Genomic DNA, 72,089 nt, shown 5'->3' with positions numbered 1-72,089 from the left:
ATATGATCCAGCAATACCACTCTTGGGGATATACCCAAAAGACTGTGACACATGTTACTCCAGAGGCATTTGCACACCCATGTTTATTGCAGCACTATTCACAATAGCCAAGTTATGGAAACAGCCAAGATGCCCCACTACTGAAGAATAGATTTAAAAAATGTGGTATTTATACACAATGGAGTTTTATGCAGCCATGAAGAAGAATGAAATGTTATCATTCGTTGGTAAATGGATGGAATTGGAGAACATCATTCTGAGTGAGGTTAGCCTGGCCCAAAAGACCAAAAATTGTATGTTCTCCCTCATATGTGGACATTAGCTCAAGGGCAAACACAACAAGGTGATTGGACTTTGAGCACATGATAAAAGTGAGAGCACACAAGGGAGGGGTGAGGATAGGTAAGACACCTAAAAAAATTAGCTAGCATTTGTTGTCCTTAATGCTGAGAAACTAAAGCAGATACCTGAAAAGCAACTGAGGCCAATAGGAAAAGGGGACCAGGAACTAGAGAAAAGGTTAGATGAAAAAGAATTAACCTAGAAAGTAACACACACGCATAGGAAATTAATGTGAGTCAACTCCCTGTATAGCTATCCTTATCTCAACGAGCAAAAACACTTGCTCCTTCCTATTATTGCTTATACTCTCTCTTCAACAAAATTAGAGATAAGAGTAAAATACTTTCTGCTGGGTACTGAGGGGGTGGGGGGGAGAGGGAGGGGGCGGAGTGGGTGGTAAGGGAGGGGGTGGGGGCAGGGGGGAGAAATGATCCAAGCTTTGTATGCACATATGAATAATAAAACAATAAAAATAAATAAATAAATAAATAAAATAGATCATTCTCCAGATCATAAAAGTACTTACTTAAAAGAATAGAAATCATACAATATCTGGTCTCAGACCACAGTGGAATTAAGTCAGAAATACAGAAAGGTATCTGGAAAATTCCAAAATATTTGAAAATTAGGTGGCAAGCTCCTAAGTGGCATATGGGTCAAGGAAGAAGTCTCAAGAGAAAATTAAAATTACTTTGAACCAAATGAAAATGAAGTAATGATTATCAAAATGTATGAGATGCAGCAAAAAGCAGTACTTAGAGGGAAATTTATAGCTTTGTATGCATACATTAGAACAGATGAAAGTGTAAAATTAATAACATAAGTTTCTACCATAGGGAACCAGAGAAAAGAAGAGGAATACAAACCTAAAAAGACAGAAGAAAATAGTATTAATTAAAACAGAAATCAGTGGAATCAAATACAGGATATTAGTAGAGAAAATCAATAAAATCAAAAGCTTATTCTTTGAAAAGACTGATAAAATTGATTAACCAGACTAGCCCAGATAGAGATATGATATAATTGCTAATATCAGAAATAAAAGAGAAAGTATCCTACTAATTACATGAATGTTAAAAGGATGAGAATGAATATTAAAAGTGACTCCATACCTACAAATTTAGCAATTTTGATGAAATGGAATAATTCATTGAAAGAGATCATGTGAGTAGACTTACATCAAAGAGACTGAACCAACAATTAATAAACTTCCAAAACACAAAGCAGAACACCTATGTGGTTTTACTGTTGAATTCTACCAGAGAGTTAAGGAATAAATTATACCAATTCTCTACAGTCTCTTCCAAAAGCTAGGAGCAAAATAAATGCTTTCTATTTTTCTCTATGAGATCAGAATTACCTTCAGACCAAAATCAGATAAAGATATTACAAAATATGTTAGATGTTTTTTCATCATTTTGTGACAAAATACCTGACAGAAACAAATTAAGGAAAAAGAATTTATTTTGCTCATGGTTTCAGAGGTTCCAGTCTACAATTGGTCAACTCCATTGCCTTGGGCCTGTGGCAAGGCTAAGCGTCATGGCTGAGGGAAGAGAACATTGTTCACCTGATGGCAGACAGGAAGCAAAGAGAGAGAATGCCTATGCTCTCTGGCTTTCTTTTTTTTTTCTTTTTTCTTTTCTTTTATTCATATGTGCATACAATGTTTGGGTCATTTCTCCCCCATCCTCCCACCCCCTCTCTCCGGCCCCCACCCCCCTCCCTACCAGGCAGAAACTATTTTGCCCTTATCTCTTATTTTGTTGAAGAGAGAGTATAAGCAATAATAGGAAGGAACAAGGGTTTTTGCTAGTTGAGATAAGGATAGCTATACAGGGAGTTGACTTGCATTGCTTTCCTGTGCATGTGTGTTACCTTCTAAATTAATTCTTCTCAAACTAACCTTTCCTCTAGTTCCTGGTTCCCTTCTTCTATTGGCCTCTGTTGCTTTAGTTTCTCTGCATTGAAGACAACAAATCCTATCTGGCTTTTTAGGTGTTTTACCTATCCTCATACCTCCCTTGTGTGCTCTCACTTTATTGTGTGATCAGAGTGCAGTCCCCTTGTTGTGTTTACCCTTGATCTAATGTCCACATATGAGGGAGAACATACGATCTCTGGCTTTCTTCTTTTCCCCCTTTTATTCCATCTGGGCGTCCAGAGTACGTATGGTGCTGCCCACATTCAGCATGGGTCTCCCCCCTTAGTTAATCCTCTGGAAACACACTCAGAGGTGTGCTTTACTAGTCTCTTAGGCACTTCTCAGTCCAATCAAGTTGACAATTAAGATTATTCCTCACAATTTATTTACCATGGGATTTCTTCCTGCTAAGCAAGACTGATCCAACCATTTGAAAAATAACACATCACATCAAAGGCTAAAGAAGAAGAATCTAATGGTCCATATCAATGGATACAGAAGAATTTTTGACAAAAATATAACATCCATTCATCTTAACTCTTGGCAAACTTAGAATTGGGGGACCTTCCTAAACCCAATAAAGAAAAATCTATGGAAAAAAACCCTACATCTTACATCACATGCAGTGGTGAGAAAATGCATTCTTTACTCCTAAGATAGGAACAAGACAAGGATATTCTCTCTCTACTCCTATTCTGCATTGTATATGAAGTCCTGCTAATGCAATAGGACAATAAAAAGGAAAAGAAAGTGTACAGACTGAAAAGCAATTTTAAAAATTGTCTTTGTTTGCAGATAACATGATTGCCTTGTAGAAAAATCACAAAGAATAAACCAAAAAATTTCTAGAAAAAACAAGTGAATATAACATGTTTGTGGAACATAGTTAATAAACAAAATCAATTACTTTAATATGTATAAGAAACAAAAAATGGGCTTTGAAGTTGAAAATATAATACCATTTTACATTAGGAACAAAACCCAAAATACTTAAGTATGAATATATAACAAAATATGCACTAAATCAATATGAGGAAAACTACAAAACTCTGAAGAAAGAAATCAAACAACAAAACAAATAGAGAGATAATACATGTTCGTGGATAGGAAAACTCAACATTGCTAAGATGTCAGTTCTTCCCAACTTAAAATTTAGTGGCCATGTAATCAAAATAAAAATCACGAAGGTTATTATTATAGATAGCTACAGACTCTAAAGCTTATACCAAAAGATAAACAACCCAGAATTACCATACTGGAGAACAAAGTTGGACAACCAACACTGCCTTGACTTCAAAAGTTGCTATACAGCTACAGTAATCAAGACAGAGGAATATTGGCAAAAAAAAGTTAAAAACAGTCAAATAGATCAATAGGACAGAATAACACACCCATAAATAGAGCCACACAAATACAATCTATGTATCTTTGACAAAGGAACAATGGTATTAATACAATGGAGGAAAAACGTTTTCAACAAATTTTGCTGAAACAATTGAACTTCTATATGAAAAAAATAAGGAATTTCAGCACACTTACATCTTTCATAAAAACTTGCCAAAATAGATATTATAATAAAATGCAAAACATTTAAACTTCTAGAAGATAACATAGGATAATTTCCAGTGACCTTGGGTTTGGTGCTGAAATTTTGAATGCATCAATAGTACAGTCCATGAAAGAAATAATTAATAATCTGGCCTTTTAAAAATTAAAACCTTTTGTTCTGATAAAGAAAATTTGTTAGAGATTAAGAAGATAAACCACAAACTGGAGAAAAATTCTTTGTAAAACCCGTATCTGATAAAAGACTGGTGTCTAAAATATATTAAGATCTTGTAACAACAGGAATACAGACAACCTAATTTAAAAAGGGCAAGAAATCTAGACAGATATCTCACCCAAGAAGAATCCAGAAGTCAAATCAGTATATCAGTATATCAATATATGAAAATAAGATTAACATCATATGTTATCAGGAAAATGCAAATTACAATAACACTGTGACACCATTAAACACCTATTAGAATTACTGAATTCCAAAAAAAATGATAAGGACATGAAACATTCTGGTGAGGTTGCAAAATGGTTGCAACACTTTGGAAGATGGTATGGCAATTTCTTACAAAGCTAAACAGTCTTACTGCATGATTTAGCAATTGTACTCACGGTAGTTACCAATTGAATTGAAAACTTATGTCCATACTAAAACCTGCACATGAATGTTTATAGCAGCTCTACTCGTATTACCAAACATTGAGAGCAACCAAAATGTGTTTCTGTAAATGAATGGATAAACAAACTATGGTACATCCATCCATACAATGGAATATTTTTCAGTGACTAAAAAAACAGCATAAACTAACAAGCCAAGAAAACATGAAGGACCTTAAATGTGTATTACTAAGTGGAGGAAGCCAGTCTGAATGCCTGTATTCTCCATGATTCTAACTGATGACATTCCAGAGAAGGCAAAGCTATAGAAACAGTAGAAAAGATAAATGGTTAGTAAAAACATTTGTTGAGAGCCCACAATTTGCCAGACACTATTCTTAATCTTTGCATGAACTACTCATATAATTCTCATAATGACATAGAGACAATAGATATGTAGCCCAGGCTGAATGGTAGTTGAGTTAGACAGCTAAAGCTAGAGTATGAATACACTATTTTATCATCAACCATAGAATACTTTGCTATTGTCACAAAGCCTATTAGTAGAGCCTTAGTTTCTGTTTCTAAAGGCCTACACATCATTGTAGGAGTAATGTATACCCTACTCCAGCATCCTGGAGAAGGAGACCTACACAGATACCTGGGCAGCACCCACACCACTGTGTGGAATTTTCTGTGAAGTGTTGATCTCCATGCTTGACTCTTCTCCTTCTAGAAGAAAACCCTGTATCTGATTCATTTCTGTGTCCCCCACAATAAGCACCGTGAGTAATCAGTGAATGAATGAATGGTTGGATCAGTGGATGAATAGGTGAGTGAGTGTGAGGGGGTGAACAAATACTTCATTGTTAATATCAACCATTTCCTTATTATATGTATCACATTATTATATGATATCTGTGGTTTATAGTTCTGCAAATATTTCTATATTCAGATCTAGCTTACTTCCATCTTCAGTAGTCCAGTTTTATGGAAATCTTTTTTTACCCCTCAAGTTGCACCAGTATGAAGAAAACTGTGATTTAAAATAGTTTTGCTTCCTTTAGCTGCATTTTCTTTTTTCAAAGCAAAAAGCCCTTTGTACTTATCATTTCATGCTTCTGAGAAGACAAACACTAACAGCTTCAGGGATGAATATTAGAATATCTGTCCACTGTCAGATTTATTCTTATCGGAAAAAATCTATTTCATGTTTATTATTTTTATTGTTTTCATACACAATAAAAGTCTTGTCTCAAACTGCCATTTCCAGCAATTCTCCACATTGCTTTACACAGCTGAGTCAAGACATCGAGATAGAGTAGTAAGAGCCATCAGTGCTTCCAGGGGCTTGGCTCAGGCTAAGGAAACAGTGGCCACCGGGGCATGTTCTTCCCATGGTAAAGGGCTGGAGGACAGGAGGCCAAACCAAACCTTGCATCAACATTCCGACCCTCTGTTGGATGCAGCCTGGATACACTATTTTACTATCAACACATTTCATTAGCCAAAGCAAACCTCAAGGAATTAGTGCCAGGCACTGCAGAGCTCATGCTAGGAATGGGAAGAGTAAGAATCTATTGGAAAATAATAATAATAATAATACAAACTGTCACTGGGTCTCATTCAGCAGTTTACTCCCAGGCTCCCACTGCTTCCTCACAGTTCCTCAAGGCTCTGCCTACTTTCTCTGCCTTGGTGGCTTTTACCACTGAATGAGTAAAGACCCTAAGCAAAAGAGTTGCCCTTTATTGAGTACCTAATACACAGCAACCACTTGACATATATATATCCTCATCAAGTCTATAAGGTGAGAGTTGTTATGACCACATTCCATAAAAGAGAGATAGTAACTCATCTAGTATCACCAGTAAGTCCCTGCCAGAGATAGATGTCAGGCCCAGTTCTGCCAGCTCTTCTCATTTCCCATCAGCCTGGTCCAGTTCCTTTGGGTCCTGAGGTCATTAGTCACCTTATCTGACATGTGTCTACCTATGCCAAGTGAGACCACAATGAAATACTCCTACACACCAAACTGAATCACTAAATATAAAAGGCTCAAAGAACCAAATGTTTGGAAGACACAAACTATTGAGTACTCTTTACACTGCTGGTAGCAATAGGAAGTAGCACTTTGGAAAATAATCTAATACTATCTATTAAAGTCAAAGGCATACTCTGTAAGCCTGCTTCTCTTGTGTATAGTGTGCCTATGTATATAAATAATGTGTAGTAAGTAATACATATATTGTAAGTAGTATTGTGTATCTGTATATATGTTATAGGTGGCATGTGTATATATTGTGTACAATGTGTGCATATATATTATGTATTGCATGTATAGATATTCATCACATATAGTATGTATGTGTGCACATATATTTGGTCAGGCTTTTTTCAACTACCGGGATACATTCTGAGAAATGTCTTAGGTAGTTTCACTGTTTTGTGGCCATCAGTGTACTTACACAAACATAGACGGTAGAACCTACTACACACACAGTAAGTACACAAACACATGATAGCTTACTGCTCCTGGGACATGATAAACAAAGCAAGATTAAATGAAGCATAAGATAAAATTATGCTATCAAAACGTGCTGTGAACATGAGATGTATGAGGCTACTACCAGCTTAACTTAGCATACTGTCTTACAGTAAACATTTTTGTAAGGAGAATTACACTCTAAAATGATAAAAATGTAACACAATACATACATAAACTACTAACATAGTAATTTACTGTCATTATCAAGAATTACATACTGTGCATAACTGTGCTCTACCTTTCTACAGCTGGCAGCACAGTAGGCTTGTTTCCATGAGCACCACCACAAACCCTTAAGTAAAGTGCTGTACTGTGACATTAGAATACCTACAATGTCACTAAGTCATAAAAAGCTTTCCATTTCATTATAATCTTAGGAGACAACCAACATAGATGTCATTGATCATTGACCAAAATATTGATATTAAACCTATTACTATATGTTCAACATAAATACATGTATCTGAACACCAGTCTAAGTGTTCATGTACAAACTTTTTCATAGCCACACTACTTATAACTGCCCCAAGCCAGAAATAATCCAAATGTCCATTGGTGGTAAAATGATTTAAATTAATTCAAATCTAGTCATATACAGGCTTACTATACAACAATGAAAACTATAGCTATCGATAACATGACATATTAATCTCAATGACAGACATTGAGTTTAAAAAAAAAACAGGCTCCAGTGATTACATATATATCATCTCAAAAAGCAAGCAAAACCATTTTCTTGCTTTGTTGAAAGAAAATGAAAAGAAAAAAGGAATATAGTAAAGTTGGCCTGGTGATCACCTCTGCATGGGGCAAAGGAAGGTGATATTTGGAGGAAGCAAGAGGAAGCTTCTGCTTGGTGACCTGGACTGGACTCCGTGTGTTGACATTGTGATGACTCATTGAGCTGGCGTTTTTATTTTGTGCATGTTCTGTATGCCTGTGATGCTTCACACTTCAAAAAATACAGTCAAAATGAGAAAGACACAATGAGAGGTAGAGACATGGAGACGATGACTGTACACAACTTTTAAAGAAGTTGTGCTATTACAGAGAACTGACAGATTGGTGGCTGGAGAGTAACATGGAGGGGTTTGAGAGCAGGGTGGTAGATACTTGTGTACTGATTGAAACAGTCCAGAACAACCCAGTCCTTAAGAAAGTAAGTAGAAGTGTTGGTGGAGTAGCTTGAATAATAGAACACCTGCTTAGCAAGCATGAGGCCTTGAGTTCAAACCCTAGTACTGCCAAAAAAAAAAAAGAAAGAAAGAAGTAAGTAGAGATGATAACCACCACACATGTGAAAGGGAGGCTAAACAGAAGCAGCTCTATCCTTCCAGGCCTACAGAATCAAAGATTTGGTAATGGAAAGAGAAAATGGGTCCTTTCCACACACCTGATTCTATTTTGAGAGCAATAATATATGTGATTACCAGCTGGGAATAAAAAGGAGGAAGAGCTTCAAGAGTCTGAAGAAAAAATGAGACATTGTAAAAGAAGAGAAAAATCAAATTGACCACTACATATAAGAGGACAGCTGGTAGAGCCTAGAGTTTATCTAACTTTTGTGCTTACAAATTTAATATGAGGTCAGTCAGCACACATTGAGCTGCTAGGGTAAATGCAGTAGTAGATAAGTTGGGTCTAATCAGAGTTCAGCTTTATCAAGACAATGCACCATAAGGACAGAAGGACAAGGACACTAAAGGACAAGGCAGAGGTGGCTATAATGTTGGACTCCAGAGTCTCATCTGGGTAAAGAAAGAACCATGGACCTGAGAAGTAGGATAGGTAATGACAATGTAATAACATCAATGGATTGATGATTCGGGACAGCTTGAGGATGGTTAGAATTAGTTCTAAAGACAGAGTGATGGGAAGATGGGGTGCTGATGATCAGAGAACTGGGTATTTACCACACTAAGTACGGCCTATAGTGTGCCCACCAGCGTGGAGGCCTAAGGAGATGGAAGAAAGAATTGTTTATGTGATTATTGAAATCACCAAGGAGTCTGACAAAAGTAGTACTAGAGAGAAAAACATTTGGTCATGTGCTGTCTTCATGAAACAAAGCAGACTGAAAGGCAGAGAAACAGGTATCATAACCTACTGGAAAGTATTTTCTTTTGTAAGAAAAGGGATAAGATGACCTCCAGGAGAAAGGGGAAGCAAGAAAGGGCGCTTGCTCCTTTGTTAGTCCCAGTGGTGCTTAGGATGAGAAGAACAAACAGAAAAAACAACAAACAAACCAAAACACTCCCTGCCTGAGTGGCCCAAAGATACTGCAATGTCTTTAGGGAAAGTCAGGCTCTGAACATACAAGAATATATAAAGGTAACATATAATAAAAAGTTACATAATACAGGGAATTTTGCAGTAGAACTGCAGTCCAGAATACACAGTGGAAGGGCTTGCAGAGTCAGAGTAATGGACAAGAGACTTTCATTAAGGGTGTCTTCACCTGGGGAGGCGAGTGGTGACTGAAGTCAACTGGGATGCATATGGTACTGGGAAAGAAAATAAAGCAATTAAGGCTAAGACTTTCTCAGGTAGATCAGGAGATTGTGGGTGGATTGCATGCAAAAGGTCAAATCACAGAATGTGCCAATGGCCTTAGCTGAACAATTGAAGTCAGGGTCCACTGGCCTTCAACATCTCTGGAAGTATCCTAGTGACCTCATCAATCAGAAAAAGTTTGTAATTTAGGATTTCTGCTCAGGCAATGCACTGCTTCCAAACACAACAAGTACTGCAGAAATCCTCTTTTTAAAAAATCTTCTCCTTTGTTTGCCTTCAAGGAGTTACTCAGGGCTGTCCTGATTCATTGCACCCAAATTACAATTCTGTTTCCCAGATAAATGCTACTTCCTTTCATCCTTGTGTCAATCTTTTGTTTGGTTTTCTTTTAAATCAACCATATTAATCTGGGTTGATTTAATCTAGCCAGAGGAAGAAGATGAGTTATCATTTCAACTGGAATTGGTTCTGGAGTGGAGTGGGAAGTCAAGGTCAGTCCTTCAAGAAGATCACAAAGCTTGGGACCTGCATTCATGTGCACACACACACACACACACACACACACACTTTAATCAAGCAGTGGATAAATCTAAGGCTGACTGACCAAGCTGAGTTCTATCTCTTTGGTACCGTCCATGTACTTATTTGTGTGTGTGTGGTACTGGGGATTGAACTCAGATCCTCAAGCTTGCTATGCAGGTGCTCTACTGCTTGAGTCATGCCTCCAGTCCTTTGTGCTTTGGTTTGGTTTTGATAGGGTCTTGCACTTTTTGCCTGGGAAGGACTTGGACCAAGATCCTCCTATCTCTGCCTCCTGAAGAGCTGGGCTTACAAGTGTATGTCACCATACTTGGCCCTCCCATATAATTTTTTTGAAACAATGGCTGCTTGCTTCCAAATTAATTGCTGCTGAATTTCATCTTGCTAAATCAAGACCATTTTCTCAGCCAGTTGAGACATTTTTGATATTGTATGCTTTCCTTGCAGTTTATAATTTTTCTTCGAAAATAAAACAAACTAGAACAGAGGACCTCTGTCTTAAAAGCAACCCTATCTCACCACATATACTTCCACTCACAGCCCTGCTCTTCAAAGGCCTCTTTCACCATCTCTAATGTAGGTGTCCAGCTAGTTACTTCATTTTTCTAGATAATATGCTTATTCTCCTAATTTTTGACATACCAACTGTAGATAAATGTCTACTGACTCTTCTGGGCACTTGGTTTCATTTACCCCTGCAGATCCATTTTCCACCTACTCTGTGTCTGTCAGCACTCCATCCACTGAATGTCCAGGCAGGTGAAGCCAAAGATGGCTGACCAAAGGAGGAGAGGGCACTCACCCCATGCCCCACCCTGCTCCTACCCATTATCTGGGGTGTGAGTATTGTGTGACTCCAAGCAACCACAGTAGGGAAGCCTCTCATACCAGGTGCACCAGGCCAGCTCCAATAACATGGTCCTCCCCTGCCCCTTGAGCCCCTGGGTGTACAATGTGAGGCCCTTTACCAGGCCACGCCTCTGGCCTGGGCCTACTCCAAACTCTGCGGGCACTCACCCTTTTCAAAGCTCAGCATCCTTAGTCCAGGGTCCTCCTGATTCAGTCTATGAAAGAATGGTACAGTTCAGCACTCTGACACCACTCTCCACTTCTTTTCCTGCTCTGTCTCCAAAAGTTCGATGCTTTTATTACTGTTTGGTTCTTCTTTTGGTCAAAATTTTGGGAGAGAATTTGTGTCACAGACATTGCTTGCATCTCAGTCCCTAGCATGGGAAGTGACAATATCATAGGCTCACCCTTCCTTCCACACTTCACCTCCTCTTTCCACCTCTATCACCTGGGCTTTCACAATGTTAATGTCACCAAAAATCAACTTCTATTCAGTGACCCCTATTGAACTCTGCATGTGCTTGTTGTTTTCCCCGTGTCTATCCAAAACCTGAATGTGCCAAGTGCTGGTGGCTCACGCCTGTAATCGCAGCTACTCAGGAGGCAGAGATCATGGGGATCATGGTTAAAAGCCAGCCCTGGACAAGTAGCTCAGGAAACCCTATCTCAAAAAAACCAATCACAAAAAGGACTGGCAGAGTGGCTCAAGCAGAGAGAGCAGCAAGTGAGCATGAGACTCTGAGTTCACACCCCAGTCCTACAACAACAGCAAAAAACCTGATACAACCAACAGTGACTCCTTTTGACCACTGCGGACCTGTGTCCACTGCAGAGACAAGTGCAGGAGAGGTTTATATCTTTTATTTTGGAGTCCAAGGGAAAGTGCTCCCAGCCTTCAGGTGCCATGGTTGATCTTTTCTCATACTTCATCAGGGAACCCAAATGCAGCCATTTTTAGTTAGTTTCAGAGGTGGACCATGACTTACTTGTATACCTTTTTGTTTGGGTTTGGGTTTTCAGCTATTTTATTTTTTCCTTTCAGGAAAGTAGTGTAAGTGATCTTACCATATTTTCAGGCTTGTCCAACCTCACAATCACTGGGCTCATCTAGATAGTCTTTTTATTTTTTTCTACAGCTTTATCTGTCCTAATGTTTACCACTCTCTGGGACTAAACTAAACCCCTTGGAGCCACAGTCTGCTGCCTTCCAGGCACAGCCTGGTACCCTGCACCCTGGGGCTCTCCTTGGTTTGACAATCTCCCTTCCTCGATGGCTTTTATTCCCCAGCTGCTTTCTGCTATGTGAGAAGGAAATTTTCCAGTCCTTACATCTCCAAAGACATCTTTATTCTTCTTTCAGAGTCAACTGATCTTTTAGCCAGATAAAAGATTTACAGTTCAAAGTCATCTCCACTCCATCCCCAGACTTTGAAAGTACTGTCTTGTTGTGTTCTAGCATTCTGTATTATTGATATGAGTTCTCTCTCTCTCTCTCTCTCATTCTTTTCTTCCTCTTTTCTTTCTTTCTTCTTTCTTTCTTTCTTTCTTTCCTGCTCTCTCCCCCCCCCCCCAATCTATTTGTAAAAGCTTTTAAAATTCTTTTCTTTACCATTGTTGTTCTGGAATTACACAATGCATTGATAAGTGTATGTTTTTTAATTCACCCATTTTAATCTGAAGACCTGTGCCCTTTGACCCTTCATTAGCTCTGAGAAATTTCCTCCTATTTCTGCCCTTCATTCTTCTTTGTCTTCAAATACACAGGTGGCCCTCTGTAACCTTGGTTTCTGCATCTGTGAATTCAACCAGCCTCAGATTAAAAATATTGGAAATAGACCAGGCGCAGTAGCTCCTGGTTACTTGGGAAACAAAGTTCAAAGCCAGTCTAGGCAAAAAAGTTCTTGAGACCTCATGTCAGCTAATGACTGGGCACAGTGATGCATACCTGTCATTCCAGCTATGCAAAGACGCACGAATAGGAGGACTGCAGTTCAAGCCAGCACAGGCATAAGATGAGACCCTATCTCAAAATGACCAAAGCAAAAAGAGCTGGCGGGGTGGTTCAAATGATAGAGAACCTGCCTTAGCAAGGGTGAGGGCCTGAGTTCAATCCCCAGTACCACCAAAATGTTTTGGTTTTTAATATTATAAATAAAATTGCACCAGTACTACCATGTACAGGCCTTTTTTTCATTCCATTATTTCCTAAACAATATGTATAACAACCATTTCTACAACATTTACACTCTATGAAATACTAGAATTAATCTAAGGATCATTTGCAGTATACAAAGGGGTGTGCACAGGTTATAGGAAGTACTGTGCTATTTTATATAAGGGGCTTGAGCACCTGCAGAGTTGATATTCATGTAGGGAGAGGAGGGGAGTCCTGGAACCTGTGTCCCACAGATACCACAGGACAACTATTTATATGTAAATTTCTCCCTTCTATCTTCCTATGTTCTTTTTGAGACATTTTTTTCATTGGTCCTCCCATATCAGGTCTCATCTTTGCTCTCATTTTTTTCTCTTGTTTTGCTCAGTCTGGGAACATTTCTATAGCTTCAACTTTCAACTCTTTATTTTCAATTCAGCCCTCACATTATTAATTCCCCAAAACTCTTTCTTGTTACTTTCTTTGCCTTTTTCAAGACACATTGCTCTTATTTTATGGTTTTTACCATTTTCTCACATGTCTGACAGTATTAGAGTTCTACTTCGCTCCTTTGTTTCTTTTATGTTTTAGTTAGGATTCATTAACAGTACAAGGAGTTTTCATCTAAAAATTCCATGTGTACATACAGTGTACTTTGAGCAAGTTCACCCTCTCTGTTATAACCCCTTAACTCCCTCTCTCCTTCCCTCCTTTAAAATATATTTGGTGTGCTTCTTCATGCTGTCTCCCCACATACATAAGTAACATACTTTGATCCTCTTTACCCCAGTAACCACTTCATTTCCCCTTCCACTCCCCCTCTCATTGGACACCCCCCATGACAGTGCTCCTTTTGCACTCAAGTCTCATTACTATTGTTATTTTAATCTTTTTATACCTAGAGTCTACATATGAGCAAATACATGCAATATTTGACTTTTTGAGCTTCGCTTATTTCACTCAATATGATATCTCCAGTTCCATTCATTTCTCTACAAATGCAAAATTTCATTGTTCTTTATGGCTAGTACTCCATCTTGTATATACACCACATTTTCATTATCCGTTCATTGGTTGTTGGGCAGCTAGGCTGATTCTACTGCTTGGCTACTGCTTGGCTACTGTGAATAGCGTTCTCTTCTTATCTCTGTTTCTTCTACTGAGATTTGTTTTTCCTTTTGGTCAATTTGGCATATAACTCAGCATTGGAAGTTCAGACAATCCAGAAAGTTCATAATATTCCATAAAAAGTATCCAGTAGGTGGCTTCAGAAGCCCCTTAAATCTCACTTTGCAAGCTTGGTTCTTTCACTATTGCTTCATACAACTGTCTCTTCCTTACACAGAGCCTCTGCTAGAGATTTAAGCTCCCCCTGACTTTTCTCTGGACTTTCACCCTAATGTGAAGCTTCCCTGGTTTCCTCAGGATGGACACCAACAGATGAGATTCTGCCTGTGTGTTACTCCACCCATCCCAAGCCACTTGATGTTCTGGATGTGTTTCTATGCTGTTCCACTTCTCTTGGCGATGCTGTTTGGAAGTTTCCAGAAACTGGCCACTCCGGATGCCTAAAGACCTACCCTTGGATGAAGTTCTGCTATAAGTTTGGGGCAGAGACTGCAACTGTCCCTCACCTCACCTGAAGCCTCTGAGCACTCCCCTCTGTCTCCCACATGTTCAGAAGAAAGATGGTAACAGCTCAGTTCCAGCAGGCTAGGGAAGGGCTCCTTCCTTGCCTCATGGTGCTCAGTGGAGCCTTTAAACCTCCCCAAATAAAACATTCCAAGAAAGAATGTTCTGCTAGGAGAGGGGACAGTTCCCTGACCCAACTGAACAGCTTGCAGCAGTTGGTCTCTATGTTGGCCAAGTAGAGGCTGCCTCTTGGTCCCTAGCCTCCCCATTTCCTCTCCCTCCTTGAACTCTTCCTTATCAGGAGTTTGTGATTGCAGGAACAAACTGGACCCCTGTGTTTTTCTCTCCACCCCTAAAATATGCATATCTACCTTTGAGTTTTCTTAAAAGCCACCAACTTTCCAGTCAGATAAGTAAAACTATGCTTCTCTGCTAACGGGAAAGAACCCAAAAATGCCAAAAGAAAAAATATTTGCTGTATACATGAAAAGGTGTTATCTTTTGTTCACATGGAGTTCAAATAAATCAATAAGAAAAACATTTGCCATCCCTCCACAGGAGGAGGCATCATGAACAAGGCTTTCACCTAAAAGAACAGACAATTTGTAAATAAGCATTCTACAGTCTATCCAGCCTCACTGGTAATCAAGAAAACCAAGCCTAAATAACTACATATGTTTCTTATCTACAGAATTAACAATGGTTTAAATCTAAGGCTTAATTCTGGCAAGAGGCTTTGAGGTGTTCACTGATCATTTTGATTAGGATACTTAAATTGCTATAAACACAACTTGAGCATATTAAAAACCTTAAACACGCTCCTAACCTTTGACCCAGTAATTTCATTTGTAGAAATACAAAAAAACATGAAATTCAGATATTTATGTTCACAGGTTTGTCACAGCCCTATTTTTAAAAATGAAATAACCTAGTAATTAAACTGAAGTAAGGCGCTCTTAGATTTTTTGATGGAAAAATTATTGTGACATAAGGTTAGGCAGTGAAAGCGTGACACTCCAAATCACATATTCAGTAAAATCTCCATAGTACAAAGCCAGTATCTACAGCTGCATAAAAAGACAAAAAGCAAATAACATTAATGTGCTAGAGATTATGAGCCATTGTGAGGGTTTGGATTTCTTTTTTTTTTTTTTCCTCCATTTAAATTCTTTTCACGCAAAGAACATCCATTACTTGCATGAAGGGAAAAATTATTCATTAAAAAATTTAAGGGGACCAGTGACATCCCTCACCTCTGTCTATAAGCGCATGCTCAGGGAGAGAATTTGCAGCAGGTGGGCCTCCAGGCCTCCTCCCCAGAAGGGCCAGCACTGAGTGTGCTCCTTTGGGAGAGGAATATGGCAGGGGGGTTCCCTTCCCATGGGTATCTCCTGGCCCATGTCCTGCTAGGAAGGAAGAGACAAGACTCCTCCAGGGCTCAGTCATGCCCTCAGCCCTCCAAGGGCTCAGCAGCTTTTACCAGCCATGTGGCCCACACCTGCAGAAATCTCACAAGAGCTGAGTCTCAATCCTGATTGGACAAGAGTTCTTGCCATTGCTCTGAACCTCAGCCTTCTCACCTTTAAACTGGGCTACCCACACTCTCATCATACATTTTGGGGATTTAATGTCAGATTCTTATCATGTCATCTAATTTTTTCATATAAATTAAACCTTAAAATGACTTTTGTTTCGTTAAAATTATATATTTCCATGGTTAAATTTTCTAAACTAAATCCAATGTTTCCCTGCTAGGTAAACAACCACTCACTATTAAACACTATTTTCCTTCTTCTCTGAATAGACTGGTGCCCTTATTACTATCAAAGTGTGTCCCAGAAAGGGAAAAGGACCAATATCTTTCAGTAATTCCTATACCCTAAGATATTATAATTATCAATTACATAACGTTATCATTGACAACCAGACTCCAGTTTTGTGAATGAGAAAATTGAGACTCTGAAAAGTGGAACAAGATGCAAAGAGTTCCCAACTGGTAAGAATACCCCAATTCAGGCCAAAGTCATGGATGCCTGACAGCACAGGGCACAGTCACAATCCTCTGGTTATAGCTGGAGGTGAGATGCTGGCTGTGGTATTATAAATACTACTTTGACTTGATCTTTATCGTTTGTAGGTCTTTGTAGTTTGTAGACATTTATGCTTCAATGAATTCTTGACTTCCTTTCTGTAAGGAATTCTTATGACTTTTTGGTGTTTTTAACCTGTCCTACCCTGAGAGTTTAAACCCGTGTACCTGAGAAGAGCATGGATAAGGTCAGTAGGTTCTGAGGGAGCCTCTGAGAAGTACTCCTGTGAGTGTGGAATGATCACCTGGTGATTTGTTGGTTACTTGGAGGAATTTCTCCTTCTTTTCAGATCTCCAGCTGCATGTCAGGTAAGTACAAGGGTACTCATTATAAAACAAAACGTTAAACTCTTACGGGATGTTTTGCCAATGCCTACCAGATGCCTTTTCTGCTCCCACTGCTCTTTGATAAAATTGCTTCTATAAAGTTTTGGAACATGGGTGTTCTTGTCTCTGTTTTATAGATAAGAAAACCAAGACTACAACTGAAAAGTTTCCATTCCTGGACAAGGGCATTCTATAAACAATCCATTTGGAGTCGTCATGTCTACACAGAGCATAGAAGTTTGACTGAAGATCTACAGGCAGTGCTGGTTTTCCCGATCTAAAGAAAGGAGGTTGTGAATGCTTTCCCACTGTGCCAAGAAGAGGGTCAAAATAGCAATGCCTGGAGTTTGTGCAGCCCAGGGAAGAGGAGGGCAAAGCCTCTCCCTTGCATGCCCCCAAGGGAATGATCTCACATTGTGGCAATGTGCATGATGCTCCCAATGGCAAGGTGTGCACATGGTGCAGACAGATGGAATGGTGCCCCCCCCATTAGTGCATGAGTGCCCAGAATGAACAGGGTGGGGGAATCAGTCACAGCAGTGCTTTGGAGTATAGTCAAGGAAACAGCAAGCAAAGCTGCCTAGCAAGGATCAAATATCAGACATGAAAAGCTCAAAGTGCTCTCCTAGGGCTGGGATTTAGAACAAGAGTGGAATAGTCTCAAATTCCCATGCTTCATAGGGATGGAGGGGGTTGTAGAATGTTGTGATATAAAATTTTTGTGGGTAGTGTGGGTAGACTCTATTGAACTAACCAAAGTATCAAAATCCATGTTGAGATTTTAACTGTAGAAGTATAGAGAATTCTCCACAAATTCCATTGTCAGGAAGCTTCAGATGAAGGCAATGACAACAGATCATATGGTCCTTGTCCAACAATTCTTAGTTTTTTTCTAATATTTTTTTCTTTTTGCAGTACTGGGGTTTAAACTCAGGGTCTACACCTTGAGTCACTCCACCAGCCCTATTTTGGTGATTTTTTTTTCAAGATAGGGTCTCACAAACTATTTGCCCAGGCTGCTGCCTCTAAATAATAAATGCTATATATTACAAGCTGCAGAGCATTCATGCTTTGGAAGAATACTCAACATGTTGGCATCTCACCTTTGCGGGATCTCATGGGTGCTATTTTAATGGCTGAGCAGGAAGAGAGTCCAAGATGGAGGCTAGAGGGGGGGAGCAGAAAGCATGCCTCCTAAAGTAAAATCTTGGAGAGACACTGGAGATACACCTTACAGGAAAAACCACCGAGAAGAGGCAAAACTTTGACTCTTCCACACTCCCAGCCTGCGCATAGTATCTCCACTTCATGTTAAACGGAGAAACTAGGAGTGCCCCCGGGCCACCAGATGCCAGTGCCCAGATGGCTTGGAAAGATGCAGACCACAAGGTGAGCTAAGTGGCATGCAGTACCCCCACAGACAACCCTGGGCCAGATAAGCATAGCCCCCTGGACAGACTGACCCCCACCCAGGGAAAAAAGAAAAAAAAAAACTGAATAATGAGCAATAACAACAAAAAAGACACATACCAAAGAGGGCGGGGTGCCCTGAGCACTGAAGAGAGGGGGAGGGGAAATCCCTCACAACAAGCCAGCTGGAGAAGGCAGGAGCGGCAGCACACACCCAGCAACCAGGAGCAGGAAAGCTTGTAAAAGTGGTGGGGGGAGGAAAACTCCACAGGAGAGTGGGGAAGGCCCACTTCCCACGTGAGCTGTAAATAAACACACAGGCCTGAGAAAGCGGCTGCAGTGTCACCTTCCCCAATGTGCTTGGAAAGGGGAACGCTTGTAGCAGCGGCTCATGCACAGGAGAACTCTGAGTAAACAAAGCCTGAGGGGCCAGGTGAGTGCTAAGCTCACTCCTGAGATCTGCATAAATAACGCTGCCAGCAAGAGCAGGCTGACAGCAGCAGGCAAGTGAGCCGCAGCCTCAGATAGCCATTCACAGTACTGTCTCTAGACTCTTTTTGTTTCTTTCTTCCTTTGATGAGACAACAACCAAACTACACCTGCCTGCTGAAAAACTTACTGAAACTGTATTGTATTTGAACTTGGGACACTTTGTGGTGTTTTTTTTGTTTTGTGTTGTTTTGTTTTGTTTGGCTTGGCTTGGTTTCTTTCCCCTTTGATGAGACAACAACAGAACTACTTCTGACACACCATCTCCAGGATTGGAGGCTGAGGGACGAACACCAAAATTATTAAGACTGAAACTTTATTGCATTTGAACTTGGAGATTTTTTTTTCATTTTTTTAAATTTTTTTTTCAATCCTTTCTCTGTCTCTCTAATGCCTGTTCAGCTTATTGTTGATTAGTACACTATCTCTCCCTGTTTATATCTTTGAAACTTTTTTGTTTCTTTGTTTTGTTTTTAGCTACTTGTTTGTTTTTCCCTTTTTCTTTAACTTCTTTGCTTTCCATCCCCTCACAACCTTCCATTCTAAATATCACTAGTGCAATTATTACAAGCCAGAAAATACATAATCGCACACAGTACAGGGGCAATAACAACACCAAGAACAATGACAGGAAGACAAAAAAAACAGGGAAACCAGTTTCAACAAGCAAAAAATTAGTACAGGAACCAGAGGGAAATGAAGAAAACAGATACTCAGATCCAGACTCCAAAAAAATGAAGATAAACTATGCCAAAGAACCCAATGAAGCCCACAGGAATAATTTAAAAGAAGACATACTACAGGTACTCAATGAGAATTTTATAGAGATGATACTGGATAGGGTCAACCAAAATGTACAGGAGACATTCAAGAAATTCCAAGACAACAAAAATAGAGAATTTGAAACAGCAAAAGAAGAAATAAGGGAAACCATAGAAACACTGTATAAACACCAAAGTGAAACAGAGAACATGATTAATAAACAGATAAATGAACTCAGGACAAAAATAGACAACATTAAAGAGGAAATGAACAATGGATCATTGATGAAATAAAAGAGAAAATTAAAAAGGTCTTGGAAGTCAATGAAAATGAAAACACAACCTACCGGAACCTATGGGACACAGCAAAGGCAGTCCTGAGAGGAAAGTTTATAGCCATGAGTGCATATATTAAAAAGACTGAAAGATCCCAAATCAATGACCTAATGATACATCTCAAACTCCTAGAAAAAAAAGAACAAGCAAATCCCAAAACAAATAGAAGGAGAGAAATAATAAAAATAAGAGCTGAAATCAACGAAATAGAAACCAAAAAAACCATACAAAGAATTACTGAAACAAAAAGTTGGTTCTTTGAAAAAATAAACAAGATCAATAGACACCTGGCAAACATGACTAAAATGAGGAGAGAAAAAACCCAAATTAGTAGAATCAGGAATGCAAAAGGAGAGATAACAATAAACACCATGGAAGTCCAGGAAATCATCAGAGACTACTTTGAGAACCTATATTCAAATAAATTTGAAAATCTTAAAGAAATGGACAGATTTCTAGATACATATGATCATCCAAAACTGAACCAAGAGGAAATTAATCACCTGAATAGATCTATAACACAAAATGAAATTGAAGCAGCAATCAAAAGTCTCCCCAAAAAGAAAAGTCCAGGATCTGATGGATTCTCTGCTGAATTCTTTCAGACCTTTAAAGAAGAACTGATACCAACCCTCCTTAAACTATTCCATGAAATAGAAAGGGAAGGAAAACTGCCAAACACATTTTATGAAGCCAGTATTACACTTATCCCAAAACCAGGCAAAGACACCTCCAAAAAGGAGAACTATAGGCCAATCTCCTTAATGAACATTGATGCAAACATCCTCAAGAAAATAATGGCAAACTGAATTCAACAACACGTCAAAAAGATTATTCACCACGACCAAGCAGGCTTCATCCCAGGGATGCAGGGGTGGTTCAACATATGAAAATCAATAAACATAATAAACCACATTAATAGAAGCAAAGACAAAAACCACTGGATCATCTCAATAGATGCAGAAAAAGCCTTGGATAAGATCCAACATCATTTCATGATAAAAGCTCTAAGAAAACTAGGAATAGAAGGAAAGTACCTCAACATTATAAAAGCTAAACATGACAAACCTACAGCCAGCATTATACTTAACAGAGAAAATCTGAAACCATTCCTTCTAAAATCAGATACTAGACAAGGATGCCCACTATCTCCACTCCTATTCAACATAGTACTGGAATTCCTAGCCAGAGCAATTAGGCAAGAAGAAGGAATAAAAGGAATACAAATAGGTAAAGAAACTGTCAAAATATCCTATTTGCAGATGACATGATCCTATACCTTAAAGACTCAAAAAACTCTACTCAAACTCTCCTAGACACCATCAATAGCTACAGCAAGGTAGCAGGATATAAAATCAACATAGAAAAATCATTAGCATTTCTATACACTAATAATGAACAAACTAAGATGGAATATATGAAAACAATTCCATTTACAATAGCCTCAAAATATCAAATACCTAGGTGTAAACCTAACAAAGGATATGAACAACCTCTTCAAGGAAAATGATAAACTTCTGAAGAAGAGATTGAGGAAGACTATAGAAAGTGGAGAGATCTCCCATGCTCGTGGATTGGCAGAATCAACATAGTAAAAATGTCTATACTCCCAAAAGTAATTTACATGTTTAATGCAATTCCCATCAAAATTCCAATGACATTCATTAAAGAGATTGAGAAATCTAGCATGAAATTTATATGGAAACACAAGAGGCCATGAATAACCAAGGCAATACTCAGTCAAAAGAACAATGAAGGAGGTATCACAATACCTGACTTCAAAATATATTACAAAGCAATAACAATAAAAACAGCATGGTACTGGCACAAAAACAGACATGAAGAGCAGTGGAACAGAATAGAGGACCAAGATATGAAGCCACACAACTATAACCAACTTGTCTTTGACAAAGGAGCTAAAAATATATGATGGAGAAATAGCAGCCTCTTCAACAAAAACTGCTGGGAAAACTGGTTAGCAGTCAGCAAAAAACTGAAACTAGATCCATGTATATCACCCTATACCAATATTAACTCAAAATGGATCAAGGATCTTAATATCAGACACCAAACTCTAAAGTTGGTACAGGAAAGAGTAGGAAATACTCTGGAATTAATAGGTATAGGCAAGAACTTTCTCAATGGAACCCCAGCAGCACAGCAACTAAGAGATAGCATAGATAAATGGAACCTCATAAAACTAAAAAGCTTCTGTTCATCAAAAGAAATGGTCTCTAAACTGAAGAGAACACCCACAGAGTGGGAGAAAATATTTGCCAGCTACACATCAGACAAAGGACTGATAACCAGAATATATAGGAAACTTAAAAAACTAAATTCTCCCAAAACTAATGAACCAATAAAGAAATGGGCAACTGAACTAAACAGAACTTTCTCAAAAGAAGAAATTCAAATGGCCAAAAAACACATGAAAAAATGCTCACCATCTCTAGCAATAAAGGAAATGCAAATTAAAACCACACTAAGATTCCACCTCACCCCTGTTAGAATAGCCATCATGAGCAACACCACTGACAACAGGTGTTGGCGAGGATGCAGGGAAAAAGGAACCCTCTTACACTGTTGGTGGGAATGTAAACTAGTACAACCACTCTGGAAAAAAATTTGGAGGCTTCTTAAAAAGCTAAACATTGATCTACCATTTGATCCAGCAATACCACTCTTGAGGATGTACCCAAAAGACTGTGACTCAGGTTACTCCAGAGGCACCTGCACACCCACATTTATTGCAGCACTATTCACAATAGCCAAGTTATGGAAACAGCCAAGATGCCCCACTACTGAAGAATGGATTAAGAAAATGTGGTATTTATACACAATCTAATTTTATGCAGCCATGAAGAAGAACGAAATGTTATCATTCGCTGGTAAATGGATGGAATTGGAGAACATCATTCTGAGTGAAGTTAGCCTGGCCCAAAAGACCAAAAATCATTTATGTTTTCCCTCATATGCGGACATTAGATCAAGGGCAAACACAACAAGGGGCTTGGACTTTGATGACATGATAAAGCGAGAGCACACAAGGGAGGTATGAGGATAGGTAAGATACCTAAAAAATCTAGATAGCATTTGTTTCCCTCAACGCACAAAAACTAAAGCACATACTTTAAAGCAATTGAGGCCAATAAGAGAAGGGGACCAGGATCTAGAGAAAAGGTTAGATCAACAAGAATTAACCTAGAAGGTAACACACATGCACAGGAAATCAATGTGAGTCAATGCCCTGTATAGCTATCCTTATCTCAACTAGCAAAAACACTTGGTCCTTCCTATTATTGCTTATACTCTCTCTTCAACAAAATTAGAGATAAGGGCAAAATAGTTTCTGCCGGGTAGCAAGGGGGTTGGGGGAGAGGAAGTCCCGGGGGGGGGCGTAAAGGAGTGGGTGGGGGAAGGGGGGAGAAAGGACCCAAACATTGTATGCACATATGAATAAAAAAAATAATGGCTGAGCGTATATTTATGAAAAAATTATTAAAGACAGGCACTGGTGGCTCACGCCTGTAATCCTAGCCACTCAGGAGGCAGAGATCAGGAGGGTGGTAGTTCAAAGCCAGCCCAGGCAAACAGTTCATGAGACCCTATCTTGAAAAAAGACATCACTAAAAAGAGCTGGTGGAGTGGCTCAAGGTGCAGGCTCTGAGTTCAAACCCCAGTATCACAAAATAAATAAGTAAATAAATAAAGAAGAAGAAGAAGAATTTGAGTTAGTTCTTCTAAAATTTTGGTAGAGAGGCTGGGGGCATACCTTAGTAGTAGTGTGTGTGATTAGCAGAAGACTTTGAGTTTGATCCCCAGCATGTCTCTCCTCCCCCAAAATTAGCAGAATTCAGCAGTGACATCACATGATCATGAGCTTTGCTTTTTTGGGAGAATTTTTGTTACTGATTCAACGTTCTTATTTGTTATTTTCCAGTTCAGACTTTCTGTGTCTTCATGGCTCAATTTTGGTAGGTTATATATGTCCAGAAATTTATCCATTTCTTCTAGGTTTTCCAGTTTGTTGATATAGCTGTTCATAATAGTCCCCAGTGATCCTTTTTCTTTCTGTGGTGTTGATTGTAATGTCTCTTTTTTCATTTATTTATTTGAGTTTCATTTTTTTCTTGGATAGTCTAATGAAAGGTTTGTAAATGTTGTTTCTTCTTTAACTTTTCAAAATACCAACTCCTCATTTCACTTATATTTTCTATTTTTTAGTCTGTAATCTATTTATTTCTGTTCTGATCTTTATTTCTTTCTTCCCACTAATTTTGAATTGGGTTTTTTGTTGCTTTTCTAGTTCCCTGAGAAGCACCATTAGGTTTTCTGGTTGAAATCTTTCTATTTTTTTTTTCATGCAGGCAATTATTGCTATAAACTTAAAGCATCTTAGCAGTGCTTTTGCTGCATTCCATGACTATTGTTATCTTGTATTTCTATTTTCACTTTGTTTCAAGAAAGTTTTAAATTTACCTTTGATTTCTTTGAAGACTCATTGAGCATTCAACAGCATGTAACTTAGTTTGCGTATATTTGCACAAGTTCTAAAGTTTCTTTTGTTATTAGTTTCTAGTTTTATTCTATTGTCTCAGAAGATACACAGTATGTGTCATTTATTTAAATTTTCTGAGACTTAGACTGTGGGCTATCATATGTTCCATCCTGGAGCACATTCTATGTGCTGATGAGAAGAAAGTGAATTCTGCAACTGTGGAATGACATACTTTGTGCACGTTAGGTCCATTTGATCCACTTGTCTAAATACATTGTCTCATGTTGAATTTTTGTCTGGACAATTTTTCTACTGATGAAAATAGTATATTGAACTCCTCAACTATTATTGCATAGGAGCCAATCTCTTCCTTCAAATGTAATATTGTTTGTTTTATAAAATTTGGTGCTGTAGCATTAGGTTGACGTACATTTGCAATTGTTTTCCTGAATTTATCCCTTGATCATTATACAGTCACCTTCTTTGACTCTCCACAGTTTATTTACATAAAGTCTATTTTATCTGATATAAGTATAGCTAATCCATCTCATCTTTGGTTTCCATTTTCTAATGGTTGTTTTGACTATCCTTTGTCCTTATCTTCTTCTCTTACTGTTTATTCTTGTGGTTTTATTCTTTTCTTTCTCTTTTGTGGATCTGCTCTTCTAATGGGTTTTATACTTTCTTATGTTTTTATGGCAGAGGTTGTCTTTATTTTGCTTCTAGATGTATGACTCACTTAAGCATCTTTGTAAGACTAGTCCTGTAGTGTAGAATTCCTACAGGTTTTGCTTATCTCAGAAAGTCCTTATTTCACCTTCATTTCTGAAGGATATTGTATTCTTGGTCAGCAATTTCCCTTCAAAATATTGAACATGGCATCCCATTCCCTTCTAGTCTGTAAAGAAAGTACTTCCTCTAAAATTAGACCAAGATAAGGATGTCTACTTTCATGACCTTCATTCAACATAGTTCTGGAAGTCTTAGCCAGAACAACAAACAGGAGAAAGAAATAAAAGACATACAAATAGGAAGAAAGAAAGTCAAATTATTCTTGTTAGCTCACATGAGTCTATATATAAAAAAAAAAAACCTGAAGATTCCACCAATGGCACACGTCTGTAATTCCAGCTACCAGGGAGGCAAAGATTGGGGAGATTTCAGTTCAAGGCAAGGCTGACCCATAAGTTAGGGAAACCCCATTTCAAACAGTAAGCCAGACATGATAGTGTATGCATGTCATCCCAGCTATGCAAGAAGCCATAAGTAGGAGAATCAGAGTCCAAGGCCAAAGCCAGGCAAAAAGCATGAGATACTATCTAAAAAATAACTAAAATTTTTAAAAGGGCTGGAGACATAGCTCAAGTTATAGAGTGCTTGCCTAGCAAGCCTGAGGTCCTTAGTTCAACTGCAGTATAGCCAGAGGGACAGAGAGAGAGAGAGAGAAATTTCACTAAAAGACTACTGGAACTGATAAAATCAGTAAAGTTACAGAATAAAAACTCAAGATACAAAAATCAGTCGCATTTTTGTACAGCAATAATGAACTTGCTGAGAATGAAATCACGAAAGCAAGTCCACTCACATTAGACACACACACACACACACACACACACACACAAATACCTAGGGATAAAATTAATCAAGGAAGTGATTAATGCCCAGAATATACAAGGAACTAAAAAAAAAACTTCTCAACAGCAACAACGATTAAATTAATATGGGCAAATGATTTGAACAGACATTTTTCAAAAGAGGAAATACATATATCCAAGTGTGTGGAAACATGCTCACCACTACTAGCTGCCAAGGAAATGAAAACCAAAACCACAGTGAGACCCCATCTCACCTCAGAAAGAATGACCATTACCAAAAAGTCAAAACACAACAAATGCAGGCAAGGATGCAGAGCAAAGGGAACTATTCTTAGGAATGTAAGTTTGTGTGGCCATTATAGAGAACATTACAGAGGTTCCTCAAAAACCTAGAAATGGAACTACAACATGATCCAGCTGTCCTGGCCCCCAATGTTTATTGTAGTACTATTCTTTTTTTTTTTATTCATATGTGCATACAAGGCTTGGGTCCTTTTTCCCCCCTGCCCCTACCCCCTCCCTTACCACCCACTCCACCCCCTCCCTCTCCCCCCCACCCCTTCAATACCCAACAGAAACTATTTTGCCCTTATTTCTAATTTTGTTGTAGAGAGAGTATAAGCAATAACAGGAAGGAACAAGGGTTTTTGCTGGTTGAGATAAAGATAGCTATACAGGGCATTGACTCACATTGATTTCCTGTGCGTGGGTGTTACCTTCTAGGTTAATTCTTTTTGATCTAACCTTTTCTCTAGTTCCTGGGTCCCCTTTTCCTATTGGCATCAGTTGCTTTTGAGGTATCTGCTTTAGTTTCTCTGCGTTAAGGGCAACAAATGCTAGCTAATTTTTTAGGTGTCTTACCTATCCTCATCCCTCCCTTGTGTGCTCTCACTTTTATCATGTGCTCAAAGTCCAATCCCATTGTTGTGATTGCCCTTGATCTAATGTCCACATATGAGGGAGAACATACGATTTTTGGTCTTTTGGGCCAGGCTAACTTCACTCAGAATGATGTTCTCCAATTCCATCCATTTACCAGCGAATGGTAACATTTTGTTCTTCTTCATGGCTGCATAAAATTCCATTGTGTATAAATACCACATTTTCTTAATCCATTCTTCAGTAGTGGGGCATCTTGGCTGTTTCCATAACTTGGCTATTGTGAATAGTGCCGCAATAAATGTGGGTGTGCAGGTGTCTCTGGAGTAACCTGTGTCATAGTCTTTTGGGTACATCCTCAAGAGTGGTATTGCTGGATCAAATGGTAGATCAATGTTTAGCTTTTTAAGTAGCCTCCAAATTTTTTTCCAGAGTGGTTGTACTAGTCTACATTCCCACCAACAGTGTAATAGGGTTCCTTTTTCCCCCGCACCCTCGCCAACACCTGTTGTTGGTGGTGTTGCTAATGATGGCTATTCTAACAGGGGTGAGGTGGAATCTTAGTGTGGTTTTAATTTGCATTTCCTTTATTGCTAGAGATGGTGAGCATTTTTTCATGTGTTTTTTGGCCATTTGAATTTCTTCTTTTGAGAAAGTTCTGTTTAGTTTACTTGCCCATTTCTTTATTGGTTCATTAGTTTTGGGAGAATTTAGTTTTTTAAGTTCCCTATATATTCTGGTTATCAGTCCTTTGTCTGATGTATAGTTGGCAAATATTTTCTCCCACTCTGTGGGTGTTCTCTTCAGTTTAGAGACCATTTCTTTTGATGAACAGAAGCTTTTTAGTTTTATGAGGTCTCATTTATCTATGCTATCTCTTAGTTGCTGTGCTGCTGGGGTTCCATTGAGAAAGTTCTTACCTATACCTACTAACTCCAGAGTATTTCTTACTCTTTCCTGTATCAACTTTAGAGTTTCTGGTCTGATATTAAAATCCTTGATCCATTTTGAGTGTAGTACTATTCTTAATAGCCTCAACCTAAGTGTCCACGGATGAACAAAGAAAACACAGTGTATGTACACAATGGAATATTACTCATCCGTGAAAGAATGAAATCTTGTCACCTACAGCAAGGAAGGAAGGAAGGATGGAAGGAAGGAAGGAAGGAAGGAAGGAAGGAAGGAAGGAAGGAAGGAAGGAAGGAAGGAAAATGGAAATGGATGGAAGTTGAACACATAGGTGAGTTAAATCAGACACAGAAAGACAAATACCACATATTCCCTCTCATATGTGGAATCTTCAGAAATCGATCTCAAAACGGAAGAGTAGAATAGTGACTACTAGAAGCTAGGAAGGGTGGGAGGCCAGAATAGAGGGAAGATGGACAACTGGTACCAATACCCAGATATGCAGTTTCTAGTGTTCTGCAACACAGTACGGTGGTTATATTCCACAAAAAGCTATTGTGTATTTTATAAAGAACTGAAGAGATGAACTGTAAACCTCCAAACACAAGGAAGCAATAAGGAGGTGGAAAGTCTAATCGCTTGGGTTTGATCAGCGGGCATTGTATGAATCAGAGTGCATTCTATAACCCTGCACTCAGGGGGCTAAGGCAGGCAAAATAGAGAGGTCTTGGCTCAAAAAAAAAAAAAATACACATAGAAAATTTATCCCATAGTTATCTAGAATTACTGTATGCTGGTTAAAAGAAAAGAAATTAAATTAATAAATATAAATGCCCTGTGCTTGCTCAGAGAGGCCACATAGCAGTGAAGGAGCAGAGCAGCCTGCCAACTTTCCGAAGCAGGTCTGCCCCTATTTGGTCGCCTTCTCTGAGAGTGGCAGCCAGGCCACTTTTCAGTGCCTACAGCGGGGATTCTCGCGACCTCTCTATCTGGTAGTCACAAATGGAAGCGGAAACCCAGAAACAATGTGAGTCTCGCGCAGGAAAGCTGGAGTGCAGAAGAGTTCAGAAGTGGGCGGTGTGTGTGTTTAAAAAAAAAAAAAAAAGGGTGGAAACTCCACCAGCCAAGTTGTAGAAAAAAATAAGAGCGGTGCAGGGCAGTGTGCCTATCTCGGGGCGGGAGCCCCTCCCCTGTGGCTCAGCCTGGCTGGGGACTGTGACCTAGGTGCCGCTTCCTCTGCCTTCGGGGTCAGGAGTCCCGCGCGCCCCCGCCACCGCCGTGTCCCGCGCTGGTCCCCTCCGCCGGCGGCGCCAGGACCCGTCGGCCATGAGCAGCCTCAACAACACGTCGCCGTCCCCGCACCCCGGTGAGTGCCCGCGTGGGGACCGTCCTGGGCCCACGCGGCCGCGGATACCCAGGGTCCCGCGTCCCAGGTCGCCGGCTGGGCTGAGCCGGGAAGGGGACACCCAGCTCCCGGGCCCCAGCCCCGCTCCGACCCCGCGCCCCACTTCCGCAGAGCCCCCGCGCGTCCGCTAGCTTTCTGTTTCTTTGTGGGGGCGATTGGTGAAGTGTCCTAGGCCACACCATGTCCTAGGAAAATGAAGAGGGAGTGGCTCTCAGGACGCGCAAGGACTCTGTTAACTCCAAGAAGGGGCCGCAGCCGTCCAGCCGCCTGGCTCGCTCCTCCTGGCCCAGGCAGGCAGGGACAGGCACAGATGTCGCAGGGGAAAACAGGAGATCCTATGAGAAGAGATTCTTTGTGGATGCTGGGAAACATCGCTGGGTCTCTCCTGCCTTCCTCTGCCCTTGGATTATTGCAAGCAAAGTTAAAATGTTTACACTTTAAAGGAATGACTTTATAACTTTTATACCTCACACTCAGTCCGATTATTGCACCCTGTCAGGAGGAGATACTCTGAGCCTCCGAAGTGATCCTTAACGTGATAATGATGTGGGTATTGAATAGATAGACTCTTTTCTAAGTCTTTGAAATGCAGGTGGTGATGAGGCCTCCCAGGCCCAGCCTGCTCTGAATGACAGCAGCTTAGCTCTGCAGGTGTTGTGCTCCATGCCATGTGCGCACAGCCAGCTCCTGTATGAGGCCTCTGGGCTGCTGGAGTGAGCGCTGGGGTGCCTTTAGGTGCACTTAAATGACTGGACACAGAGGCTGACACATGCCAAGGGATCCTAAATATCAGGCATTTTTATATTTGGAGCTGTGAGTTCCTGTCTATTAGTGTGTTTATGTGCATGTCTGACTTGAGCTCATTTCTGTGAGTATGCACTTTGTGTGTGTGTGTGTGTGTGTGTGTGAGAGAGAGAGAGAGAGAGAGAAAGAAGAACACGAACACGTGCTGCCAGGGGAATAGAAGACAGAAGCCACTGTGCTCATTTCACTGAGGAAGTGCAAGCTGCAGCCACTCCAGCTCTAAGAGGATCACCCACCCACCCCACTTCCTCCCCAACAGTCTTAAGGATTCCAGTTTCAGACCTTATAAACATCTCCTGTTGGACTGGTGGAGACGCAGCCCTTGTCGGCATACCATACCAGATCATCCTGCCGATTTGATTTATGACAGGATCCCAACTGTGGGAGGACCCTGGGGCCCCATTTCTTTCTGCTAATTCAGACAGGATGTGTCTATAGCCGGTCTCAGTTTATATAGCTGTAGCCGCTCCTCGGAACCAAGGTTAGAATGGAGAGGACCTGCTTCCCTCCACCGGGATTGCCCAGCCTGGTGGGACATGAATGCCATAGTTACTGCCAATGAGTCATGCACAATGTCCGTGCCTTGCCCTTGGGTTGAAGAGGTCAACACTCAGTGAGAAAACAGCCAGGTTTGGTAGCTTTATATAGAATTCGCCACCTCTGGCAGAAGCAGAGAGGATTGAGTTAAGTGCCAAATGAAATTCCATCTCAGCCATTGCTCAATCCCTCCATATATTGGTGGTGTTAGGAGTCTCACAGGGCTGGCTCAGTCAGCAGCTGGACCTTTCCCAGGGTGCCCTTGGTTGGGCAAGTATTTCTGGGACTTGCAAAGCAGTCTGGGAAGCAGACGGGAGTGGGGTAAGAGGTATTCTTGTTGGCAGTGGAGGGGTAAATCGTCTTACAGTGAGTAGGAAGAGGCCTTTCCACAGCAGTGAGAAGCTGGGCAAGCCAGGTGTGTTTGCATCTTTGGATGACTGATATATGTATCTGAAATCCCTTTTTGAGGCCTCAACCCAAACATATTCCAGCAACTGAGTGAACAATGTGAGGCCCAGCAAGCACAGGTTAAAAACCAAACCAAACAAAAGCGTTTGAACCATGAAGAGCTAATAACAGGAAAGAAGGACAACTTCTTCCCATCCTAAGGACAATGGCTTTATTGCTGAGAATTCTTCTGGAAGCATCATATGCATGTATAGTCATTTCTTACTTTACAAAACGGAACCTATTTTATATATTCTACTTCATCTTGCTTTTTTCTATAAGAATATATCTTAAAGATGATACCTTGGCATCATAACAAGACTCTTCTTGGGACGGCAGTGTATGAATTGTATGACTATGATGTGTACAGACTAATTTTTCAAACAGATACTGTGCAAATCCTTATAAGTTGAATTTTACCTGCATTTGATTGTATACTTTTAGGACAAATTCCCCCACCTGCAATTCTTATAGTGGGGTGTTAAAAACATGGGTACATACTCAGAAACTTGCCTCTAAGGTCACACCAGTTTCTAATGCTTTTTTGCCTCTGTAAGATTTTGTATCACTTTTTGGAGAAGTGCCTGTCAGAACCCCAATGTTAGTTTGCCTGTCAGTCCTTCCATCTGTGTATGTGAATTCAGGCCAGGCTTGCTATGGGAGGGATACAAAATACCTCAGGGCCATGGTTTTCTCATCTATCTGTGGAGGTGGGAATAACAAAGCTAACTTCACAAGAGTCACGTGGGGACCCAGCAGTGGTGGGAGTAGAGGGGATGGCTGTTAACGAAATTTATCAAAGCAGACCCGGTCTGCAGGCGCGGGTACTCTCAAGTCTCCAGTGGAGAGCTGGCGGTTGTTTTCTGCTTTTTGATAACATAACGACGGCATTAGTGCTTCAGGCCAAGCTATGGTAGAGCCTTGCTGGGTCACCCCTGCATACCTGGAATGATGGGCATTTTCTTACCTGTTTGGCAGAAGAAACACTGGAGGCCTAGCCTGGCCTGCTGTTCCCAGTTCTGAGGATAAAGCCAGGCTGTGCATGGAGGATGTCAGAGCCACAGCCCACCTGAGAGGGTCAGGGCACGAGGAAGTCTGTTGCTGGTGTGCATCGTGCAGAGGGCCTGCACGCAGCACTGACACATGGGATGGCGGCCACCCCACATGTCCTCAGCCAAACCTGCAGTCCAACCCGATCCAGGACTGCCTACCATCACTCCCTTTTCTGTGGTTAGATCTGACCCACCCTGGGCTGTTGTTCTGTTCCCTACCTGGGGGATTCCCTCATGGCCCCTGTGCATCTGCCTGTGCAGTTCACTTCTCCAGCTTCGAGCCTCACAAATGCATCCATCAGCCCTCTGGCTGTTGTGGTAACACCCCTCACCACTACACACACACACACACACACACACGCACACCAGCCCCCCCCACCCCCGGGGTTTTCTGGGTAACCTCATCCCACACATGCATACCTTTTTTTCTGTTGGTCAAGACCCAGTTTATGCATTTCCACCTCACGGAAAATTTTCCCAACCCTAGAAAACCACCAACTACAGACCAGGGGACACTTTGCAGCCCTGACAGAGTCAGGATTCTGACCTCCTGAGGTCATCTTGCCCCCTACTTTTGGGGCCTGGCCCACAGAGGCACTAGACAAACCAGTCAGAATGCATGGATGTTAGCACAGACTATCCTAAAGTTGACACTCTCGGGCCCGGTACCCTTCTCAAGCCAAAAGTCTGTTCCAAAGGCCAGAGTGCTTTTGAAAAGTCATACACTGAAATACTCAGCAGCTCCTAGGCCAGAACTTGGCATATGCTGGGAGGCCAGGAAATAATAAATTGGAACAGAAAGAAAGTCAAACTGAAACAGTCTGAGAACAGAGCAAAGAGGCCCCAGAAGCCACTTCCCACCCAGCATTGAGTCACATTCACGTCCTCTCCCTCTCCCCACCCAACCCCTGCCCCCACCCTCCTCTCATGGCCTGGGAGTTTCTTTACATCATTATATAATCTGACCTTCTGAGGGAGTACTGCCCCTGTTCTTAGCTATTATAAATTTTAATTTTGTACATTCTTCCAGAACAATGTTCCTGTACAGAACCTTAGCACTGGCAGAAAATGACAAAAGTCCCTTTCCCTTGGTGCTACCCAGAGCCCACCCCCAGGGTCTGGATTCCATCTCTGGGTTGAGGGGGTTGGCAGGGCTCTCACTAGACTTCCACTTTCCTCCATGGGGAGCCCCCCAACCAGGGGAAGGGTCTGCGCAGGCCCCCCACAACCCCATACCACACCCTGAGGTTCTAGTTCTTTCTCTTCCATAATACCACATGCCCTCATCTCCATTACTTTTCATACCCAACTCTTGATGACACTGTATTACAGTCCCTTGTTTCTGTTTTTCTCCTTCTGTGTTAAAGTCACACATACCCTGTCTCTTACTGCCAAACCACCATGGTCACACATGATTGATTTGGGGCTCAGCAGGCACACATTGACCACTTTCCAGAGCTGAAAAAAGGGGCTCCCATTTGGAGGCACTGGTTTTAGGCAAACCCTGGGTAGGGCTGCCTCAAGCATCCCACTGCACCTGACGCACCCTGCATTCTCCACTTTGCATGGACAGTACTGACTGGTATGTCCCTTGCTGAGAACCAGTGTCAGACACCCCTGTACCCCTTTCTCCTGCATGCACTGTGCATTTATAAGGGGCTTGAGTATCGGGCTTGAGTTGGAACCCCAACCCTGCCATTCTTCCTCTTGGGCCCCTGGACTAGAGAATCTTTACTTTTTATCAGCAGTCAATGGGTTCCTGTACTTTGGCACCTATACTCATGGGAGGAAAATTATATTTGCCAGATCAAAACCTGATACAACAACCATGCCTGCTGACTTTTGTGTTGGGCCCCAGTCAGTGGCCATACATAGTGGCGTCTGTGTCCCCTCCTCCCCCCACAGGCATCAGTCCACTTGGTGTGAATTCTTCTCTCATTTCAGATGCTTGATAAAAGCTACACAGCCTGGACAATGCTAGAGGCCTCAAGTAGGTTTTGTTCCCCCTCAGGGTTTTGTTGTTGTTGTTGTTGTTGTTAAAAAATCATGTAGCCCAAATACACTTTGTCAATGTGCTAGTGGCAGAGAGATTGGTAATACCAGCTAGTCAGTGGTGTTTGGAATCTGGACCCAATATGAACTGGCTGTGACCTTGGATACATGGCTGGACTCCTTTACATCCCATTCATTATCTAAGACAGGACTGGCCTCAGTGTGTGCAACCTACACATTCCCACCGGGGCCTGTCCCCAGGTGGTCCTGCCTTCATTTGGCTTCATGCTGTGCTGTTGCCATGTTGAAATTGTTCATTTTTCAACAAGGGATCCACATTGCCATCTTGCACCAGGCTCCCAAATTCTGTAGCTAGTCCTGATATTGTCAAGGGGATGATAGTAATCTCTATGTCAAGGGTTTGTTCTTGGGACAAAACGGTCTCTCAGAAAAAATTCCTAGCACCACACCTGGTCTAGTTGAAGATGATGCTTTTCCATGCCCTGGTCAGGCTGACTGTTCCAGTGTATTCTGAATGAGTGGGTGCTGGCTCCCTCCCCACAGCTCCACTCCCTCTTTGCTCCCCAGCCTTGCTCTATTTGCCCATTTGCCACTGAAAATTATATCCAAGGAAAAAAGACAGTCTAGCCATGTCCTGCAGAGTCCTGGACAAGGAAGGTCATCAGCCTGGAGGCCACCTCCTCCCCATAGCACTGGTACATGGCTCCCTCTGAGCTGGGAGAGCTTCCTCACAACACTGCTTCTTCTTGTTTTGTTAGAGTTGCTAGATGAGGTAGACAGCAGCCCAGAGAACACAGCAGCCAGTTTTCAGCCTCATACTCTAGCTGTATAGTTGGGCAAACCTCTTAGATTCCTCAACTCCTCAAAAATGTCCTCACACAGACATGGAAGGAACAAGGAGCTCATCTCTGTCTGCCCCTGCCTCATCTAACTCCAGCTGTGTTGTTCTTCATGGGGCAGAGTGGGCTTTTTAAAAACACCCTGTGGATGGATGTATGGATGGATGGATGTGAAGGCCCAGTCAGTGTAGGTAAGACCATGTGAGGCCCTGTGAGGGGAGCCGGGCCCTGCTTCCTTGGATGATGCTCAGGACTGACATGGTTTTTTAATTGCCTTCATTTTAGGAAGTTAATCTCAGCTATGGCTGAAACTTATGAGTGTTCCTTTTATTTTTTCTTTATTTTACAACCTCTTATTCTTTTTCACCAACTTTATACACCCTTCTGACCCCTCCTCCCCCTTTGAATTCCTGACTCAAAGCTGAGACACAGGCTGCACTTAACATAAGTTATCTCATTTCATCCCCCTGAGCAGCCCAAGGGGAGGTATTTTTATCTCTCTTTTGCATGTGATGATACTGAAACCAGAGAGGAGATGAGAGGGAACTTCTCAGCCAGGGCCCCTCACAGCTCCCCAACTTTTCACGAACCACACCACACTGAGGGCTGCGTAGGAGGGACTCAGCCAGACCTACCCACTTCAGGCACAGGGCTTAGGGCTCACAAACATGTCTTAATTCTTTCTAAAATCAGAAGGAAGAAAGAATCCTTTAAGGTCAAAGAGCACCTGCTTCTTATACCAATCGCCATAAAATATCATCATTTTTTTCAGGAACAATGGACTCCTAAATGCACAGCACTGAGGCCCATGGGAGTCACTGTGGGGCCTGGCCTCACTCACATGAGGCTAAAGGGCCTGGGATGCCATCCTTCCAAGAACCTTCCTCATCCTCCTCCTCCCCCTCTTCTCCTCCTCCTTCTCCTCCTCCTCCTCCTCTCCCTCCCTCTCTCTCTCTCTCCCCCTCCTCTCTCTCTCTCTTTCCCCCTTCCTTTTTCCCCCCTCTTCCTTCCCCCTCTCCCTCTTCTTCTCTGCACTCACTCCAGTCACAGCTCTCTCTCCCCCACATCACACATCACCATCTCTCTCTATTATTCTCTTACTCTTTTTGCCCTTTATTCTTTGGGACTTTTAAGCCACAAAATTAGTTTAAAATAAGTTTTCTCTACTCTGTTTCATTATTCCAAAAGCACTCTATGTTCTTTGTAGAACTGTATGTACATGACCAAGAGACAGGGTATATGGAAGATTCTTCTTAGGGAAAAAGATGGCTTGGAACTAATCGTGGGACACATAAGTGACAACTAGAGGGCAGTTCAAGGAAGATATGGGCAGAGGGTCCCAGTGGGGAGCTGTGCATGGACAGCCTGCAGGTCTCACTGAGCACTCAGGGTTGGGGCCAAGGTCTGTTTTGGAGCAAAGTCTAAAGCCTGGGTCTTAGCACAGGTGCACCAGGGCAGGTAGGGAACAGCATTTAGCAAGGGCACACTCTTTTCCACTCAGCAGGGACATATGCACGTGGTCCTTCACTTAATCCTGAAGACATTAACCACGTAGATGTGATGAATTCTAGGTTAGAAATGTGGCAGCTAAGGTCCAAAGAGGTCACCCTCCCAGAGCTCCATCAGCACTCTGCAGCCTTGAAGCCAGGTGTACCTCCTCCTCCACAGGACTGTCCTCTGCCATGCTGGTATGGGGCTGCCCTGATCCCAGGCCCTTCTGTGTGGCTCCACACAGCCCTGAGGTCACTCTCATGGCCTTGAAAGGAAAGGCCTTTCTTTGTCCACCTCATCCTTCGCTCTCCCTCACCTTCTCTGCTCAGCACCCACCTGGTGGCCAAGCAGCACAAGGGCTGGCCTGTGACTGTGCAAATACTGCCAGTGCAAGCCAACCCACTGTCTCCTGGGGGAAGCAGTGGACAGCTGCCTCTTGGGGCGACTGTAAGGGCACCAGGAGAGAATAAGGCCCCCGCCAATTCCTTGAATGCTTCCACCCCAGCACCACCCCTGCACTGGCAGCTTCATCAGATGTGTTGTATTTAAAATGCAACACATTGTAGGACTGTAGCTGCCACAGGACTATGTTTTATGCAGCACTTTGCCAGGCACTTCCAAGTTCACCTCCTCTCTTCATGCAGAGTATGCTGCTGTCTTTGAAGGCAGGTGCAGGAAGATACCAATTTTGAGGCCAGATCAGGCAATGTTAGTGAGAACCTATCTCAAAACCAAAACACAAACAAAGGACTGGAGGTGTGGTTCAAGTGGTAGAGTACTTGCCAGCTAGCATGCACAAGGCCCTGGGATGATCCCCAGTAATGGGGGAAAGTGGAGGAGTCTTCAGGTGAAAAGAGGGATGCTCAAAGAAGCTAAGTGATTTGGCAGAATTCATACAACCAAGTTGTAGTAGAGAGAACCAGACTGGAATGCAATTCTCTGCCTCCTTTGTGAATGGCTGGTTTGTAGCTCAGAAACTCATTCATCAGGTCTTGAAGTGAGAGGTACAGAGGATGGAAGTCAGGGGTCAGGAGAAGGAAGAAATGGTGATGCTGACCTTAGGTTCTACACGTGCACACACATATACATGTACATTTGCATGCACACACACACACATGGGTGCGCATGTGTACATATGCATACGTGCATTATACATAACATACATACATCTGTATGCACACACATACAGATGTTCCTCCCCCTTTGCATTCCTCAGCAACGGACAGGTGTCAGTCCAGGTCTGGGCATCTGATTTGGCCTATATTAGGGCAGACAGACAGGCATTTGGCCATGGGTCCACCTTACCTCGCAGAGGTAAAAACCAAAGTGAGAAATGCTGTCAGCAGAATCTCAGGCCTAGGCCATCGGATGCCCAGTGCCTCTGAAACTGTTCTGCTCCACTGTTTTTGGAGACACTGCTCTCATTTAGAATATGTGCTATGTGCCTGGCTACCTGCAGTGTGCTCCATTCCTAATAGCCTCCTGTTACAGCTTTAATCTCACCCAAGGTTAGTGCAGCATTCGAGCCCAAGAGACAGAGTGGGGCATGAAGACACGGAGAATTCAGCCATGTTGCTTTGGTGATTTCGGATCAGCACTGCCTCCCCCTTGAACATATGCTCAGGCTATAATAAAGACAACAAAGATGGCCTCCTTTCTGGCAGGTTATCTGTGCCCACAACCACAACCCAGTAGTTAAGTACTTGAGTGGCTTTCCGGATATGTCTCCTATACATGTCCTTCTTTATTCCCACCCTGTCATATGACCTGGAGTATTCTTATATATCCCAAGACTGCAGGGACCCCTTGGGAAGCAGGTGGCATGAGTCTTGAGCCTTTGGTTTTCTGTTCACCTAGAGCAAATTCAGGCCAGAGCACTGTACCCCAATATGACATATGTTGACTTTAATGCAGAGTCCCCACTGTGTGCGGGCTCTGCCCAGGAGACAGAAGACGACACAAGGGCTGATGTCAAAAAGGTCTTCATTCTTGCTAGGGGGTACAGAACCAAGAAAATCAGAGGAAAAAAAGTCTACACACCAGCATCATCCAGACATGGTGCAGCAAGCCACTTTCCCTGCTTCACTCAGTCCCACATGACACAGCCAGTCTCCTCTGCCACAAACGCCACATATCCTTCAACTTTCCAAAGAAGTAACTCTCATCTGAGGTAGGACACACACACACACACAAATAGTGTTACAACTACAAATCTCCATTGTAATTATTTTTGTTATATTTAGCAGAATGACAACTTTACAAAATTAATTCTTAGGTGAAGTTCAGACACACAATAGACAAAAGCCCATCTGGTCCAGCTGACTGGGGTATGGGGTTTGGGACCACACCATGAGGGTTCTTGTAATGGAGCCCTCCTGAGACAAGTTTGAAAACTGCCTGGGGCCTCCCAAACCAGAGCAATAACTGAGGTATAGTCACTGCTGCTGTCAACAAGGATCTTAGAAGATCCTTCTTGATTAGCTGTTTCTACAAGGTAAAATTGTAAAATGCTCCCCTTGTGATTAAAGGTTTCCCTGTAGCCAGACTACAATGAACAGTCATTTCTCATTACCAATTATTCCGTGAGAAAGTTCTTATCAACCTGAGGGATCCTAGGTTCAGATTCCATGGGGAAAAGCTGGAAAGTTGGAAAAGAAATTGCATAGAAACTTTAGTCTAAAGCAGTTACCCACAAGTACTTATTAATCAGCTCAGGCATCCCTGGTTCCATCATTAGAAACGTGAAGGGTGGGCCCACCCTGACATGATACTTGGAACTGAGAGGAAACAAAGATAGTGTGAGATCCAGTCCCTACCCTCAAAGCTTTGTTTTCTTGAAACAGCAAGGCACACACCACGGCAGGAATAAAAAGCATCCAGTTCTCCTGGTGAGAAATATCGTACCATACAAACTCAGCTTTTGGGTCAAATTGCTTATGACTTAGCAGCTAAGTAGATAACCAGATATTTAAAGGATAACTTCAAGTAGTTAACTCCCCTCATGTAAACTGGTACCTTTTTAGTTAATAGTAAACTATAGTGACTATAGCTCACTTAACTATATCGCTTAAGTGGAGATAGCCTTAGCTGGCTGGATTAAAATCTTGTGCTGGAAAAAATAAGTTGTCAATCACTGTTGACAGTTGAGAATGCTGTAATGCTAAGGAATGACGTCAAATAGAAAGAACAGTGCCAATGTACAGAGCCCTCACGCTGTGCAGAGGAGGCCAGGCCTTAGTGAGCACTACGCACATGTGACCTAGCAGCATTCATTGTTTTCCATCATCCTGTACTGTGGGCGGATGCTGTGGGAGGAGCCCCAACTTCAGGCACAGAACACCACAGTTAGTGTCAGGGCTGTGCTCTAACTGTGGCCTAGACCATCTTACAAAGCTGGCCCTCGTGTGCAGGAAATGAGGCGTTTCAGGGGAGAACAACGTCTTCATTCACAAGGTGTTGGAAGAAAGTTGGTTCAAATAGGCTAAGTACATCTATTTATATCACGCTTTGGTAATTACTCCTGGGTCATTTCCTATTTAAGAATCCTGGAGCCTCTGAATGTATCCTTTTTGGAACAGACTATTTTTAAACAGTTTATTTGAATGAAATGATGTTTGTCCCTCACTGAAAAGACAATGCTGGGAGAAGTCAAAATGCATCTTTGAGGACACTGTGGTCACGTGGGTGAAATCCACACTGTCCCTCAGAGTACAGGCATTCAGACAGCCAGTGTTTGTCTCCTTGGCACTTCTGTACCTTTTTATTCTATTCATTATCTCCTCAAAGGCCTTGGGTCCTCTGTGTCCAGAACAATTATCTGAGTTCCTAGCCACAGCTTACCTTCCTTGTCCCAGGGATATGGGAACAGAGGAGTGACTGACTCTAGGGCAATGAAAAGCTGACCTCCCTACCCTGCCTCCTGCCCCGGGGAACCCTGATGTTTCCCAAGATGGTTCTGCTGTGAGCTCCCTGTGTGTGGAGCCCTCCCCAGGGGCAGATGAGTTCTCTACCCAGTGCATGGTGTCCCCTTCTGAGATACCCATGCTGCAGCAGGATGCTGCCCAGAGCTCCTCCTGCCTGCCTGGGCCAAGTCCTCCGTTCAGCCAGGCTATGGCCACTTGGCTAGACTTTGCCTAATACCCCAATGCACCCATGGCTCAGGATCCCCTGGAAAGTACATCTGCCAGAGAGGAAAGTTCAGGGCCCAGACAGAGCCACCACATGCACCCCAGCAGTCACGGGTGTGACCCTATCACTGACCAGTGAGGGTGGCCATGGCATACTGGCCTTGCTCTTTTTGGCCTCTGCATTCCCAGATGAGTAATGCCTGTGTCCTTACAACTTCACAGCTGTTCAAATTAGGCAGGGCAAACTGCAGAAGGGGCTGAGGAGATGGGACAGAGCATGTGTGCGTTCTAACAGCACCACAAGCTTTGAGTGAGACCAACCTGGGTAAAAGGAACACTTCTGGCCACTCTGTCCCTAAGGGCACCTACCATGAAAAGGCACAGGCGAGGACTCAGGCCTAGCACAGGGTACACACTCAGTGGGAGTTTCCCTGAGAGGCAAGAGACATGGAGCCTTAACCCAGAGGTCTGCAAACTAAGGGCCACAGGCCAAATCCAGCCACTGCCTGTGTTTATAAAGTTTTATTGGCACACAGCTGCCTGCTTCATTTACATGCTAGCATGGCCAAAAGTAAATCGCTTCCACAGGTCCATTTACTCTCTGGACCTGTATAGAAAAAGTTAAACCAACAGAGACTCTCCAATGGCACAACTTCTAGACCAAGAGCCTCTCTGGTCCATGATAGCCAATCTCCAGGAACACCAGCCTCCGGGAAGCCAAGAGCAGTCAGGGTGCAGGTTGCAGTCTGGAGGCCTGCTCAGGTAGGGTCCATTTGACCTTGGTTCGCCTTACCTGCCCTGCCTTGCCTGACTGCCAGGGAAGGGCTTTCTTGTCCCTTTCTTCAAGTCCTCCCATCACCAATCTGTGAGTACAAGTACTGAGGTTCTGCTGTCACCCTTCAGAAGACCATCACCTTCCCTCACCTGGGCAGGTGTGGGAAGAGCCAGAGCAGGTACACAGCATGTCAGACAGGCTCACCCTGAGCCCTACAGCCAGGAGTGGGCCAGCTCACTCCTGTGTTCAGAAAATGGTACTTGGCACCCCACATAGGCAAGGGAAGTGACCTTTGCACATGGCAGGTGTTAAGCAGGCATGCTGCACATTTTCTGATTAAAACTACTCCCACCCAGGGGGCTGTCACCAGATGTGGAGGTAGAGATTCAGGAGTTGAATGTGCCCACATCTGGCCAGTTGTAAAATGATGGTTCCCAAACTCAATCTGTCTCCCCCAGTCTCCACCTGTGCTAGCCCTCACACGGTATGCCAAACAGATAGAGTTTGTTCATGTGGGGCAGGAGCAAATCTCAAATCCACCTCCCTGAGAGCAGGGTTTTGAGTATTTATAGGCTAGGGCCTAGTGAAAGGTGATTGGAGGGTAGGAAGCAGTAGGTGGTATGGGCTTGCTTAATCCAACCTCATCCACTGTGGGGGGGCCATTGTGAGCCCAGTCAGAGCTATTACCTCTACCTTCATAACTGGTGATTTTTAAAGTTAACTAAGGCGACTGAACAGGTGAGCAGGCCAAGTCCAGAGGCCTTTCTCAGGAACAAAGAGCAGGTGGTCTGTTTGGGTTGCTCCTCTGCCATGTGCACTGCAAGATTGTGGTCCAGTAGTCACACTCATATACACACCTACGCAATGTGTGTAGGCCCTGGAAATGTGACAGGGAACAAACCAGTAGTTGTCATAAGAGGTGGCATTCTAATGATAGTGGACAGATGGACACAGACACACAAGTAGAGTGTTCACTCCATGAGATGGTACTCAGCACTAGGGAGGACAATTAAGTCAAGAAGGCAAGTAGAGAAGGTAAAGGAGGAAGGTACCATTTTAAACAGTGTGGCCAGCCTTAACGCAGAGAAACTAAAGCAGATACCTTAAAAGCAACTGAGGCCAATAGGAAAAGGGGACCAGGAACTAGAGAAAAGGTTAGTTCAAGAAGAATTAACCTAGAGGTAACACACACGCACAGGAAATTAATGTGAGTCAATGCCCTGTATAGCTGTCCTCATCTCAACCAGCAAAACCCCTTGTTCCTTCCTATTATTGCTTATACTCTCTCTACAACAAAATTAGAAATAAGGGCAAAATAGTTTCTGCTGGGTATTGGGGGGGGAGGGGGGGGAGTGAGTGGTAAGGGAGGGGGTGGGGGCAGGGGGGAGAAATGACCCAAGCCTTGTATGCACATATGAATAATAATAATAAAAAAACCCAGTGTGGACAGAGAAGGTTTCACTAAGGGAGGTGATGTTTGGGAAAGACTGAAGGAAGCAAAGGCAGGCATGAAGGTATCTGCGGGAAACACAATAGGGAAAGCACAGCAAGTGCAAAGGCCCTGAAGTAGGAGCAGGCCTGGCTTGATCTAGGAACAGCCAGGTGCCAATGTGGCTGGGGGAGGAGGGTGGGAAGAGGTGAATAGTTGATGAAGACAGAGAAGTGAGGTGGCAGAAAGCCAATGAGTGATACCACCTGTTGCAGCATCCAGAATTCTACTATCCTTGCCTCGTGACTGCAAGAGGGGTCCTTCAGCATCTGAGCTAATGCTTTAGCAAGGAGCCAAGATTGAGACCTTGGTTGAGCTGTGGATGTGGTGGGAGCTAGAAAAGAGAAGAGGATAGTGGAGGTCTCCTGGAGTCCTGAACCAAGGAGGGACTTCACCATGTGCCCGGTTTGCATATGCATGCACGTACGTATACACGCAACACACACACATTCAGTCCAGCACACAGTAGCTTTCAGAACCAGTCTGAAATTGCTGGTTGCATCTTCTGGGTGAGGTGTTTCCGCAGTCCTGGGGAGCCCTGACGCTCTGCAGGGAATGAGTGTGAGTGTGGGGCTCCCTGACTCCCAGCACCTGCAGCCCACAGAGCATGCAGGACCTCGGAGAGAGCAGAAGTAAGACTGAGACACACAGCAAACGCTGTACAGAGCTAGGCAGATGCACCTCCCCACCCAGCCACCCGCAACCCCAAGTGATGGGGCACTAGCCCAGCATGCAACTCAGAGCAGCAGCTTCTTCTCTTAGTGGGGGGCTGGCCCAGTCATGGACAGAGAAGAGTTCCACACCAGGGTGTAGACAAGGGATGTCTCAGCCCCTGCTCTTGAGTCTGAGCTGGCACCTGCTAGGGAGGAAGGTCTCACAGCACACTTAGCCTCGTGGTCTTCCTGACACAATGGAAGCCTCCCCAAAATCAGAGAGTAGCTCAGGCTTAGAGAGTGAAAGAGTCTACCTGCCTCCTACAAACTTACACTGTCCTTGTCAGGTGCCAGTTCATGAAACTCACCCTGGAGGCAAGGCACACCAGCGGTCAGGTCCCACAATGGGGAGGTGGGGAGATGGTGTTAGCTGCTCTGTGTTCCAAGACCATCCTGCTGACTCTGACAGTAGGGAGGAGGAGTGAGCAACGCACAGACCCAAGGCTTAACCCATGTGCCTCTTCTCCCTAATCAGTGTGACCCCAGGACGAATGTCCAGCTGGTTCTGACACTACAGACCCCTGACTCATGGGCTTCTCACCTTCATCTAAGCCTTGGCAGTCTGGCCACATGACATCTCTCTGAACACAGCATCTCCCTGCAACCACGCCTTTGCATAGTTCTTACCACACTGTCTTCATCACAGCCTGGGATGGAGGAGGGCAGAGGCAGTGGGCTTGCTCCTTGTGGGATAGCTATCCATGTGTTTTGGGGGGGATATTACTATATACTAGTTTAGAAAACAGTTCTCCAGCCCTGCTAGAGTTAGAACTTGTGTGTCCCCCAAAGGTCCATGTGATAAAGATTTTGTCACAGAGTGGTCCTGTTGGTAGGCGTGAGTGGGGGTCTTTAGGTGGTTGAGAGTATGCCCTTGAAGGGGCCCGTGGGACTCTGGTCTCTTCTCTTTTGTTTCTGGGCCATGAGGTAATGGGCTTGGCTTCACCATGCACTCCTGCCATGATGGGTGGCCTCACTTACCCACCCAGTGACACAGTATGTCCAATTGATCACAGACTGAAACCACCCAAGCAGTGAGCCACAATAAAACTTTCCTCTCCATAAGTTTGTCGTAGTGGTGGGATGCTGACTCACACAGCCCTAATGCAGCTCAGTGTCCTGAGTAAGCCTGAATATGTGGGGTTTGGAAAGGCATAAAGTAACTGGCCTAAGGCCACAGCAGTAGCAGATGGCAGAGCCAGGACTGGAATCCAGGTGCTGTCCACAACCTGTGTACCCCACTGCTCACGTTAGGCAGCAATGTCGCCATTCTCTTTGTGATTTCTCTGTGGACTTCAGGTAACCTAATTTTTAAGGGGACAAAAGGCTTTAGTGAGAAGCACTGACACACACACACACACAGTGTTGTGAAGACCTAACAGACCTCCTGGATGTGAGCAGACACCAGGCAGCATGAGGGCTCCAACTCATTCCTGAGTAGGGATGCAAGTGGCTCTTTGTCCTAATGAGGGTCTTGGGGACCCTGTCTGTGAGTGGGAAATGAGACACCACCTCCTGTCTTCGCCAGCAGGATATACAGTGTGGCCTCAGGGTCAGGCAGCTTGTGTGGCTGGAGAGCAAGTGTACAGACCATTATATTTCCTTGTAGGGCCTTTTTCCCTCCCTTATCCAAGCTGACAAAAGTGGCTTCTCCACCCAGGCCTGCCTCTGATAAGCCTCCTGAGGTGGGTGAGCCTCTTATCAGGAAGCTGCAGGAGACCTGAGGGCACTGCACTGGGCAGCTGGTGCTGATAAGGTGAGGCTGGGCCAACCATTCACCAGCTGCTTTCTGGGACTGTCCCAAAGGGCCAGACTAGGAGCAGAGATACCCAGGAAAATGCTTTACTTTCTTTTTAAATTTTTGTTGTTGTTGTTGTTCATTTTGAGATAGGGTCTCACCATGTAGCCCAGGCTGGCCTCAAACTCAGGCCTCCCAAATGCTGGGATTACAGGTGTCCACCACATGACTTTTTTTTAATTAATTTAAAAAATTTTTGTATTTTCTATTTGCTTTCTTACACAGCACATCAGGGCAGCCTTCCGATGGTTGCAGCACAGAGCCTGACTGGGAACCCATGAGGACGGTGGCTTAGAAAAGGGCACTAGAGGGGTCCTGTGTCCCCAGCATGTGTCATGTCAGCAGGAGTTAGTATCTCTCTCAGGGTCACAGGATCCTGTGTTTAGTTTGAGCCACTCAAAATTCCTTGGTGCTACTGTCACCATTTTACAGCCTAGACACAGACTCATGCAGAGAAGGCAGTAAGGTATTTTTGCTAAGGCAGTGTGGTCAGGTTGGAAACCAGACTTGCTGGTGCCAAAAGCCCAAGCTGCCTTCCTGCCTTCTGGGAGTGCTGAGGAGAGGGATTTATCTCCTAGCCCCAGACACATACTGTGTGACAGCACGTTCTATCAACAAAGGTCACTGTAAGTTCTGAACTTCTCTGACTGTGAGCACACATCTAGTGATCTCAAAGGGCTGAGGCTTCTGTGAAGCTGGCAGGCGACATTTGGAATGCACTCACATTAAAACATTCTTGTTCAAATTGAACTGCTGTTCTGCAGTTTATCCAGCACCATAGAAGGATGCTACCTAGACATGTGAGCTTGATTTTGTTTTTGTTTTTGTTTTAGTGGTGCTAAGGAATGAACCCAGGGCTTTGTATATGCTAAACATGTGTTCTGCCATCAAGCTGCATCCCCCACCCAGTCCAGGCCCCAAACTTCAAAGCCTCCCAGTGAAGGGAGAATTCCCAGTCTTCCAAAACCGCCCCCAGGAAACCTTTGCAGACCCCCTTCTTACCCACCCCTTTTCCATCCATCTTAGGGAAAATGGTTAGAATCCTTTCCTTTTTTCTTCTTTGCAGAGCTGGGGATTCAGTGCATCCTAAGCAAGCACTCTACCACTGAGCTAGTATTTGAAATAATGTGATTATGAAAGTGATTCAATAACCAGAAATATAGAAATGGAGAATGATAAGTAACTATTCATTACCCTCCTTCCAGTTCCACCACATAGCTGTTCTCTTCATTAACTTCTCACACTCCTGCCAGAACCTCAAACTCTTAGACCCATGGCTTCTCAGCCTTGTCAGCTTTGCCTTCCTGCAGCCCAAACTCACAACCAGAGCCCCTGTCCCTATCCACTCCTCTCACCGTTTTTAGGGTTTGACACCGGATCTGATCCTATAGCTTCCAAGTGCTCTTCTAAACCATAGCCACTCCTTCTTCAATCCCTGCCCTACTTCTGCATTTCTGAAGAACCCCCTTTCTGAAATCTCCCACTGCAATGACTAGTTACTGCCTACCTGACAAGATTCAGTTTCCTTAACCTGGTTTGCAAGACCCTTTATTGTCCATCACTCACCCAAGCTGTTGAATAATAAAATTCACTAGTAATATAGAACATGGTAGTGATGGTGGAAAAAGTAATAAGACAAGGAAGAGGAAGGGAGGGAAATAAGTTCATGATATATAGTCGGTTTAGTCATTCATATTCTTTTCTTTATTTTCCTCCTGAATCCTCAGCTTTTATATTTCCCAAAATAAAATTCAAGATTAGTTACTTGAAAGATGTAAAATAAAAATTGCATTTGTTTCAGTATGAAAAGAAGAATACAGGTATTTGAAATTTGTACTGTTTTAGACCATCTGGCCTACTGAGCAGCTTTTAGTTCTGATTGCTCCAACAGGCCTGACCCTGTGGCTATCTGATAGCTTTTTAGGTAACTGATTTCATCTTGTTATTTGGTTGGCTTAAGCAAAGTCTCCTTGTCTTTACTAAAGAAATTAGCACACCAGTCTGACAGAAGACTGGGTTGTACTGTGACCATCCTTCTTCCTCAAAGATTATGTCTTAGGTTTCAAACCTGCCTCTGAAGTGCTGAGAACCTTGATAGGAACCAGGAGCAAAGTACTCTGTTTGTCTTGGCAGCATTGCAACAGCAGGTGTGTGCCACCTCATACACTCCTGGGGGGTCACCAGACATTAACTGATAGTCAGACTTCAACTACACCAACCATAAATTTCTGAAGTGACATGAGGTTTAAGTTTGTTGGCTTTTCTTAGATTAGTCCCTAGGGCATTTATTACTTTCTATGAATGAAACATTTAATTTAGATGACAGTTGATCTGTGTGTCATGGGCATTCAGCTGACAAGAGGCAGAATTATATATGTGCTTGTAGCTGCTTTGCTTTTAAAAGATTAATGTTGGGAAAATATAAATCACAAGACCTGAAGGGGGACTGGGAAGATGGAGCCAAAGCTTGCCCAAGTGATGGATTGAGCTAAAAAAAAAAAAAAAAAAAAAAAAAAACAGTAGGATTGAGTGGAAGGGTGGTGGGGTGGTGAGGCAGGAATGGTGTATGAAAATGGCTTTTCCTCCCCAGATACAGAGAAAAGGCAGCTCAGGGGTAGAACTGGGAGTGGTGGCTTCCTGGCTCCATGGCTGGTATAAATGATGAAGTGGACTGGTGACTCCCTGGAGCGCTTTTCCTATCCTGACATCCAGAAGACAAGACTTAGGGGACCAAGGATGGTGAACAGCACAGTAGGAAGTGCTCAGGAAGCCCAAGTGTTCCAGAAGATAAACAAGCTCCCCTTGCTGTCCCCAGTCACAGAAACTGCCCCCAGCTTTCTGCCATCCCATCCTCCATAGCACCAGTATAGGCTTCTGCCTTCTGAGGATCTTTGTGTGATGTGTTTGTGTGTGTGTGTGGCACTGGATTTTTGCAAAAAGGAATACCTTTGTTGCACTCAGCCAACAAGGAAGCCAGAAGCTGAAAGGGAGCTCAAATCTGCCACTCCATTAGTTGTAGTGGGGGAATTCATAGGAAAGGAGAGGGGAGAAGCTGCTTATTGACAGGGGAATTTTTAAGGTTCTTTTGAAAAGCCATAAATGGTCATTATCCCTGTTCACAGGCTGTATGTTGCTGTTAGGAGAGAATTATGTTCTGTGAGGGGAAATTTGAGCTGGAGCCATCCAAAGGCCATCGACCAGATTAGTTGGCTTCTTCGGGGCAAAAGTCCATTCTTGAAGAGTTGGCTCTAATCCATCCTTCTACGGACTTTTCCTTAAGGCTTCCAGAAAAGTTCACCTTCTTTAAGACATTGATCTTGGGTGTGTGATGTCTTAACCTATTCCAATACTGCAAACAGTATTGGCTCACACATACTGAGTGTGCACGCCCACCTGACCTTCATCAGCATCATTGCAAGTGAACCTGACCACATCCTGGAAGAGAGGAGGCCTCTCCCATGGACACAGTGCCCTTCCTACAGCCCTGAAGTGTCTGGAGACTCCCAGGTGCAGAAGGAGGAGAAACATCTAGGGAACCAAGCCCTACCTCTTGCTCCTGTGCCTTTCCTTCCTTCTATGACCCTTCACCAGTGCTCTCCACCCTTCTCACCCACACATGGTACATCTTGCTGTCTCTGGGCCACTTCAGCCTCCCTTTTTCCCTCAGTGCCTCTTACTGTCTTCCTTGGAAAGAGGGCATTTAGCTCCTCACCAAGAGGCTCCCTTGAGTCTTTAAGTAGAGATTGCAGGAGTCCCTGTCCACCTCCTCCTGCCGTGCTGGCCTGCTTACTGAGTATACAGGCCCTGATCCTCCCTGTCAGCCCCCATGAAGGGAGGAGAAAAGTGCTGTCCACATCTTGTGTACAAACAGATGCTTCTCCTGGAAGGCTGGTAACAAAGTATGACTAACACATCATCATTATTTACACGCGTGACCCGATTGAGAACATCTAGTCATGTAATTAGGTACTTAATTATGCTGAAAATGAAATTATATGATTTTTAAGTGAATTAAGTCATCCAGAGAAGTGGTAAAGATTAGCACACACAATCCAATTGGAAAGCAGAGACCTAAGAGGGCACATCAGTATGACTCCAGGCTGCACAGGGGCCTGGTGTTCTGAACTTGAACCACACATGTGAATGCATCTAAGCACACATGCATGCACACACGGAGGTGAGGACACCAGCCTCACTTCTGTGTTCCCAGGACTCTACCAAGGCCTTCTGCATACCAGGAACTTAATAAATGACAGTCATTAGTGTCATTGGTAGCTTAGCATACATCTGTGGACTGTTAGTGACTTATTATTCATTCATAAACAGGTATGTAGACAGAAATAATGATGGAAGAATCCACTGGAACCTGACAGAGGGTATTCTGTGCAACATTGCTTATTCATTCACCTGGCTTACGTTGGGTTTTGAGGCCTGAAATCCAGTCCTTGTCCTCTACTAGCTCAAGAACTAGTACAGTCTGATAGCCACGAAACATTTTACTAGCCATAGGAGCAAGTCATTCAGCAAACTGAAGCTTGTAGCCTGGGTACCCTCAAACAGCCTTTATGCAACCTGAGAATATTTACCACCTGGCATGGCTCTTTATGAGAACTTGCCCAGGTGTGCAATAGAAGCAGCACTCATGCAGAAGACAGGGAAGGCTTCTTAGAGGAGGTAACACTGTGAATTCCAAGGATGAGCTGGAATTTGTAAATCTCAAAGTCACTGTGACTGGTGAGATTTCTTTCCAGCCAGGTGACTTCAGCATCTGAAAGGTCATGCAGTGGGGCTTGGACCAGGCCTTCAGCAGAAGGACACACAGCTAACCATCCAGAGGTAGTTGGCCTATCACCCAACATGGAAGGAGGGGGAGCAAGAATGGATAGCCAACTTCTCAGGCCATCTTGGCCTCCCTCAAGCCAGTGACTTTAGCACTTGAGTAACCAGAGGGCCCAGTCCCAGGACTGAGGGTGGTGGAGGGAGGCAGTAGAGGGGACCCAGGACTGAGGGCTGTGGAGGGAGGCAGTAGAGGGGACAAGCAGGGCTCACAGACAACTCTGAGAACCTCAGGCCTTCAGTAAACTCAACTATCAACTATGTCACCTGACACCCATACCTCCCAGGCCACTCCTCATCCCCAGACCTCTCCCTTTGTGGCTCTTTGCATTCCTCACTGCCCAGAGTCTCACCTTCCCAGTCTGCACACTGGGACCATAGCCCCCAACACCAAACCCTCGCTTCAACCTCATCTTCAACACTCCTCCTCCTCCTCTTTCTTCTTCTCCTCATTCTCCTCCTTCTCCTCTTCTTCCTCCTCCTGGCTGTGGGCACTGCTGATCCACTCTCGGTGACTGCTTCTTTCCCTGTGGCACAGAGTAAGGGTCCTCTTTGCTCCTCCTTCCTTCATCCAAGCCCCTTTCTTCTACAAAACACAGGCCACATCCTCCTTGAGGCAGTCAGAGTGCCATCTCTGATACTTCTCCCTTGTCCAACACACACAGGTGATGGGTCTCCACATGTTTTTGCCATGGTGACTAAATTGGCTTCACCAATGACTATGCCACTCCAAAGTTTCATTTCTCTCATCCTTCTCTCCACCAACTTCTGCCAATTCTGGCTCACACCCCTTGGTTGGTTCCACAGCTGTGTCTGATAACTTCTCAGGCCCCCAGAGCACTTCCAGTCCAGTGACCCAACCCCATCCCACAGCCACCATCCTTCACTTCCTCATTCCCCCGTGTAGCCTAGGCTCATCTACATCCCCAACTCCTGTGAGGGACTGGCAGGGGATCACTGTTCTAGAGGCCAAACCCCACTACTTATTTCAGAGTATGGAGACCAAGTACAGGGTGAAGTCGCTGATGAAAGATTCATTGCACCTTGGAGAAAGAAACAAGAGATATGGGTGAGGGTGAAGAGAGTGAAGAAGGATCAAGCGAAAAGGAGCAGATAGAAAAGGGAGGCCAAGGGAGCTTGCACACTTCAGCAGGAGGGTCCTTCTTATGAGCCTTGTCAGAGGGACAAGTGGCCTCTGTTCAGAGATTACTGCATGGTGAGCCATCAGCAAGTCTAGCAGTGAGAGGTCTCTCCAGTGTCATTAGAGAGATGACTCAAAGTTGGATTTCCCCGAAAAGCCATCTGAGGAGGCCACCAGTGATAACGTCAAAGAGCTCTAGAGAAGAGCCAGCAGCCCCATAATTCCTGATTCCCTCCCTGAGAGGCCAGACCTGACCTTTGCTTCCTACTGAGTATCTGTGCTGAAGCCACAGCCTGGTTCCTCCATCCACAGCCACAGCCCAGAGCAAGGCTGAGAGGAGCAACGATCGCTGCACACACTGGCTCTCCTCCACACTGTGTGTTTCTCTACTGGCAATATGAGGCATCTCCATACCAGTTTAGGTATAGGTTGTGTGAACACAAGACACAGAGGGTCATTCAGAGAGGGTGGCTAAGGTCCTGCTAGCCAACAATAGTTTGGTTTCTGGGAAGCACTATAGAGGGATGACATCACCAAGTGGTGGTGCAGAGTGAGGCAGGCGCAGGGGCAGGTAACCTTCACAGCCCTTCTAGTCGGTGTTTAAGATTCTCCAAGACAATAACCAATTCTGCAAATCCATTCCCATTGCTTTTTACTTTTTCTATTCTTTCTTTCTTCTTCTTCTTTTCTTTTCTTTTTTTTTTTTTTTTTTTTTGGCAATACCAACTGCCCTTTGAACTCAGTACCTCGCAGTTGTCAAGCAGATGCTCCACCACTTGAGCCACACTAATCCTTTTTGCTTTTTGTTATTTTTCAGATAGGTTCTTGGGCTTTTTGCCTGGGTCCAGCCTTGGACTGGGATCCACCTACCTATGTCTCCCTTGTTTCTGATAGTCAGGCAGGCACCACCATACCTTGCTTATTTATTGAGATTGGGTCTTGCTAACTTTTAGCCCATGCTGACCTCAAATTGTGATTCCTCTGTGTCTCTGCTTTCCTATTAAATAGGAAGACAGGCATGAGCCACTGTGCTTGGCCCCCCATTTCTTTACTCTAAAAGTGGCATGTGATATTGTAGATGGCTTGGAAAGTATAGAACACTGTATTAACTCTCAAAACCACAGTCCACCACTCAAAAGCTCCACCTAGCATTTTAAGTGTGTTTCATTTTATTCTTTTGTTTAAGATTCCTTTGGAATATTTAGCACTATTTCCATTTCTAAGGGACCTGGTCATTTCACTCAACATAGCACCATCAACGTTCCCTCCTCGTCACTAGGACTTCACAAGTCACTTCAGTAAATGTACAGTATTCTTCCACAGACAAGCATTGTGATCTACACAACTGGTTCCCTAATGTGGGCCATTCACAGTGTGCTTTCCAGTCTCCCATTTTAAGCCAAATTGCAATACAACTTCCTGAGCATGGATTTTTGTTTCTGTTCAAGATGACTTCTTTTGGACCAATGCCTGGAAGTGGATGATTTGATTCTCAGGGTGATAAATTTGCCAAATATTGTATAAGAGCATTGAAGGTGCCCATTTTTGAGAATCCTACCTTAACCAAGGTGATGCCAACATAATTACCAATGATAACTAATATTCAAACAGCTCAACTTATGCAGGCACTGTTGTGGTCTTTACCACACACCATCTTTTTTTTAAATTTTTATTTTATCCATGTGTGCGTACAATGTTTGGGTCATTTCTCCCCCCTTCCACCACCCCCTCCCTTACCTCCCAGCCCCCTCCCTCTCCCCCTCAACCCCTCGCTACCCAGCAGAAACTATTTTGCCCTTATCTCTAATTTTGTTGAAGAGAGAGTATAAGCAATAATAGGAAGGACCAAGGGTTTTTGCTGGTTGAGATAAGGATAGCTATACAGGGAGTTGACTCACATTGATTTCCTGTACATGTGTGTTACCTTCTAAGTTAATTCTTCTCAAACTAATCTTTTCTCTAGTTCCTGGTCCCCTTCTCCTATTGGCCTCAGTTGCTTTAAAGTATCTGCTTTAGTTTCTCTGCATTGAGGGCAACAAATGCTATCTAGTTTTTTGGGTGTCTTACCTATCCTCATACCTCCTTTGTGTGCTCTCGCTTTATCATGTGATCAAAGTCCAATCCCCTTGTTGTGTTTGCCCTTGATCTAATGTCCATGTATGAGGGAGAACATACGATTTTTGGTCTTTTGGGCCAGGCTAACCTCACTCAGAATGATGTTCTCCAATTCCATCCATTTACCAGCAAATGATAACATTTCGTTCTTCTTCATGGCTGCATAAAATTCCATTGTGTATAGATACCACATTTTCTTAATCCATTTGTCAGTGGTGGGGCATCTTGGCTGTTTCCATAACTTGGCTATTGTGAATAGTGCTGCAATAAACATGGGTGTGCAGGTGCCTCTGGAGTAACCTGAGTCACATTATTTTGGATATATCCCCAAGAATGGTAGTGCTGGATTATATGGTAGATCCATGTTTATATTTTTAAGTAGCCTCCAAATTTTTTTCCAGAGTGGTTGTATTAGTTTACATTCCCACCAGCAGTGTAAGAGGGTTCCTTTTTCCCCCGCATCCTTGCCAACACCTGTTGTTAGTGGTGTTGCTAATGATGGCTATTCTAGAGGGATGAGGTGGAATCATAGTGACCACACACTGTCTTACAACAAGCCTCATTATAGTGCTGTGAACCGTACATGTGAGGAAACAGATACTAGAAAGACCACATCACTCCCCAAGATGGTTCAGGCACAGGTGTCAGAGCTGAGCTGCTGTACTCACCAGTGTGTGACCTAGAAGGAGTGCAGAATGGGTGCCCAGCCCAGCCTGGCAGGTGTGGACTCTGGGAGCACCCCGCGCTTTCCTGTGCCTCTTCATACCCCTCAAAGAGGTGTCTGGATGGGCAACGGAGAAGTGTGTGTCCAGCCACTTCTCATGGAGTGAGGAACTGGGAAGTTAGGCAGATGCTGACTGGGGTGCACAGACTCCTCATGACTCTGCACAATATCTGCAGATATCCATCTCCTTTGCCACTGGATGCCCCAGAAACCTTCCTTGGGAGAAGTATTTGCTCACTGCATCTTTAGAGCTAGCTGTGCTTGAAGTAATCGGCATTGGTAGTTTTTCTTTCCATTGATCTGTGATCACTCACCATACAAGTGGAAACCAGTGGTAGACAGTTGAAAACTTGCTTAAGGCAGAGGAGTGTGTGATTTCATGAGCCTTTGGTCAGAAGGGTGTGTGCATCTGTCAGCACAAGGGCCCTGTGTCCACTCCCAGCACCAGTCATGGTGACAGACAGGGTTTTCAATTGTGCTAGGTCTCCAACTATATCAACTGGCCCCTGGAAGAAAAGAGATATTAGCTCAGAGTTGTGACCAAGGCAGCTGTGACTGGGACATGTCATTTGCATAAATAAGAGGTTATTAGGCCTCCCAGGCTAATGTCACCCTCTTGCAAAAGAGTGGAGCATCTGAACTGTGTCATGTGGTCTATGGACCCCTTTCACAGTCAAGAGCTCAGTGGCCCTTAAAGTGAGGTTCCTGGACCAGCAGCATCCACAGCACCTTGGAGTGTTAAAAAGGAAGTTCTCCCTTCTCCCAGATCTACTGACTTCTCAGATTCTTAGGATGAGGGGAGGTGGTGGTCTGTGGTGCCCCAGTGATTCTGATACATGCTTACTTTTGAGGATTTAGCTCCTCAGCCCAACAATATCCTATTAGGCAAGGAATTGGCTACCTCTGTTTTAAATAGGAGGAAAAGAGACAACAGAAGGTAAGATAACTGACCTGAGAAGTTTTGCTCTACCCAATAAGCGAGTCCTACCTCAAGCTGGGAAAGGTAGGCTACAATACTGTTCTCAGAGTATTGAATTCTTTCCCTCCTTAGAGCCCTGTGTTTTGTGCTCAGTACATGGTGAAAGCATTAATCTATTCCCTTATTATGCATAATCCAACAAATTCTCATTGAGAGCCACCTTGTCCTCAGTCTCCCATGGGCCCTTGAGGACCCACAGGTATTGAGCACTAGTCCCAGGCAAGGCATGCCATGTACATCTCAGAGAGTTGAGCATTCCTTTACCCTAAAGATCAGAGATCAGAGAACTGGTCCACAGTTCACCAGATGGAAGGTCCATGCTGTGACAGGACGGATGTGCTTCCATCAGCTCTACCCATAAAGACCCCAAACCAGTACAGTAGCAAGCAAAACAGCCCATGATGAAAGATGGGCTGTGAGAGATGCTGAAGCAAGTATAATGTCTAAGAGTGAGTGTCTGAGGACAGCAGTTCTCTATGGAAGGATAACCTATGAGGTCAGGAATGGACTGTGTCCAGGAGACATGGTGTTCTCCGGAACCTGGACCCTGGATGCTGTCTCACTATCAGGTGACATCTTCTGCTTGATCACTGTTCTCAACTTCAGCTCCCTCCTGACGACATTGTTTTCCTTTCACCAAGGATCAGTTGCCTTGCTAGAAACAGGTGCAAATTAGAAGTTAAAGAGCCGGTCTCTTCCAGCCCACTAAAGCCACACCAACTGTCACAAAGATAGATTTTCTCCTCCTTCTAGGAAGGACTAATCTACTAACCACACTTTTTTTTTTTGTTTATTCATAGGTGCAAACAATGTTTGGGTCATTTCTCCCCCGTCCCCCCACCCCCTCCTTCTCTCCCCACCCCCTCGATTCTAGGCAGAAACTGTTCTACCCTTATCTCTAATTTTCTAACCTCACTTTTGGCTGTCTTGGCATTGTCTTAAGACTAAGCTTGTTCAGTCACCTAATGATAACTGCCACCCCCTCCCCCTAACCAAAGCCACTGATGTTTGATCAAACCCAAGGCAGCTTCCCAGTCACGCACAGGCCTCTTCAGGAGCCAGACAGACATAAATGCCTGACTACAATCTTCTCCTGCTCTTCCAGTCTCTTTTAAATTTGATTTTCACAGAAAGCCTTGGTGGGTGCATCTGCTGAGGTGAGGATCACAGGGGTTCCCCTTTCCTTCACTCTATGCCATGAGTACAGGAGAATATCTGCTATTCTCCTGCAAGCCCCACATAGTCCATAGCTGACAAGGTCTCTTCTCTGGACAAGAATCCCCATATGGACAGTGATGAGGTTTCCTGATGATTTTGCCTGAACTTAAGGGTGCTTCCATTTTTACTCTCTGGCCCAAGAATGGAAACAAAGCATTCTTTCTTTTACTTAGACCCTGTAGCTCAACTGAGGCAAATTGGTTGTACCACAAAAATAATCTTCTGTTAAAAGTATTTCTCAGAACAGCTCGGGGATAAGAGCAAAGAGAGGAACATAGAGAAGATTCCAGAAGTTGTGAGTTGGAGAAGTCTTGCCTTTCTTTCCCAACCCCTCCTGGGAGAACATCCCAAAAGCAAATGCCTAGATGTGAAAATTTTCTGAGCAAAACTCCCAGGTGTTCACAGGAAAGAGACTCCCCTTCCCAGTGCCACCTTCTGAGTGCCAGGTGTGGAGTCTCTGCCTCATCCACTGCCTACTGATGTGGAAGGCCATCTTCTCCAGGCCTGAGAGGCCTCTTCTCCTGGCTGGCTGTCCTTTCAAGCCCCAGGCATCCAGCATCACACAGAAATTTGACGTGGATGGAGTGGGGCAGCCTACAATGCTTCCACACCTATAGCCATGTTTCTGGACAGTACCAGCAGGCAAGACAGAACTCCACTTAGGAAGAGAGACTCAGCCGAACAGTTTATAGCTGTCAGTCTGACCACTTAGAATAGTACTTCCTCAGCTTTCTGACTGGGGAGATTGTTTACAAGGCGAAGTTGGGGACGTTATTTTGACCTTGAGACTGGCAGGGATGTTCTGTCTGAGGTGGTCAGGTTCACATGCACCTTGTCTAAATTCTGACTGCAAACCCAGTCAGAACACACATGTGAATGCACACGTACGTTTGGCACAGATGGGAAGGCTGGTCATTCTGGTGAGTGTGGATGGTGAGGCCCCTCCCCCCAACATGTATCCGGTATCTGCGTGGAGCCAGCTTGTGACACACAGTGACTAAGCATCTAGCAGCTGGAACCAATTGAGGGACACCTCCTGTTCTACCCAGAAGCCTCATTAACTACTCCACAACTCACAGATCTGGCCTCCAAGTTCCTCACCCCACACCTCTTCCCTCTGCCAGCATTGCTATTCACCATCCCAGCAGGCCAGGCATGGCACCACCTCCTGCAGGAAGTCTTCCTTAAGGACATAGGAGAACTACAGGCCATCAGAGATTCATCCTGAGCTTACCCATGGATGTGTCAGTAACCCTCGGTTATACAGTGTTGCTGAAACATAGTAGGTGCTAGAAAAGTTTGCTGAAGGAAAGAATGAACAAGCACTCATGAGGTTCCTCACTGTCATAGAATCCAGCAGTCTAGGGCTGAGCCAGATGGCTGAGCCCCCTCTGTGACATCTCAGACACCTTTACAGTGCCCATTTGGACAAGGAGTATGGGTATTTAACTTGTCACATAAATATATTGTGGCTCCTAAGTCAAGTTCTAGACACAGAGGTCATCATCCCTCTTTCCTTTCAGCCTGGGACTGGGTAAATGTGAACTGCTCAGCCATCAGCAGCTGGCTTCCAGGAGAAATGGATGAATGGGTGATAAGCTATTCTTGGGGGCATTTTATTCTGAGACTCAGAACCTGAGGACCATATCCTTTCAAGGAGCAATAACAGCAAATCATCAAGGAAAAGTAAATTTTCTGAGTTTTTCCACCTGAAAGGAAAGTTGGCTAATGAACTCCAGCTGTCACCTGTCAAAGTTTACTCACAGGAGAATAGCAAGGAACCTAAAGCAAGAAGAAAAAGCCCCAGCATCACCAGACGAGAACTTCCCATGTCCACAAAGGTTACCATCCCTCTGCAAAGTTGTCCTGTTCCAAAACCCCAATTCAGACTAAGAAGAAGCCCTCAGAGCACTCAGAAAAGTAACTTTCCCAACCAGGTCTTCAAGTTCAAGGAAGGAAAAGTAACTTTCCCAACCAGGTCTTCAAGTTCAAGGAACTTGAACATTCTTGATAACTGGCACAGTACCAGGCACAACACCGAACAGTAGACTCTGCTGCTGCATTGCTAGGATCAGCCAGGCTTGTCATCTTGTCATTGCTGAAACCTTTCAAAGACTCTGAGAACAAACCTGAATTTCTCTTCTTGGTTTTAAGGCTAAAATAATTGTCCTCCTGCCAGGATGCCTGAGCATTGTAGTGTGATGCTATCCTCACTATCAACTCTAAAGGAACTCACTCCCCCCAGTTCTCACCATGGAGGCTGAGTTCTTCTCCCCTTGCTGCGCCTGATGGGCAATTGAAGAAGTGGGAGTTCCCAAGAAGTGTAAAGAAAACACCTTGCAAGAAAAAAAGCAAGTTTCCCAGCAGCTATGGTTTGTTTCCTAAATTTATGTGTTGGAAAGTGCATCCCCCAGAGTCATGTGTTAATGGTGTTTGGGAGCCAGGATCTTTGGGAGGTAACTGGATCTTTGGGTCAGGGCTGTGCACTCATGAACAGAGTAATCCATTTGTAAGTCAATGGATTGGCAGGTTATTGAGGGAGTGACTATAAAATTTAGCTCTCGCTAGCACTCTTACCCTGCCTTACTAGATGATGTCCTCCACCATGCTATAATGCAGCAAGAAGGCCTTGCTCTTAGACTTCTCAGCCTCCAGAACCATGAGCTAAATAAATCTGTGTTCTTTATAAGTTACCCAGTCTATGGTATTCAGTTAAAGCAACAGAAAAGACTAATAAAACATCAGTACGATGTCATCTGAAAACACAAGAGAAAGAAGGCTCTTGGTGGCAATGGAGGAGCATGACTTCCACCTCCAGACCAGAGGCTTGCCACTGTACTCCATCAATATCTGAGAAATACCACTAACCCTGAATACACAGCTGCAGCTGAAGTCCTGCACCCCGTTAGTTGCACTCATGCTACCAACTAAAGCAGAGGACATCACCTGCATTGCAGGGTAGCCTCTCTGTGCCCTACTGCCTCCCAGGGACTGTCTCCTTTGACCCGGAAGGCATAGCAGACCCTGCTGAAGATTTATGAGATTAGTAGGTATTTGGCTATAGTCAGTGGCAGATTCCATGGGAAAAACACCATTCTTAGCTCCACAAAGATGTGGATAGCGAAGGATGCAGTTTAGTTCATTCTGGTTCCTTGGGAGGAGCCAGGCTTTCTAACATTCAACAATTGTCATTCAGTGCCAGGTGCCAACCTGCTGCACAGAGAGCGTTTCGCAAGACAAATGCAATGCCTGGGCCTGCAGAGCTTCCCATCTGCTGGAGGCCTTGCAATTGGAGGAGAGCTGGAAAGGAAAATGTAAAACCCCTGGGTCTTCATAAACAGCTGTTCCTCTCAAGCCTGAACAATCATAGGATGAGCCTCCTGGAAGAAAATCCACCTACAATACCAGTAGATAAGCTTGGGTTCAAGGACCTGAAACATAAGCCAAGAAGTAATGTCCAACTGGATCAAATAAATACCTCACCTGAAAGCCAGCATGCCAAGGCTGTCCACTGAGCAACACCCAGCAGGGCTGCACACTGACCCCAAGTGCCTGGGCTTCAACAGATTGCCTCCTGACTGTCCTGGTTGGCTGTGTGATCTTCCACACATGGTCTTTTCTGGAATTTGGCTTCCAAATCTGTAAAATGGTGACAATAATAACTTTCACCTATAGGAACTGAGTGAGCGAAAGCATGTTAAATGCTGAGAACAGTGCCTAGCATGCAGGTGGCCCTGGGTATTTGAGCTTTTGTAACCGTCCATACTGACTTAAGCAGGGTGCTGTTTTTTCTCACTGATATGTTAGGGTGCTGGGCAATTGAGAAAGGTTCAGAACTCTAGCTGCTAAATCCATTTCTTGTGATCCAATTTGTTTATTGAGTGAATATTTATTGAGTACCTATTATGTGAATATTTACTGAATGAATATTTAGTGTGTACCTTCTATGTGAATATTTATTGATGAACATTTACTGAATCCTACTATGTGCTGGGTACTGAATCACAGGCTGCACTTGGACACATTGGATCTCAGAGTTCAGCATCCATGTGAACTTGCTGTTTCCTGCTTCTTGTCTTACTGCTGTGGAGCGCTTTGAACACTAAGCCCTCTTCCCTGCCTGGCTTAGTCTCCCCTGCCTGCTTCTGGCCTGTGCTCACTCTGTCCCTTTGCTGATTTGACACCTGGCTTCATCCTCCTTCCACTCCCTGGGCTCCATGTTGGTCGCAGGCCCCTCAGGCTGGCTCCCATGTTTCCCTGGAGGCTGTTCCTCCCCCCCTCCACCCCTCCTAACACCAGCAGCTAGTGTCTTATCACACAGAGGCATACAGCATATGCCCTGGGAACAATGACCTCACCACACTGTAATTTTGGTGGTTATGTGAGCGGAAATGACTATTATAGAGGATCCTTCTGTGCTTTACTACGCACAGCTGTTGTAATGGGAACATGGGATTTCCGTGTTAACACTGCTGTTTCCCTGCTTTAATAAATCCTTCTTCCCACTTGTCTCCCAGAGGAGACAGACATTCTGTGCAGGAGCTCGAAGTACCCTTAGTGCAGCTTCCTTCCTGCTTTCCTGACATCCTTACCCTCCAGCCAGACCCAGATCCTAGAGCTGCTGGAAAATGCACTCAGTAACTTGGCTAGCCACAGAGCAGCCCTCCCACAGAAAATCAATTCAAAGACCCAGGGAGGGCTTCTTCAAGAAAGAGGGAAAATATATCACAGAGGCAAGAATGACAGCAGAGTCCCAAGCCTGTCACTGGATGAACTATGTGACCACAGGCACATCACCTCTTTGGGCCTCAGTGTTCTGCCTGTGAAATGGGCTGATAACACCAGACACCTCACGAGATTGCTATGAAGGCCACATGAGAGAGAAGACTAGAAAACAATAATAAACCAATGCCTGGCATGAGAAGACCATCCCCAAAGGGTCTATGTTAAACACAATAGTGCATGTCTTCATTCACACCACAAATGCCTGGTAAGCATCTGCCAGCCATGGGAACTGGCCTCCGTGCTGTGATACAGAAGGAATCTGGTGCTTGCAGGGTGCTTTCCAGAAAGGTCAGAAGCCAAGCTGAGTCTGGGCCAGGTCTGTGTATCTGAAACAGAGGTCTGTGCATGCAACATACCATTCTCGTCTATCTGGTGCAAGCACAGAGCTGCTTGCAGATGCATAAAGGGTACAGGTTTGGGCCAAGGTGCTGCAGGGCATGGGGAAGCTTCTTCTCTCACAACAGCCTCTTCTATATCCACAGATTCTGGCCTGAGGATGTCTGACAAAGTGATGGACATTGCCATTATTGCAGGTGAGCTGGGAAAGGCACAGGGCAGAACTGGCCTGGGGATCTGCTGGGAGAGGGGGAGGACAGGCCCACGGCCAGTGGTTTCCTGCCCTCAGAGGGGCTTTGAAGGTGGAATGTAAGAATCCAGTCCTGACAGGACATTTCCAGCATGATGCCTGGTGGAGTAGCAGGTGGAGGCACAAAATGGACCTGGTACATATGTCAAGATGCTCTCTGCCTCCAGGCCCGCAGGGACTCAGGCTGGAGAGAGAACAGATTGGGCAGAACAGGTTGGGGATGGAGAGAATGAGCAGGTAGACTGACAGAGGCTACCAGGACTTCTCTGCATCTCCCTCATCCCACACTAGTCCTTGCCCTGAGTCACACACCTCAGTCCCAAAGGACATCTGACCTTCGCTTGCCTTGTGTTGGACCCTGGGCAGTGGTTCCCCGCTGGTCAGAGGTGTGACCCAAACTGCAGTTCGGGAACCATCAAGTTTAAGAGATCTCTTGCTCTGTTCCCATCTTTGCACCAAGCTTCTTACTAGCTTATTAATAGTTCAGGGGAAATTCTACAATTAAAAAGAAAAAGAAGCAGCAGGAAGCCATCAAAGACACCTGTTCAATTTCATTGAACCTGGCATTCTCCTGCTCATTGGAACTTGAGCCCTTCTTTGTCTCAGACAATATTATTACTGTTGCACAGACACAAGTGTCCCCCTGAAGGCAGTAGGAAATTTAGGAAATTGTTCTATAAAAATGGGATTTGGGAGCAGTTTTTACCTCCCCAATATCTCCAACAGCCCCTCAAATAAACCTGCATTCCAAGTAAACACACAGGCTTGTTTTGAAACTTCAAATTAAATGGACAAACTTGAAACACTCCCAGATGGGACTGCTGTCCTTCAGCTCTGCCAAAATTCCCCAGTCTTAGCCCTGACCCCATCACTCCCCAGGTCTGCCTCATGAGCCCACCCCCAGTGATCTGCCTTACTTCCCTGCTCTCCTGAATCCTAGTGCATTCTTGGTATTGACCTTGACCTTGTAGCTTTTGCATGGCCAAGTCCAGGTCCTCCTGTCAGACTCAGAAATTCTCACAGAATGAGTGGTCACAGGCTGGAGTGAGGGGCAGCTTTCCAAACCATACCTCCTACCACTTATCCCCTTGTTTTCTCATCTCCTCCTACCCCTATGTCTCCAGAGTGTATGTGAAGAGTAACCAACTCTTCCCAGTTTTCTGGGACTTTCCTGGTTTTAGCACAAAAAAAACATTATGTCCTGGGAAACCCCTCAGTTGGGATTTTCTGAAGACATGAGAATTCTTTGTTCTATGAACCCCTCTGCTTCAAGCCAACACACACACTCATGCTGTGCAAACTGCCTGTTCTACAATAATCCCTTATAGTTGTCTTGTCCTCAGTAGACACCTCCCAGAGGGATCAGTCCTGAATATTCTTCAAGCCAGGGTACAGCTTGGAGGCAGGAAGAGGAGAAGGGAGGGAGAGGAGAGAAGAGTCTTTTGAGATGGGTACCCAGGCAGGAAGCAGCACAAGAGGGAAGAAAGGAATCAGCCTGCCTGCACTTGATGCTGCACTTGATGTCTGACCTGCCACGACCCCTATAGGTGCTGACACCAACCCCAGACTGACCTATGCATCTCTCCTTCATGCAGCTGTGATCACCGCTGTGGCCTTAGTCCTAGTCTGCCTCCTCTTCGTCATGCTTCGCTACCTGTACCGGCACAAGGGCACATACCACACCAATGAGGCCAAGGGCACAGAGTTTGCTGAGAGTGCAGACATGGCTCTGCAGAGCGACCCTGCCCTCCAAGATGCCGGTGACAACAGCAGGAAGGAGTACTTTATCTGAAGGACAGCAGACCTCACCTCCCCAAAAGCTTCCTCCAACTGCAGGAGAGGAAATGCCCACCATCTACCACCATTACTGGCACTGGCTCTTCCCAAGATTTGCACCATAGAACACTGGGTGCCTGCGAGGGAGGAGAGGAGGAAGACTCCAGCAGTGAGAGGCCTTTTCCAGGGACCCAGGGACACAGCAGCCACCCCCAGAGACTGGCCTTAGCTGTGCCAAGAGGAGAGAAAATCTGTACACACAGGTCTCCCTGGACATGGCAGGTATCATCTCACCAGCCTGAAAGCCTTTCAGGGTGTAAGTGGGGTGGGTGGCCTGGGACTGGGGATGCAAGAAAAGGACACATCCATATGCTGACTGGGGATAATGGCATCAAATGTCAGCCCTTGACATTTGGGGGGAACAGCAGGTGCCAGAGCTAAAAGGTACCTTTGTCTGCCATTGATCCAGCTCAAAATGATTAGAAATAAATCTGAAATGTAATGGAGCAATCTGTGTGAAATGGCACCACTGTGACTGGGGAACAATAAACCCAGCCAGTGTGGGCCTTTCCCCAGTACGATTTTGTGTCCTCTGGCAGAGTGTGTGCATGAACTGTCTGTCCATTTCTGGAGGGAGTGTGTTTGTGTGTGTGAGTGTGTGTGTGTCAGATCCTTCCCCCAAACAGGCACCCAACTGCATGAAACAAATATAAGAATGAAATGCCCCTCTGGAAACAGATTGTCCCAGTGGTCAGGGCACTGGCTGATGACTGAAGTGTTGGTTTTTCTGGTATTAAAAATTAAAAAACAGACCTGTTCAACAATTATGAGTGAACATTGTCACCAGATAGTCCCAGTGATAATGACACCCATAAAAACATAGACTACAGAGCCCTGTTCCCTGTGTTTGAGTCCCAGCTCTCCTTTCCTGGTCTTAGGAGTTTGGGCCACTTGTTTGACCCTTCTAGCCTCAATGTTCTCATCCTTCAAGTGGAAATGATGTTAATAATGGTATCTACCTCATAGCATTGAGGGCAGGAGTGAAAGTCAAGTACCCATGCTCACTAGCCCAATCACGAACTCACTGGGTAGACAGTGTGTGTGTGGAGGTTAATGAAAACTCCTCATTGCCTCATTCCTAAACACCTTCCAATGAGTAACAGAGAAAACGAACTCATTCACCACCCCCTTCCAGGTGAGCCTTTGTAAGATTCCCAGCAGCTCTGAGTTTAAAAATTGCACACTGGGGTGCCAGGGTTGCCTCAGGAGCCCCCTCAGCAGCACCTAGTAGTCAGCAAAAAGCTGTCCCCTCACACTTCCTGGGAGAATAATGGAGATCCAAGCTCAACTAGGAATGGAGGAAAAGGAAAAGCAGAGTGAGCTTGTGGGAGCTGAGGAAAGTCAGAGGTTAGTCACATGCAAGACCTGTCCCTGGGTGACTGCAGTTTACTGTCCATCTTCTCATCTATAAAATAAAATGCTTAACTTCAATAGTCATCCATTATGTGAGGGGGATGTCTGAAACCAAAACCCCCAGTGGATGTCTGAAACCAAAGAAAATACCAATCCCATATATGCTGTCTTTGTCTATATATACATACCTGTGATCATGTTTAATTTATAAATTAGGAATGGTAGATTAACAGTAACTAATAGCAAAATAGTACAATTATAACTATAAACTGTAATAAAAGTTAATTAAATTATGAATTGTTCATTTCTGGAATTTCCTCTTTAATATTCTTGGATGACAGTTGACCCTGGGTATCTGAAACTTCAGAGAGCAAAACTGTGGATGGGGGAGGGGAGAGAGGCTACTGTATATGCCTGCTTCCCACACTGCTCTACAGAATATCAGCCTGGCAAAATAATTATGGAACAGTACAAACAGAAAGTGTGCTCCACGTGCAGATAAGTTTCTAAAACAACATAACTAATTAGAGTTAAAAGAGGGCAAGTCTTCTTGGCATCTCTGCTACTCCAGTGTAGACTGCTCCTGAGGGAGGGGAGCTAGGTGATGCTACATTTCCCATACACTTGACCAGAGATGCCAATTTGCTCACAGAATATCTGTGACACACTAGGAGACCAAGTGTTCCTTCCAACTTGTTTGGGAAACACTAAACTAAATGACTTCTAACATCCCTTCCTATGGTGATATCACTGTTGGCTCTTTGATAGATGGCAGTGTGCCTGCCATCAGTGTTGCTGGGAGTGAAGGTATACAAAGACACACCCACTGAAGTTTCCAAAAACTGTTAAGGGGAAAGAGGGAAAGTGGAGATGAAGAGAAGGGGTGAGGGAGAGAAAGGGCCCAGCACACGAGGAAATCACTGCTTCTTTGCATATGAATGTTGAAGCCTCACAACCCTGGCAGGTGGATATCTTCCTCGTACTCTAGATCTGTAGAGACTGAGACTCAGAAAGTCTGAAGACTGCTGGAAGTTGCACCACCTCTCTGGGCAGAGGGAGCAGCCGAACCCAGGCCTGGGTTCAGGATAATCAACCTTCATCCCTAGTGAGAGCTGGCCTGGGCAGAAAACAAACACTCTGCATGGCAGGAGAAGATGATCCAATGGGGATGGCCTGCCTGGCTTTGGCAGGATGGTTAGGAAAGCAAAGACAACAAGTGCTGACTGGTCAGTCAGTCCTCAACCACACCCCAATCCTCCAGGACGCAAGCCCAAGCCATGTTATCTAAAAGAAAATGTCTTGCTAGATGACATCATGACAAAGAAGTAGTTCAAATCCCTCTTGGAATATTTGTGCTTCTAGGCAGTGATCAACCTCATAGTAAGAGTACAGACGCTCCTTGGCCTATCCCTGTGTGTCATGTTCCTGTAAACCTATCATAACATTAAGTGAAAAACACACTTAATATACCTAGCCTACCAAACACAGCTTGGCCTAGCCTACAAGAACCTTCATTTTGCCTGTTGCAAAGCTTATTTTGTAATAAGGTGTTGAGTATTTCATGTAATTTATCCAATATTGTAATGAAAATGGAAAAACAGAATGATTATATCGTACACTTTCACACTGTGGTAAAGTCAAAAACCCTGAGTCAAAACCATACAAAGTTAGGGACCATCTGTATTCAGTGAAGACCCAGACTCTGTGTGTGTGTGTGTGTGTGTGTGTGTGTGTGTGTGTGTGTGTGTGAATAGAGCTTCAATGCACACACATTTATTAGGAACCCATGTAAGCATGAGGATTACATAAGCTAAAGATAATAGTTTGTGCCTTAAGGGGTCCTGGGCTTAGTGGAGAAGATAAACATGCAAATGTAGACAACCCTAAAATGTTGTAGATGCTGAAAGCAAAATGATACAGATAAACTTGAAAACCAAAAAGGAAGGGACTAGTTCCTCCTGAAGGATGGGATAGATTTAGGAAGGGCTTCAGAGGGGAAGGGAGGCCTGCATCAGCTGAACAGCAGGTGAGGGCTAGACCATAGAGGAGCCTGGCCCTAAGCTAATGAATTTGGACATTGTCACATGGGCCATTGGGAGCCACTGAAGGAATAGGTCATAGGTCAAGATCTATCATAAGGGTAAGGCAATGGTCAGATTAAAAAGGAGACAGAAAGGCACAGTGGAAATTTGAACAGAGACTTCTGAAGGCTTAGATTCTGGAGCTGGAGACCTCCCCACCCAAGAGCTCACCTGCTCCTGCACCCCTCCTGTTTAGTCTGGATTCCCTGTAGCTCAGCCCATCCTCTCTGGTCAGGAATGGGTCTTATCTGCTCTCCAGAAGAAGGGGCAATGGGTCAGGGCTTCAAGCCAGGCATGCGTAAATATTAGAGAAGAACTTTTTCTTCATTTTTAATGGATGATTTTATCTTGTTTATGCTGCTCAATTGTTTTCCACTCCTTGCCTGAACATTTTTATCGTCATACCAATGGGGATGCCTTAGAGCCAACAGGATTTTAAATGACCCAGTGCCACAAACAGAGATACAGGCATTTTCATGTTTGCAATTTAATTTGTGAACATGACATTATGGAAAGAGAAAGGTTCTAGAATCAGCCAGAACAGGACAAATATCTCACCTCAGGTGCTGACTAGGTCTATGACATAGGAAGAATTACTTAACTTCTCTGTTCTAGTCTTCTCAAACATGAAGGTCAAAATATGTGAACTTTAGTCTGCTTTGAATATTATTTAAATAAAGATATAAGCATGTCAAGAATTGTGAAGAATCCAAGATTTTACCTGCTCTCCAGTGAGCAAGTTAGCTGTAACTGACAGAAGAACAACACTCACTGGTCAAAGACAAAGGGCTTTATTACCCAAATCTCCTTGTGCCCAAGTTCCATGTGGGTGACATGGATGGCCCCAGATGACATTTGAGTTCCAGAAGAGTAACCTGGAACCAAGAACTAGAATATTTTACAATAGACAGCAAGCACACCCACCTCTTGCTCTGGATAAGGGCTACTATTGTTTTCTAGGAGTATTTTATATGCAAATGCTTAATATGAACATATTTCAGAACAAAGGGAAGTTCTGTGAGAGACCCAATAATGTAGGTACTTCCTAGCACAGTGCCTGGTACTCCAAGTGCTACATATCTAGGCTCTTAGCCCCTCAAAGTATCCCAGCCTTCTCGTTAGAAAATCAAAAACATCTGCTCTTTAAGCCACATTGGGAAACTTAATACAGAAAACTTTTCTCCAGTATTTTGCTGGGTCTGAGAGATGTAGCTACAGGTTTGTTTATTTTGTTGGCTTGCATACACCTGGGGGCATGTCTTAACTCCTGGATGGATTCATAAATCTAGAGGTCTCTCTTGCCAGGCATAGCGTGTGGTACACACCTATAATCTCAGCTGCTTGGGAGGCTGAGATTGAGAGCATCATGGTTTGAGGCAATACCCAGGAAAAAGTTAGCAAGACCACTTCTCAATCTATAAGCCAGGTGTGGTGGTACATGCCTCTTGTCCCACCTACTCTGGAGGCCATAGGTACAGAGGGCTGTAGCCTAAGGCTGGCGCAGAGCAAAAAGCAAGACCTCTGAAAAATAGTTCAGGGCAAAAAGGTCTGAAGGTGTGGCTCAAGTGGTAGAGCATCTGCCTAGCAAGCACAAGGCCTTGAGTTCAAACCTCAACACTGCAAAAGAAAAGTCTCTGTTGTTAACAAGAGGGTCCCTCAAAGAAGGGTCTATACTTAATACATGCAGACCTTCTGGTCTTTAACTTTGAACCAAACAAATTGGCTGACTTTTATTTTTTAAATAGCTAAAATTATCATTTCTCTCCAAGTAAAAAAATACAGCCTTTTCTTTGCATTCATGTTCCACAGGGGCAAAGCTGTGACAAGGTCACAGACCAACATGTGACGCATGTTCAGTCTTCTAGTTTTCCTACAAAAAATTAAAAATGGGGACTGAAAACTCCAGAGGGATAAGGTACCACAAACATTTTAAATACTGGGCACCTATGCAATACCAGCATCTCTGCTGTCCTAACATCTGTGCTGTACCAGGCACCTGTGCAACGCTATGCACCTGTGCAGAATTGAGCCCATGTGCAGTACTGACACCTGTGCAATATAGAGCACCTGAGCTATACTGAGCACCTGATGTGATGCTGACAACTCAAATGAAACTTTTCAAGTCTTACAGTTGATTGTCACTAGTTCAAGAAGTCAAGCTGGTTCTTGGAAGATGACATGGTGCAGATTCGAGTGGCTTTCCTCTTAGAGATGTGAGTTCCTCACTAGTAAGATTCCTTCCCTCCCTTCTTCATGACTGTCAGAATAAGCCAGTGCTGTGAGATGTGAAGGAGCGAGGAAAAAAGCCATGGGAGCCCACTGCCTCCAGTAGTTTTCCCTTCTTCCCAAACCCTGTTGAATCATACTATCGCAAAGAAATTTTTGATTGTTTACGTGGAGAGGTTCTTTCCCCTTCCAGACATGTTTGATTTTAAAAAAATAAAAGGCTGGATTTGAAAGAGTCAAGCTGAATCAGAATTCTTGGCAGCGCCTGCAGCTAACCCCTGGGGAGGTAGAAGGAAGTTCTCTAAGTTGTTTATTCCATCCACTATTAATCACTTACCATTGAAAAATGATTCTAATAGGAAAAAATGTGCAGCTGCATTACCCAAGGAATACAAATACGTGTGTGTGTGTGTGTGCGTGTGTGTATAAATGTGTGTGTATGCATATGTTTAGGGGTACGTGTCTACATCCATTTTAACATATTAAGGATGGTAGAGATTATTTAAAAGAAGCTTCATCTAAGCCACCAATGGTCCAGCAGGCTCGCCATGGCTGGTGCGGGTGAACTTGGCCATACTGGTCTCACAGTGCATTTGGCAGTGTGCCGAGAATCTTGTAAACACTCTCATTCACTGATCCAGAAACTCTACCCCTAAACGTCTATCCTGAGAAAATACCTGAAACACGGACCAAGATTTCAGTTAAAAAGGCTTATAATAGCTGTCTTTGCAGTAGGGAAGATATAGAACAGTTTAAGTGTTCATCATGTGGGTAATGTTAAGAGAATTATGATGCACACTTGCAACTTCTGCAGCAAGAAAATGATACTGCAAAGAATTTTTTAATAAGTTGGGGAAATGCTGGTGATATAATGTTAAGCAGAAAATATTAAAATCTACAATAGACCCAGTGTCTATTGTATATTGTAACTCAAGTATGTGTTAAAAAAAAAAACACAGAAAAGTCTACGTGCCTGTTGACAACAACTAAGACCATTAAATATTTCCATGGGAGTGAAAGAAGCTCTTCTGAGACTGTGTCCTTTTTGGAGGCTGAGGTCAGTGTATACCTCTCCCCTTTGCCCTCCAAAGTTAGACCCCTTCATGGGTTTGCCTATAATAGTACTGCCCAGTGCCTGGCAAAGTGACCCACCCTGGAGCATTGTGCAGTCCACAGTCTACTGAGATTCTGCAAACCAAGCCATCTGTACTTCATTTGCTGTACTCAACCCTGAAGCAGAAGCTCTTTACAGACAGTGGCTGGTATAAGTCATTCCTTTCTGACATTTTGCTCCTATCAAGAACTTTTCCAAACCTTCTTCTAAAAATATATAATCAAAAAATTAAAAATTAGGTCCACCAAGCATTGGCTCTGTTGTAAAATAAGAGTATTTTATAGCCTGCCCTTAAGAGAGTGGTCTTTAGAACCAAGCAGAGAAAAAGGATCATCATGATGATCGCAAATCAAAGCTATTCAGAGTGATTTCATTTCCCAGAGTTACGATGCTTAGTTGAAAAGTCATCAGTGTTTGGAAGCTAAGCAAGTGAGTTTGTGAAATGCATGACACCAGGTACTGGAAGGCATGGAAGATGTTATTCAGCCAGCATCTCCCTGAAGAGGTAAAAGACCCAGAGGGATGGGTCAAGGACTCGTCAAAGGCTGCACAATACATCAGAGGTGAGCTAGGACTGACAGTGCCTCATGTGCCAAGTACCACCAACCAAATGCAAGTACCCCTTCATCCTCTTAATCTGTACAACCATCTTTTAAGATAGGAGTTTGAGATGGTTCATTATTATTATATAGGTACATACGCAGAGAAAAACACACACATTTATAGTCTATCAACTCTACTTCTTGAGAGCTCTTTGACTAGTACATTGTAATTACTTTCCTCCTCATTTTGTAGATGAGGAAATTGAGAAAAAGAAACATTAGGAAGCTAATCCAGATTGCTCAGCACAATGTGTCAGAAACAGGATTAGAACCCAGGCTTCAGTCGGTACATTTAACCACTGCACAACTTTTTAGAATCTGCTGACTCGAATTCCAAGATGGCGGCTAGAGGTAGGAAGCAGAAAGCGAGCCTCCTATAGTGAAATCTTGGAGAGACGCTGCAGACACACTTTGCAGGCATAATCACCGAGAAAAGGCATAACTTTGACCCCTCCACATCTCCAGCCGGCGCAGAGAATCTCCACTTCACGTTAAACGGAGAACCGAGGAGGCCCCTGGGCCGCCAGTGGCCGGCGCCCATACGGCTCGGGAAGACGCGGACCAGGTGAGCTTCGCGGTACCGCGGTTCCCCCACAGACAAGCCTGGGCCAGAGCAGCATAGGCCCCTGGACAGACTGACCTCCACCCGGGAAAAAAAGAGAAACTGAGTACTAAGCAATAAGAACAGTTAAGACACGCTGGAAAGAGGGTGGGGCGCCCTGAGCGCTGAAGACTGGGGGAAGGGACTCCTTCCCGGGACTGTAAATAAACGAGCTGGGCGGGCCGGAGAGGCTCTGGCGGGAGCGGGGCGCCCAGCAACCAGGAGGGGGGACGCTTGTGAGAGGAGGGAAGACCCACTTCCCACGTGAACTGTAAATAAACACGCAGGCCTGACAACGCGGGGCAGTGTCGCCTTTCCCAGTGCTTGGAAAGGGAAAAGCCTGTAGCAGAGGCCCCCCTCCCCCCCACAGGAGAACTCTGAGCAAACAAAGCCTGTGGGACCAGGTGAGTGCTAAGCTCACCCCAGAGATCTGCATAAATAACGCCGCCAGCTA

General features: G+C 43.9%; 1 protein-coding gene across 2 annotated transcripts; it reads left to right on the top strand.

Annotated features, from left to right (window-relative positions):
* Positions 1 to 28,853: 28,853 nt before the first annotated feature.
* Gypc (glycophorin C (Gerbich blood group)) lies at positions 28,854 to 63,982 on the top strand. Of its 2 annotated transcripts, none has more exons than XM_074070496.1 (3): positions 28,854 to 28,978; positions 61,719 to 61,769; positions 63,418 to 63,982. In XM_074070496.1, exons 1-3 carry the CDS (start codon positions 28,954 to 28,956, stop codon positions 63,612 to 63,614), a joined length of 273 nt encoding a protein of 90 aa, XP_073926597.1. In that variant the 5' UTR covers positions 28,854 to 28,953; the 3' UTR covers positions 63,615 to 63,982. The 2 variants fall into 2 exon arrangements, with proteins under 2 accessions (XP_073926597.1, XP_020043617.2); XM_020188028.2 differs by lacking the exon at positions 28,854 to 28,978 and adding an exon at positions 29,053 to 29,317.
* The last annotated feature ends 8,107 nt before the right edge of the window (positions 63,983 to 72,089 follow it).

This window comes from Castor canadensis, chromosome 4 (assembly GCF_047511655.1).
Source record: "Castor canadensis chromosome 4, mCasCan1.hap1v2, whole genome shotgun sequence".
NCBI lineage: Eukaryota > Metazoa > Chordata > Mammalia > Rodentia > Castoridae > Castor > Castor canadensis.
Note: the sequence above shows the minus strand (reverse complement) of the source record. Positions and strands in the feature narration are given on the sequence as shown.

What these genes read in the sequence shown, in the direction of transcription:
- Gypc (XM_020188028.2), top strand. Translation starts at nt 29,278, where the DNA reads ATGAGCAGCCTCAACAACACGTCGCCGTCCCCGCACCCCG. An exon ending in GTCGCCGTCCCCGCACCCCG is followed by an intron (nt 29,318 to 61,718) that starts GTGAGTGCCCGC and finishes CTATATCCACAG; the next exon opens with ATTCTGGCCTGAGGATGTCT. An exon ending in GGACATTGCCATTATTGCAG is followed by an intron (nt 61,770 to 63,417) that starts GTGAGCTGGGAA and finishes TCCTTCATGCAG; the next exon opens with CTGTGATCACCGCTGTGGCC.